Source organism: Mus musculus, chromosome 1 (assembly GCF_000001635.26).
Source record: "Mus musculus strain C57BL/6J chromosome 1, GRCm38.p6 C57BL/6J".
Taxonomy (NCBI): Eukaryota; Metazoa; Chordata; class Mammalia; order Rodentia; family Muridae; genus Mus; species Mus musculus.
Genome location: NC_000067.6, coordinates 180,723,552 through 180,775,406, shown reverse-complemented (window position 1 = coordinate 180,775,406; position 51,855 = coordinate 180,723,552). Strand labels below are relative to the sequence as shown.

Below are 51,855 nucleotides of genomic sequence, written 5' to 3'. Positions count from 1 at the left end.
ATTACTGCCGAGCCCACAGTGCCTTGGCACCTACCCCGGGAAGGCAGAAGTGAGGTTCTTCTCCCAGTGGGTGAACAGTTAACCCCAGCAATATCCTAGGTATTCCCAGGTATTCCCAGTATTCTAGGTAATAGCTGGAAGAGCACTGGTTAGCTAGGAGTGAAATGCTCAGCCTGGGCAGGGAGCTGGCGGGCAGAACTGGTCTCTAAGGGTCACAGAGGTCTCAGTTTCCCTCTGTGTCCCCTAATCTTCCTACAGTGGGTTCTTCGGCTGCCTCCCCAGACAGAACACTGCCCCATCAATCATTACCTTTGGGTCCCCCCTCCCCCAACACCAGCTTGTTCTCTCAAGGATTCCTGTGTTATGCTATTATGATTCTCCACTTTCCTTTTATATACTTCAGGATTTATAAAACTTTGGCGTGGGGGGCTAGAAAGATGGCTCAAGGGTTAAGAGCACTGGTTGCTCTTCTAGGAGACCTGGGTGCAATTCACAGCACCAACATGGCAGCTCCCAACTCTTCAGCTCCAGCTCCATGACCTCAGGCGCCCTCTTCTGGCCTCTTCAAGTACTGCATAGAGCTAGTACACAGATGTACATGCAGGCAAAGCTCCCGTACACATACAATAAAACAATTGTTCTTTTTCCTTGTTGTTGTTGTTATTATCTTGTTTTTTAAATTTTGCATGCATGTGCATTTTTTAAAAAGATTTATTTATTTATTTCATGTGTGTGAGTACACTGTTGCTGTCTTCAGACACACCAGAAGAGGGCATCATCGGATCCCATTACAGATGGTTGTGAGCCACCATGTGGTTGCTGGGAATTGAACCTCTGGAAGAGCAGTCAGTGTTCCTAACCACTGAGCCAACTCTCCGGCCCATTATCTTTTTTTTTAAAGACAGGACCTCTTGTTGCCCAGACACTCACTATATTTCTGACATTGGCCTTGAACTTTCGGTCCTCTTGGCTCTACCTCCCAAGGGCTAGGATTAAGGATACACACCGTCCTGCCTGGCTTTTATGATTTTGTCTACATACCTGTTGTGTAACTTACACTGCCACGTAGTTCAGATTTCTTCCTGTGTAGGCTGGGGATGGAATCTGGGTCCTCTAAATGCTTGGCAATCATTTTACCCTACAGCTATACCCGAGCCCAACAGATCAAAGCATATAAGGGCAGAAGGGAGCCAGCCAAGCATGGTGCTGGCACATTCCTCTGGTCCCAGCTACACAGGAGGTTGAGACAGTCCTCACGAGACCAGCACAGTGCAACGGTGCAAGACCCTAGCTTTCTACCAGTGGTATCTTTTGCACTTTTATTTATTTTGTGGAGGGATACCCACACGTGCCACGGTACATATATAGAGGTAACTTTGGACATCAGGTTTGTCCAATGAGTCCCAGAGATCAAACTCAATCAGGTTAGAGGGTAGTAATGTATGCCACTGAGCCATCTCTCCAGTTCTGGTTATTTATGTTGTTTTTTTGTTTTTGTTTTGTTTTGTTTTTTGTTTTTTTGTTGTTGTTGTTTTCCCAAGACAGGGTTTCTCTATGTAGCCCTGGCTATTCTGGAACTCACTTTGTAGACCAGGCTGGCCTCAAACTCAGAAATCCACCTGCCTCTGCCTCCCTGAGGTGCTGAGATTAAAGGCATGCGCCACCACACCCAGCTATTTACATTGTTTTTGTTTGATTTGGGCCTAGGGATCTTGCTTTATAACCTGCATAGGCCTTGAACTGGATGCAATCCTCCAGCCTCAGCTTCCCCAGTGCCTACCTGCTTTAAGAAAATCCAGCTAGGGCCTGGCACATGTTAGGCAATGCTTCACCAATTCTAGACCCTGGCTCATTAGGTAAGTCTAGGAGCAAATGGGCTTTGGGGGACAACCTGAGCCACCCCTGTGCCTCCACCCCTAGCACCTGGCTGGGGCTGAGGAGTCAGGGTCTGTTTGGTGTTTCAGCTGAGAGGTTTTGGCTCTCAGAGATGCAGAAAACATTTCTACACCCATGGAATTAAACAAGTATCTGCCAGGAATACCTCCAACACCAGAACTGGAAGGGACTGGGTTGATGGCTCAGAGCAATGACAGCCAAGACCAGAGGATGAGAGGGCCAATTCAGACCTAGGAGGAGATGTGGCTGAAGCTAGCCAGCTGGGACAAACACTGATGGCCTGTGTACAAGTATTTGTTATTCTCTAGATGTAATTGTCTCCTGTCTTCTTTCTTTTTTCGAGACAGGGTTTCTCTGTGTAGCTCTGGCTGTCCTGGAACTCACTTTGTAGACCAGGCTGGCCTCGAACTCAGAAATCCGCCTGCCTCTGCCTCCCGAGTGCTGGGATTAAAGGCATGCGCCAACACGCCCGGCGTCTCCTGTCTTCTGTTGGCGACTTTTCTCTTAATCACCTTGGGTTTCTCTTCCAACCATGTTGGACATCAAATGTAAAATTATTTTTTTCTTCTGATCTAATTGTAATTACTGGCTCCATCTTCTGCTAACCTAGGCCTAGTCCTGGAAGCTTCTAGCCTCTGTACAATCTTATCTCACCCTAGAGTATAGTCAGCCTCTACCCTTTCTAGTTATTTCTGAACTCTAGCTGGCTGGTTCCCTCCCCCACCTCTCTCTTTCTCCCCATCCCCCCCCCCCCAAGATGACTAATTCAATCTGGCTTCTCTCAGTTTCTTACTGAATTGCCCTACTTGGCCTCATACGAACTTCAGCAATCTGCTCTAACCTTCAGTCCTCTCCTGTGTCTAACTTGTTCTCTCTCTTCAGTCTGTCACTGTACGACTGTCCTGGTAAGGCTACCTTCTCTTTTCCTTTCCCTGCACTGCTTTCTCTTACTTTCCCCCTTAATTCTCTCTGTTCCCTTGAGTGTTGGGCGTATCCTAGTCTGTTAAATCTTTCTCTGATTCGTCACTTTGTCTGCCACTCAATAGGCATCACTGCCAAACATGGGTGCCTCTTCAATGAATTTTGCCTTCATTGTTTAGGATTAAAATTGTGTACTAAAGGCTGAGTCACACCACAACTAAAACCAGGTTTGTTCCCTCCACATCCCCCAGTGAATGACACAGTCTTGGGGTTCACAGTGTGATCAAATATCCTGCAACACCCTTGGTTCATCAGTGTCTGGAGAGCCAAAAAACAAAAAACAAAAACCCTTTCTTTTCTTGGGCTAAAGGGTGTATCTCTTCTTCCTGGGTTGTCCCAGCTCTCCCTTTGTCCCCAGACCAACTTCAAACCTCAACAGTTGGGAAATGTCAGTGGTGGGTCTCACTGAATGCCTCCCCTCCTCCCTGCACCACTACAAAGTTCTGAGGGCCCAGCCCTGGCCATTGGAGCAGGAGTTCTCACCATTTGGCTTGGGGGGGGGGGACGCTAGTTGTTTTGTGGGTGACACAGAGGCTGTAAGAGCTTCAGGGAACTGGATCTGAAGGGAAGTTAGGCATTTCCCCTTATCAGGTGGCCTGTCTGAGCAGGGAGGGGCCATTCTTTCTGGATGGGTGGCAGTTCTGATGATGACAGGAAAGTGAGGCGTTAAGGGGAAGGAACCGGATCTTCATCCTGGGTCAGGATGGCCTCTGTCCAGGTTCAAGAGAGTGAATTCACTGCCCTGGTGGTCTCTCTCTGGTCGACTGTGTGATCTCTCTCTTTCTCTCTCTCCCCCTCTCTCTCACCTTGCAATGCTCCCCACTTAGGCGGAGGGACAGAAGCAAGGAAAGAGATGGTTTGGGGGAAAACAGATTTTCTCTCAAGGGAGGACCTTGAGGCTGGGCCCTGGCTGGAGGGCACAGTGTTAGAGGTAGATCTTCCTAGTGTAGAAAGGCTTATAGAGTGTCCTGGGGAGGGCCAGTTTCTAAGGGCACAAAGCAGAACAAGCACTTCCGGCAGGAACAGGCCAGGGCCAGCTTCCGGGAAGGTCTTTAGAGACCGTGAGATGATCAGACTGAGGTGCTTTTCTTCCTTCCTGCCCTGGCTCACCCAGGAGATCTCAGTTCTCAGTCAGCTGCCGGCCACACCTGAGGAGTGGGCAGTGAGTCTCTCCTCTGGGGGAGTGAAATGGCCTGGCTATCTCTGCTTTGGCTTCTGCCTTCCTCATCTGACTTGGCGTGATCTCTGTGCATCCACTGGCTTTGAGAACTTCAAATTTTCACAAAGCCAAGCAGGGCAGATGGCTCAGTGGACAAAGGAATTTGATTCCCTGGAACCCACGTGGTAGGAGAGACGTGACTACTGTGTGCTGTGAATCTGGGGGCTCACACAGGCTAAGCAAGCAGTCTGCCACCCAGAGCACCAACTGTTTTTTACTTTTTGTCCTCACATTTACTTGTGCCTGTGTGTGTGTGTGTGTGTGGCTGGCTTTCTCCTACTTTTGTGGGTTCTGAGAATTACACTCCAGCTTGGTGACAAGTGACTTCACCGAGTCATATTACCTCCACCCATCACTTTTAAGATAGGATCACTCGCCGGGCAGTGGTGGCACATGCCTTTGATCCCAGCACTTGGGAGGCAGAGGCAGGTAGATTTCTGAGTTGGAGGCCAGCCTGGTCTACAGAGTGAGTTCCAGGACAGCCAGGGCTACACAGAGAAACCCTGTCTCGAAAACTGCTTTCACCTCCAGAATAGCTCATATGACAGGCCTGGGATAACTGTTATTTTGTCAAGAAAGATCCTTTGCAGTCAAATTGGGTTCAACTAGCAAGACCAGATCTGGGGAGTGAGGACTTCTGAGCCCCATGCTGCTGCTGCTGCTGCTGCTGCTTCTTCTTCTTCTTCTTCTTCTTCTTCTTCTTCTTCTTCTTCTTCTTCTTCTTCTTCTTCTTCTTCTTCTTCTTCTCCTTCTCCTTCTCCTTCTCCTTCTCCTTCTCCTCCTTCTCCTTCTCCTTCTCCTTCTCCTTCTCCTCCTTCTCCTTCTCCTCCTCCTCCTCCTCCTCCTCCTCCTCTTCTTCCTCCTCCTCCTCCTCCTCCTTCTCCGTCTCCTCCTCCTCCTCCTCCTCCTCCTCCTCCTCCTCTTTCTCCTTCTTCTCCTCCTCCTCCTCATTCTTTTTCAGGCAAGGGTCTTATGTGGTCCAAGCTGGCCTTGAATTTTTTATAATGCCAAAGAATGCCTTAAAATTTGGACACTCCCACCCCCTCCTTCCAAGCACTAACTTTTCCCTATTCATCTCCTCTACCACATTAAAGGATTTATAGGCAGCAAATGAACAACAGAGATTTCTGCTGATGTGAGGGAGAGGGAGAGTTGGGAGGTGGGGTGAAGCAGGCCTTCCCTTGGAGGCCTGGAGCTGAGCTGCCATGTCCCTTGTCTTCCAGGGCCCACACAGGTACCCCAAAGGGCTGGGTAATGCTGTGAGCAAGTATAGGTGAGAGTGGGGAATGGGAAGGGGACCTCAACCTGAGCAGATGGGACAGAAGCTAAACCCCACATCGTGATTCCCCCCGAATGGTCTGCTGCTAAGCCCCACAGAGCAGCCATAGAAATCTAGTTTAGGAGTGGAGGTGTAGATGGGGAGCCCAGGCAGAAGCTGTAGGAGCCCAGCCAGGGAGAACATAAACTGCTGGGGTAGATCAGGGCTACCATTGTGATACAGGGCAGTCAACCTGAACCCAGTCGCCCAGAAGAGGTCTCTGTCCATGACCAGTTGACCCAGTTGCTTTGGGCCTGTGGCAGCCATCATGGCAAGAGGATGTGTTTGACGAAAACCAGTCACGTGGTAAGTTAAGAGGGGGATTGGATCCCATTACTCGATTCTTGGGGAGGTGACAAATCACTGCTCCTCTTTTAATGGTTCCACCACCTTCCACTAAACTGGGGATCAAGTCTTCTACCCATGGGGTACAGTAATTCATACCACATCAGCCCTGTACGCTTTAACTAGTGTAATTTGTTTATTTGTTGTTGTTTGTTTGTTTGTTGTAAGTGCACTGTCGCTGTCTTCAGACACACCAGAAGAGGGCATCATCAGATCCCATTACAGATGGTTGTGAGCCACCATGAAGTTTCTGGGAATTGAACTCAGGGACCTCTGAAAGAGCAGTCAGTGTTCTTAGCCGCTGAGCCACATCTCTAGCCCCACCAGTGTAATTTTTTACAGAATTCATATCCAAATCCCCTAGCCTAACTGTTGAGTCATTTGCCTCCTTGCATCTTATTCTCTGGGACATTTTACATGTGTTTGTTTATGTGTTTGTTTGTTCGTTTGTTTCCAGCAAGTTTGCTTATGGGCAGGATAGAGCTCTTTTACTGAAAAGAAAGATCCGGCTTCGGGTTGTAGATTTCATGCATAAGGGCAAATTCTCAATCTGGGGTAAGGAGTGCACTAGGACCAGGAGGCTCCTCAGATGCCAGCCTCTGAGACAAGTCCCTGCAGGATTAGAGCCACCAAGGGTCTCCAGGCCACGTCTACTCCACTGCCCGCTGGAGGGAGCCTTGGAATCATACCCGGATAGTGCTTGCTGTCACAGCAAACTGAGACCCAGTTTCAGGAGGATTAGCTGCCCCCTCCACCACCACCATGGAGGTCGCACAATGACCCAACTAACTGTGTTCTCGGGCTGGTGGTCACCAGTAGCTCGGGTCCTAGAGAGGGTCCTCATGATGGTCCCTCCACAGTGCCAGTATCACTTGACCGCCTTAGGTAGGGGCACTGAGTAAACGGCCCGGGTCTGATCTTCCTCAGCACCCCGACCTGGGTCCTGCGCCCAGGGGCGCAGGGCGTCGAGCCCTCGTGGCGGCGCTCGTGAGCCCTCTGGTGGCCATCTTGAGAGCCTGGGGCGCACAGTCCCCAGACCAGAGCGGGAGGGGTGACCCAGATCCACAGACCCTATGCGCGTGTCTTCTTGATTGCACAAAGGAAGCATACTTTCGTTGACACTTAATTCCTGGGAAGCCAGTGGGGAACTCTTGGACCACTAAATGGGTGAGGAGTGCTCCGGAGACCTGTGCCCTGGGAGGAGCGGGCAGGGACCGCGCACCCGGCGGAAGTGGTGGCTTTTGTGCTAGCGTCCGATCCACCCCTCCCACTCCTGTGGCGGCCGATCCACCCCATGGATGCCGCGCTCCCTGAGTGTGGGAGGCCCGGAGACCAGCTGGTCAGAGTGGAAGAACCACAGTCACTGTAGAGCACAGGGATGGCAGCTGAGCATTCCCCTTTTAAATTCTCCCTTGTTTACCGAGCCTATTGGAGGTTCCAGATCAATAGAGAGTAGTTATTTGGCTTCGGTTCTTGGGTTTCTGCTTGGAAAGGTGGCTCAGACACCGCTGCAGCTCTGGCAACCAGGAAGGGCTGCCCTACCCAGGCCCAACACAACCTTGTGTCGAGACCCGTAATGGAGCCAGACCCAGGCAACTTCCCGCTAGTGCAAGGGGGTGGGTGGTGGGTGGTGGTGAGGCTGCAGAGGGTGCTGGAGTTAGTCCTGGTCCTGCTGGGGACCTCACAGGAAGGGAGCTGGGTGGGGAGGGAGCCTCTGTAGAGATCCCTCTAATGTACCTGCTGCCTGTTGGAGTGGCTTCTTAATTCTGGCTGGCCAGGGAGGAGGGATAGGTTCTAGCGGACATTTTGAGTTTGTCAGAACCTGGAGGCCCACAGAGCAAGGGGAGTCCTTGGAAGATGCAGGCACTCCACCTTGTGGGGCTGGGGAGAAGGTTGGTTAGTTGGTGAGGAATCTGAGGAGGGTATTTCTTCATCTGTGCTACTGTTTACTTGTGGTATGTAATCAAATCAAGTCTGTTTTCAGAGTGCTGGAGGTCTAGGGAACATAGCGCCATGGTAGAGTGCTTGTCTAGCATGCAGGAAGGCCTGTGATCCTCAGGGTGGCAAAAATCGGCAGGGTTACACATCTATAATCACAGCACAGGGCAGGCGGAGACAGGAGGATCAGACGATCTCAGCAACCGAGTAAATTCAGAGCTAATCTGGGCTATGTAACTCTGTCTCCAAACCAAAGCAAAGCAAACCAAACCAAACCAAACCAAAGCAAACCAAACCACTGTTCTGGAGGGTTGAAGGCCAAGATCAAGATGTGGAGTTTGGCATCTGGAGAGGCTCCTCCAGGGAAGACACCTGTGTGTCCTCCAAGCCAGAGGGATTGAGGCCAAGAGGCCCCTTCCTCTGATTTCTAGCTCCTCTCTGAGGATCCTGCCTACTGGGGAGGCTCCTGAGCACTCACCCATTAGGTGACTTGTTGAGCTGCGGATTGGATGTTAGCCTGAATTTTGGAATAGATTCCACTTCTCAAACTGTAGTAGTTCCCCAGAGGAGGCAGCCCCTCTGAGGAGGAAGATGAGGCGGCATGAGGTGAAGTCCAGAGTACACCACCCCCTTAAAGTGAGAGTCATGCCGGGCATGGTGGCGCACGCCTTTAGTCCCAGCACTTGGGAGGCAGAGGCAGGTGGATTTCTGAGTTCGAGGGCAGCCTGGTCTACAGAGTGAGTTCCAGGACAGCCAGGGCTACAGAGAAACCCTGTCTGGAAATACCAAAAAAAAAAAAAAAAGAAGTGAGAGTCACGTCCAGTTAGCTTGTCCCCAGCACAAGTTCAGGAGGAAATGGGCTAGTGGGTGTGTTCTCCCTGCTTGCAGGAGGGAAGAACCCCTTGGGGTGTCTCCTCTGGATCGAACGCTGGAGTTGGTCCTTGGCTGTTGGTGCTTTGGGGAAATGGTGGAGCCTAGCTAGAGGAAGTAGGTTACCAGTTACTGGGGGCAGGCACCTTTGAAAGTTACAGCAAGCCCTGTCCCTTCCTGTCTCTACTTTTCCATCTAGCTAGAGGTAAACAACCTTGCTCTTCCTACACACAGCCCATTGGCCACGATACTCGCCTCTGCCTCTGCCTCTCTGCCTCTCTGCCTCTCTGCCTCTCTGCCTCTCTGCCTCTCTGCCTCTCTGCCTCTCTCTCTGCCTCTCTGCCTTCTGCCCCTCTGCCCCTCTGCCTCTCTGCCCCTCTGCCTCTCTCCCTCTGCCTCTCTGCCTCTTTGCCCCTCTGCCCCTCTGCCCCTCTGCCTCTCTGCCTCTCTGCCCCTCTGCCCCTCTGCCCCTCTGCCCCTCTGCCTCTCTGCCTCTGCCTCTCTGCCTCTCTGCCTCTGCCTCTCTGCCTCTCTGCCTCTGCCTCTCTGCCTCTCTGCCTCTTTCTGCCTCTCTGCCCCTCTGCCCCTCTGCCCCTCTGCCCCTAAGCCCCTAAGCCCCTCTGCCTCTGCCTCACAGGGACCCAAAATTGATGAGATAAAGAACTATGGGTGGAAAACTGAATCAATAATTCCTTTTGTTTTTTTGTTTGACATGAAGTTTCTCTGTGTAGCCTAGGCTGTCCTAGAACTTGCTTTGTGGACCAGGCTGGCCTCTAAGTCAGAGATTCACCCATCTCTGCCTCCAGTGTGCTGGCATTAAAGGCATGAGCCACCACCCATCGTCCAGCTAGTTATTCATTCTTTTCGAGACAGGGTTTCTCTGTGTAGCCCTGGCTGTCCTGGAACTCACTTTGTAGACCAGGCTGGCCTCGAAGTCAGAAATCCGCCTGCCTCTACCTCCCAAGTGCTGGGATTAAAGGTGTGCGCCACCACGCCCGGCTAGTTATCCATTCTTCACATTGTCCCATCGGATATTTTCTCAGAATGACACAAAAATAACCATTCCACTCTGCAGAGCCTGGAACAGCATGGTGGGAGCCAACTGCATTTCCTGAGTCCCCGCCTACCTTAAAGACTCAGCGCAGAACAACTGTCTTCCTCACGAAACTCTCAGTTTCATGTGGAAACTCCTGTTAGCAGTCACACCCTGACTCACAGCTGGTCCTGATGCTGTTCCTGCACAGGCGTGCTGATGTGGCCTTTTATGTGAACCAGGTGTCACCAGTGACATCAGGAAGGCTCACACACCTGGCTTCAGCTCCAGGGGCCTGGGCAGGTTGAAAACTAAGTAGATGCTTAGGGAACTTGAAAGAAAGTGTGGATGGTACCAAGCATGCCCTAATCCCAGCACTTGGGAGGCAGAGGCAGTCAGATCTCCGTGAGTTCAAAGCCAGCCTGGTCTACTACACAGTGAGTTCTAGGATGGCCAGGACTACTGTCTTAGTCAGGGTTCCTATTCCTGCACAAACATCATGACCAAGAAGCAAGTTGGGGAGGAAAGGGTTTATTCGGCTTACACTTCCATACTGCTGTTCATCACCAAGGAAGTCAGGACTGGAACTCAAGCAGGTCAGGAAGCAGGAGCTGATGCAGAGGCCATGGACGGCTGTTGCTTACTGGCTTGCTTCCCCTAGGTTGCTCAGCTTGCTCTCTTATAGAACCCGGGACTACCAGCCCAAGGTTGGCACCACCTACGATAGGCCCTCCCAGCTTGATCAACAACCAAGAAAATGCCTTACAGCTGGATCTCATGGAGGCACTTCCCCAACTGAAGCTCCTTTCTCTGGGATAACTCCAGCCTGTGTCAAGTTGACACAAAACCAGCCAGTACAACTACATAGAGATACCCTGTCTCAAAACCAAACAAACATCATCCAAAACAAACAAACAAACAAACAAACCCCAAAGAACAAAAAGTAAATGAACAAATAAGAGCAGATGTTTGGAGATAGAGAAAGGGGAGACCAGAGCCCACTGGCCTGGAACTCAGGGGTAGCCTGAAAGTCAAAGCAATCCCCCCACTTTGGCTTCCTGAATGCGGGGTTACAGATGTGAACCACCGTGCCCAGCTTACACTGTCCTGCAGTGTGGTTGGTAGAAGCTTCTCTAGTGCAGGGCATTTGTATTGTTTCCTCTGCTTCATCATGAACAACAGACTTTTGGTACCACCCTGTAATCTTACCTCTCAAGAGGAGGAGCATGAATTTGAGACTAGCTTGAGCTGTCTACTGAGACCTTGTCTCAAAGAAGGAGGGAGGTCGAGGAGGAGGAGGAGGAGGAGGAAGAGGAGGAGGAAGAGAAGGAAGGGTGATGACAGTGATGATGATGGTGGTGGTGGAGGTGGTGGTGGAGATGATGGAGATGAAGGAGGGAAGGGGAGGAGGGAGGAGGGGCTCACTGGTAGACCTGGCCAATGGACCAGCAAGTTGACTCAATGGTAAAGCCACTTGTTGCCAAATCTGTGGGATCCCCAGAGCCCACATGATGGAAGAGAGCATCATCTCCTGCAAGTTGTCCTTGTCACCCACTCAGACAGTGGTGAGAATCCTTACCACACAGAAAGAAACATAATGAAGATTTTAGAAAAGGAAACAAACAGGAGGTCCAAAAGGAAAATGTGGGACCAAAAGCAGAAGTCAGTCCTTGCAGGCCTGAATGTGTCCACTAGATGGCATCAAAGCTCACAAGATCGCCTTCCTCTTCCAAGGCAGAGCCGCAAGGCTCCTGGAAGACCTACCAGTGTGCTCTCTGAAGCCCGGCTGAGCCGCAGGACGGCTGGCTGCCGATGGTTACACAGTGTGGGTTGTGACATAGTCCGCAACACCCAGGAGAGCTACAACTTCTCTCTAATTTGCACAGGTTCAGAAAGTGCTCCCACGGAGGAAGGGTAGGAAGCTGCAAATCTGGAGGGGCGAGGAGGCGGTGAGGAATGTGCAGCCGACCCCTGCAGAGGAGCCAGCTGCTGCCGGAAAAAGTTGGACCATCTGGAAGACCCTCCGTGTGGGCATAAAGGCTCAAGAATGACGACAGCACAGACCCCCTCGCTGAAATAGAATGTGCTGTCTGGAAAACTGAAAAGACAGGGGACAGGGTACCGGTACGGGTACTGGACGCGAAGTGGGGTTGAAATTCTTAAAGTCCCCACCCACACAAGGGTCTTTGTCCTCATGTATCTAGGAAAGTTCCCTCTGGTCACTACTGCAAAGCCAGCCCTGCTGTTCAGCCCCCACCCCCTGCGGGGCCCGCATCTGCCCCTCTCTCTGGAACATCAAAAGGTTTCTCAGGCTCCAAGTACCACAGACCTGATTTCTGAGCCGCGCCTGTCCGGTCGGTTTGCAGAGCACCCACCAGCTGCGGTCTCGGTACATCAGGCACGGCGTGTGCTCCCATCACTCAAAGGACTAAGAAGGAGGGAAAGAGGACAACAGTGGATGCTGACCACACAGAAACAAATGACAGAGTGTATCTCCCAAAGACAGCAGCACCCGCTCTTGAACCTCATCCACTTCTTACAACATGGGGTGGACAGTCCTCTTCAGACCCTGGAGTCTGTTTCCTTCCCTTGGATCTGGGAGCTCTTGTGTTCCCAGTGTTTTGTGTTCCTGGTGGCGGGGACCCACGCCTGAAGTCCATCTACCTGGGAACTCCTACTCGGCTACGCGGCTAGCCTGGGAGACCCAAGGTCTGGGCTGGGTGAGGGGCCTTAGATCAGACAGCAGAACATGGGACCAAGCCAACACAGTGACTCCTCGGTAGCTTTAAGCCATCGGAGCAAACAAAGAACAGAGGGGAGATGGCTCAGGCCACACCGCCGACTCACACAAGCAAACTGTGTTAAGCCACTACTTCTTTATTTCCCCGGCGGCAGCTGTTTCACAACTTGTACTAGTTAGGTTTTGTTAATGTGACAAACTAGAGTCATCTAGAAAGAGGGAACCTCAACGGAGGAGTGGCTTCTGACAGACTGACCTGTGGGCATGTCTGAGGGACATTTTTCTTGATTAATGATTGGTGCGGAAGGACTTAGCCCACAGAGGGTGTGTCACCCCTGGGCAGGTGGTCCTGAGTTGTATAAGAAAGCAGGCTGAGCAAGCCATGGAGAGCAAGTCGGTAGGCCCCGGCGCCTCTGCTGTTCCTGCTTCCGGTTCCTGCCTCGCTTCCCTTGAGCGTGGACTATGAGGTGGACGTGCAAGCCAAATAAACCCTTTTCTAAGTAGCTTTTGGTTATAGTGTTTATCATAGCAACAAAAAGCAAACTAGACCAGAACCTATTAAAACCCAAAGTTCCTGGTGGCAAGCTATCTGTTTGCATGGCACTAGAAGGTTTCCGGGACCCGGGCTTTCGAGTGGGAGTGGTGGCCCACGCCTGTAATCATAGCTCTCTCTGGAGGGCGAGGCAGAGCTATAGAGCAAGGCCGTTCCCCCTCCCCCACCCAAGTATGCTCGGTGACTACAGTGACAGCACCAGACCGACTGGACCAGCTGGTCTCAACAGGGTTCTCCCGTCCAAGGGTGGGTGCATCAGAAACACCTGGGGGTTTGCAAAAACACAGGTGTTGACAGCTAGGTGTCCTACTCCCCACCCCCCACGCACCCGAGTTTCTGGTTAGATCAAGGGTGGTGTCTGATACTTTGCATTCCTAACAAGCTTGCCTCTGTTGGCTGGGGCTCGAACTTCCAGAAGGACTGGTCTTAGTGAGATGCTGGGCCTGGTATCTTCAAGTTCCAAATTATCGTTGAGCTCAGCATCTCCTCCAGGGCCCAGCCCGGTGGGGTAGCTGAGAACAGAGGGTAGCAATGTCCTTTCTTTGTCAACCAGGAAAGATCTCAGGCCTTCCAGAAAGGCTAGCTGTGCCTTATGGCAACAAGGTTCAGCCCAGAAGGGCCAGCTCTGCCCAGTGAGAGCTGTGGTCTCATCTGGTGAAAGCTAAGAGCAAGCTGAAGACAGCTCTGTACTGCCAGGGCCATGTCCTGAAGAGAGCAGCCATGAACGCCCCAGGACCAGCTTCCAGGAAAGGAAACCAGTGGCCGGAGTTCTAGGTTCAGAAACCACTCTCTTTTGAGTTGTGGGTATGGAACCAAGGGTCAGGTGCATGTTGGGCACATGCACCACACTGAGCAACACTACCAGTCTTGGGATTCCTTTTTGTCTTTGGTTTTGTTGAAACAGGGTCTCATGTAGCTCAGGCTGGCCTTGAACTTCTGATCTTTCTTCCCCTATCTCCCTAGCCCTGGGGTTACAGGTTACACTGAGCCTGGCCCTAGCCTCATCTTTTAACTGGGCAGGTAGCAGGCTAATGGCACTTTCTATTTTTCTTTAAAAACCAACGTTTTTTGCTTTTAGACGTCATTCAGTGGTAGAACACTTGCCTAACAGATGTGAGGCCCTGGCTCAATGCCCTTCCTCCCCCACCCCACCCTCTGCCATGTTCTCAAACCAATCCCCCTTTCTCTCTCCCTCCCTCCCTCTCTTTCTCTCTCCAAGGTCTTTTTTTTTTTAAAGATTTTATTTATTTATTTATTTAATATATATGACAAGTACACTGTAGCTGTCTTCAGACACACCAGTAGAGGGCATTAGATCCCATTACAGATGGTTGTGAGCCACCATGTGGTTGCTGGGAACTGAACTCAGGACCTTTGGAAGAACAGGCAGTTCTCTTAACCCTCTCCAGCCCTCTCCAAGGTCTTACACAGCTGAGACCTGGCCTTGAACTTCTGCTCCTCTTGCAAGAGGATTGAACTAGCAAGTTCCAGGACAACCAGAGCTACACAAGCCCTTCTCAAAAACAAGAACAAAAGAAGAAAAAACAAAACTGCTGGGCATGCCTTTAGTCCTAGCACTTGGGAGGCAGAAGCAGGCAGATTTCTGAGTTCCAGGCCAGCCTGGTCAATAGAGTAAGTTCCAGGACAGCCAGGAGCCAGGGTTACACAGAGAAACCCTGTCTCAAAAAAAAAAAAAAAAAAAAAGAAAAAGAAAAAGAAAAAGAAAAAAGAAAACTATAGGCTAATTTGTTTGATAAACATAGAAAAATTCTTAACAAAATACCTGCTAACTGAATTTAGGAGCACATTAAGAGGATTATACATTATGGCAGAGAGGATTTCATCTCAGAATGGCAAGGTTGATTTAATCTATGCAAATCATTAAGTGTAACATACCATATAAGTACACTTAAGGACAGAAACCACATAATCATATCAATTGATGTTGAAAAGGCATTTAACAAAGTTCAACATGATGGAAGTTCTGAAGTCTTTTTTTTAAGGTTTATTTTATTATATATATATATATATATATATATATATATATATATATATAATATATATATATATATTATATTTTATTTTGTGTGTGTGTGTGTGTGTGTGTGTGTGTGTGTGTGTACACATTGTTTTCAGGTACACAGAAGAGAAAATTAAATCCCATTACAGACATTTGTGAGCCACCACGTGGTTCTGGACCTCTGGAAGAGTAGCCAGTGCTCTTAACTGCTGAGCCATCTCTCCAGCCCCCAGAGTTTTGGAGCCTTTAGGGACAGGACATATCTCAAGACAATAAAGGCTATATCAACAACCTACAGCCAACATCAAGTGGAGACAAACAGAGCATTTCCTTTAGAGCCAGGAACGAGACAAAGATGTCTACTCTCCCTCTCTTATTTTATACAGCGCTTGAATCTTTTTCTCTAAATATTTATTTTTATTTCATGTATTCATGTGGTTTGCCTGCATGTAAGTGCACCATGTGCATGCCTGGTGCCCAAAGAGGGTGCTGGATGCCCTGGAATGAGATTACAGAGGTTATAAACCATCACGTGGGTACCTGAGCCAGTCAGGTCCTCAGCAAGAGCAACTCCATTGCACTGAGCCATCTCCTCAGAGCCACAACCCCTCCCCCTTGGCTTTTTTGAGACAGGATTTCCCTATGTATCGCAAGATGTACTGGAATTCTCTATTTAGACCAGGCTGCCTTGAACTCATAGAGTTTTGCCTGCTTCTTTCCCCCGGCAACCACTCCTGGTTAGTGCTTGAATCTAGATATACCAAGTTGATAAAGACAAGACAAAAGGATAAAAGAAGGAAGGGAAGAAGTCATACCATCCTTATTTACAGACTACATGGTTCTTCACTTATTTAAAGATTCTGTTCCGGGGCCTGGCAAACACTAAGTGGATGATCACAGTCAGCTACTGGATGGATCACAGGGCTCCCAATGGAGGAGCTAGAGAAAGTATCCAAGGAGCTAAAGAGATCTGCAACCCTGTAGGTGCAACAACATTATGAACTAACCATTAACCCGGAGCTCTTGACTCTAGCTACATATGTATCAAAAGATGGCCTAGTCGGCCATCACTGGAAAGAGAGGCCCATTGGACAGGCAAACTTTATATGCCCCAGTACAGGGGAACACCAGGGCCAAAAAGTGGGAATGGGTGGGTAGGGGAGTGGGGGAGAGGGTATGGGGGACTTTTGGGATAGCATTGGAAATGTAATTGAGGAAAATACGTAATAAAAAAAAGAAATAAAAGAAAGAAATTGTAAGAGGAAAAAAAAAAGATTCTGTTGAGTCAACTAGAAAACTCTTGGATCTAATAAAGACCTACAGAACATTGGCCTTAGCTGGCCTGAAACGATGTAAATCAGGCTGGCCTTGGACTCTCCCCTCTGCTTCCTGGGAGCTGGGATTAAAGTCATCATCACGCCCAGCAAGAATTGCAGAAATCCAACACCAAGGAAATAAAACTGCCAACCAACAAATGGGCAAATGAACTCGATAGTTTTTCAAAAAACACAAATGCCCAAGAACAATCTCCAAGTGTTCAATGACTCGAGCCGTCAGGGAGATGCAAAGTAAAACCATGAGAGACGTCCATACACTAGCCGCAGAGATTTTGCATGTCCACGTTTGTTGTGGCTTTATTCACTGCAGAACCGGAATCAACCAAGTTGTCCACGGACAGATGAATGAATAGTGAAAACGTGGCACATACATTCTCTCCAGGAAGTTGAGAACTTCAGACTGACATTCACAGACAGACTTGCCCCCCCTCTCCAGTTCTCCTTGGTCCACAGCAAGCATGCCCCTTACTCAACAGCAGGTACTCTCTGAGTCAAGAAGCCTTGCTTCATGGGGAAGTCTTGTCTGTCATTTCCATTACTGATTTGGACCACACAGCCCTTGCACTCTTTACCAGAGCATCAGCAGCTACTTCTGTGGCCATTTGCTTCTCAGAGAAAATGCAAAGTTCCCATAGTTCCCATTCATGCCTTTAATTCCAGCACTCGCAAGGCAGAGGCAGGCGGATTTCTGAATTCCAGGCCAGCCTGGTCCACAGAGTGAGTTCCAGGACAGCCAGGGCTACACAGAGAAACCCTGTCTTGAAAAAAAAAAAAGTTTGTGTTTACTGTCCAGCTCAATGGGTTTCTGGCAGCTGGCGGGCAGGAAGGGTCAGACACCAGGTTCATCTTGACACAGCCAACTAACTCCCTCTGAGTTAATATGTTAAAGAGCCTAGTTTTAGTAAGTTGTTATTGAATGCAATAGAGTCCCTGATGCAAGAAGCGGCTCCCAAGCTGATGTGGGCAGGCTGATGACACTCCTGTCCCCAAGGACAACACCTGGTTGCACGTGCCAGGATGAGGCATGAGCCTGTGAGCCTGAGTCTGTGGCTCTGTGCCTACCCACATCTTCCACACAGCTCAGGCACCAGGGCAGACTGCACTCGCACTGCCACCTGTGCCACGCTGGACTCTTTAGCAGATCACACCTTCCTGCTTGCCCAGTGCCAAAGTCCACTCTACTTCCTGCTAGTGAGGTGGCACGCCTTATGATGAGGGAGGCACCTACCTTTCTTGTTGGAATTGGAGGAGACCATGGTAACAGACAGCAGGCAGGGGGCACCAGTTCCTCTGGCCAGCTTATTGGTGCAATGTCCAAATGGAGAAAGGGTTCGCTTGTCCACATCCTGCAGCAAGGTTCTGGGACTGCTGTACCTCAACGGTCTACTGATGGGGGTGGGGGATAAAGGCCAAATGAGGCAACTTCCCATCCCATGGTAACTACCATTTTTATTGCACTGCCTGCCAAGGCATTTTACACACACCTTCAACCTGCCAGGAAAGACCTTCAGAGATAGCTCTCATTTCCTAGACCATGAGCTCACAGGTCAACAGGAGCACAGAGTATGTCCCCTGATGTGTGGCAAGTGTCAGGTTTTGGGGTTGGTCTTGTAATATTATGTCAGCTGCAGTGGGATGCAGCTCAGCTCTTAAAGCATGAGGCCTTTCCATTCAGAAAGCTCAAACTGCTATGGTGCTTTTTTTTTTTTTTCTTTTTTTTTTTTTTTTCTGAGTCAGTCTTGCTGTAACATACAGCATATAGCCCTGGCAGGCTTACCACTCAGTGTAAGTCAGACTTAACTCATGATCCCCTCTGTGTGTGTGTGTGTGTGTGTGTTTAAGCCCCAAGGCAGGGATGGGCTTGGGCTTCTCAAGGAGGAGCCACACACACACACATTATGTATATATGTGTCTGAGTATATGTGGAAGTAAATTTGGGCTCCCTGCAAAAATAACAAGGGCTTCTAAACTCTAAGCCCGAGGGTCAAATGACCCTTTTATAGGGGCTGCATATCAGGCATTTATGATTTGTAACAGTACCAAAATTACAGTTGTGAAGTAGCAACAAAAATACTTTTATGGTTGGGGGTTGCCACAACATGAGGAACTGTGTCAAAGGGTTGCAGCATTAGGAAGGGTGAGAACCACTGGTCTAAGCCATCTTTCTGACCCTCATCCTCCCCTCCCCTTCCCCTTCTTTGACATAGGGACTCACTCTGTATCTGTAGCTCAGAGATTTCCGCAACCTTGGCCATGGTGTCTCTTCGCAGCAACAGAACAGTGACTAGAAGAAAAACAGCTCCCCTGTGAGTCCAACTCTAGAAGACCTGACTTCCTCTTCTGACCTCTGAGGGCACACATCCCCACAGGCACAATTATTAAAAATGAAATTAAAATATATAACACAAATCCAACACCACAGAAACTCATACATATGGAAATAAGCAAAAATCCACAAGGAATAAAAAAAAAAAAAACACCCGTGTACACACGCAAGACACAGACTAGAATTGGGAAGAAAGGTTTTTTAAAGTTTTCCTTTTGTGTGCAGGTGTGCACACACGCCATGGTTTGAATGTGGGAGTCAGAAGACAGTCTCTTGGGAATCCCCACCTTGGAAAATCTAGTCCTGGGGATTGAACTCAGGTCTTAAGCTTGATGGTAGGTGAGCCACCCAGAACCATTTGTCAGCCCTTTATGTAAAACTATGTAAACTATTTTTACTTATTTACTTATTTAGGGACAGTCTAGGTAGACATGGCTATACTAGAACTTGTTACAGAGACTAGTCTGGCCTCAAATCCAGAGATCTCTTGCCTCTGCCTAATGATGGATTTAAGGCATGTACTACCACACCCAGCTTAAACTGAATTAAAAAAATGATAAAACCATACAAAATTATTTAACTGATGGTTGAGAAAGCTTAGTTTTCTTGCAGAGGTTCAGGTCCCATCATGGCAGCTGCTGTAAGTCTTCTCAGTGTATCCGATACCCTCTTCTGACCTCTGTGCACACTGTGTACGTGTGTAGTGCACAAGCATACATGCAGGCAAAACACTCAAACAAATAAAGTAACTCCAAAAGAAGTTTAATTGGAATAAGCAAAGGACACAGGAAATGTCCAGGAGGGGAAATCCAAACAATCAATAGAAAGAAATGCATTACGCTATTAGTGGTTACCAGGGAAACAGTGGAATTTCACTGTTGTAGATTTATACTTTGTGTGTGTGTGTGTGCTTGTGCGAGCACATACACGCCACAGTTCACATGTGGACATTAGAGGACAACTTTGTGGGATATGTCTCTCTCCTTCCACCCTTCCATGGGGTTCTGGGATGAACTCAGCTGGGCAAACATGCACAGCAAGAGCCTTTCCCTCGGGAAGCACACATGTGAGTTTGTAAATGATCTCACATGGGGGGCCACTGTCAAATGCAGGCAGACTCAAATTACTGAACACATTCATCTACAGGCTATGAGTATAACGTGCACACCAAACAGAAATGACTTTCATGCTCACACTCGGACCCCAGGACATCTGGTCTATACAAACACTCCAGTACATGAAAAAGCTTAAAACCAGGAACACTTGTGGTATCAAACACTTCGGGTAATGATTATTACACCTGTGTTTAATATCTGGAAACATTTTCTTTTCCTTTTTTAATTTTTTTTTGGTTTTCCAAGACAGGGTTTCTCTGTGTAGCCCTGGCTGTCCTGGAACTCACTCTGTAGACCAGGCTGGCCTCAAACTCAGAAATCCGCCTGCCTCTGTCTCCCGAGTGCTGGGACTAAAGGTGTGCGCCACCACTGGCTTGGAAAGGTTCTCTAAAAGAAACTAGAGTTTTTAGAGGAGATTTTTTACTAATGTGTATGCATATATGTGTTTGCGTGAGTATGCTCACAGAACATGGATACTAGGAGGCCAGAAAAGGCTATCAGATTTTCTGGAGCTCAAGGTGTAACTATGAACAGCCCCATGTGAGTGCTAGGACTGAACGTACATCCTCTGAACAGCAGTACAAGCTCTTAACCACTGAGTCACCTCTGCACCCCCTAGATGCGCTTTTAAAGTTAAAAACCACCACCAAAAAACAAAAAAACAAAACCCCAAAACACCCAAAACCCAAAACAAAACAAAAATCCTTGTTTACATGTATAATCCAATGTGTATGTGGCAACTCACAACTGTCTGTAACTCTAGTTCCAGGAAATTAATGCCTCCTTAGGCCTTTGCATACAGTAGGCATGAACGTGGTGCACAGACATACATGTAGGCAAAACACCTATACATGTGAATAAATTAAAAGTCTAACACTGGCTTGGTATGCGTACATCGATAATCTCAGCACAGAGGGCAGAAGCTGGAGGCCATCCTGGCCACCACGATGGTGAAGAGAAGTGAATTAAGATGTGCTTTGCCCCCAACAGATACACAGACAGACAGTTTTACGCTGCATGAAAAAAAGCTGGTTTGGGTTGCTGAAGTGTCACGGTCAGTGGATAACTGGCAGCCATTTATTATCTGAAAGCAGGTGCTTCTCTTCTGTAAGACAGTCGTTAGACATGGCCTCCAAAATCTGCTGAGATCACAAGAGCTCCTGTCTGTCCTTGGGTTCGACTTAAGATCCACCACACCCAGAACAGGGATCAAGATGCATCCGTGTGGTCGGTTCCACTTAGAGGCGTTCCACATGCCCCAGGAGCCATTATAAAATAGGTTATCTCCCACATCACAGCAAAGGTGGCCCTGGAAAATACTGTATAACCTAGTCATCTGCAGGACAAAAAGCCAACACTTCTCTTCTTGTCAAGTCTGGACAATTTCAAGTGCATTATGATGGACAGGGGAAACTAGCCAGTCAGAAAGACTGGTATTTTTCCAACGAGGTAAACAGAAAACATCATCTAAGGCGTTCCTTACTCTAGCTCAATGAAGAAAGACAATTAAGTGCTTCAGGAAACTGTATTAACAGAAACATCGACGACTTACAGAGAAACATTTTAATTGATTAAATATATTACTTTCAAGATCTTTTTGAAATTGCACTTGTACTAATCAACAGCCAAAGGCAATAAAAAAGTTATAACCAAAAATGTTCAGATATGAACATGTGACAGAAACAGCCATGTAAAGTGACATTCACTGCTCCCAAGAACAAGGTTTTAGAAGATAATTTATCTTAACATGTGCAAGGACAAAACTGTAATCAAAGGCTGAAAGAAATATATATTAGTGCTTGCTTTTTAAAAGTTTATTTTACATTTTAAATACAGTATTTTTCTCATTAAAAAAAATCCTAACTCTGTGGTCTCTATATATACAGAAGAGCTGTGGGGCAGCCTAATGAATATTCTGGATGTAACAGCATAGACATTTGACTACTTCTGAAAGAAAATCCAAAAACACAAATTAAGCACTGGTTAGGAGAAAAGAATCCAGTTTCTTAACAAACGAAAGAGAACCTATAAAACCAGGTGTTAAAAACAAAGAAATGCAGCATATGAAAACCTCAAATAGCCTGAATGTAGTGACCGGTGCACACTGCAGCTACCCAGTGGTACCCCTGGAAGGGACCTGTGATGTCAAAGTTAAACCTAAGACTTCAGTGACAATACACTAGGTGTGTACTGTCTCTGTCATTTGCTATCTACACTACCCTCCCTTCAGATACTTAACCTCTTAGACAAATGTGAAATAATGAATGTGGATTTGTTTTCATAAGAAATTTAAAGATATTCCTCTTACCACCAGCAGTCATAATACAGATTAAAGCTGTATCATTTAAGCACGTGCATTTCCAATTCTCTCTAGACTGTGACTCCACACTGGGACTGTGGAGTGGTTTGTGCCCTAATAACAACTACAAGGAAATGTGGGCTGTCTCCGGCAGTGATTTCCTGTTAGTGCAATGGTACTCCTCAAATGTCAAATTATATTAAAGTGATTTTGCATATTTTAGTTCAGATTTTGCATATTTTAGCTCAGTAGGTGCCAGGTGAGTTTATAAAACTCCTGGCTATAGATTTTTTACAGAAAATAGTTTTAATTTGAGATGGTCCACAAAACTATATCAAAACAAAGTCACCGAGTTCTGTTTTGTGAGCAGCAATGTGAATGGCAAATGAAGGAAAGGCCGTGAGTCCAGGGACCTGGTGGGATGGGTGCTGAGGTCGTCTGTGAATCTCCACACGCCAGTATCTACTGCATCTGAATATTCTAAGTTTAAGATTCTCTCAGAAAATAATTCTTTGTAACACAACTAACTAAATAGCTGTACCCAAAGCAAAAGCAGCCTTGGTTACTCAGGTAAGATCAAGTTGAGGCCATTTGTTTTTCTACTATACTTGGTGAAGTCTCAAACTGTCAAAGCACTCAGTCAAAGCCAGCTGCGTTGAAGGAGACTAGTACAGAAGCTTCCCCAGTTACTAACTGTGGCTGTGCACAACACAGGCACAGACAGCAATGCGCCCTCCAGCCAGGTCAGGGCAACGCTGGGACGTTTATTCTGGAGACTGAATATTAACACGTAGCTCATGTAACTCCAATATCCACTAGCAGCTCTGCTGGTCAGCACCCAAGGGCTAGATGAGTCTTCCGAACTGCTTTTAACCTCAGAGCACTAATGCTAAAGAGTCTCAAGGAATCCTGGTTCTCAATGAGTTCATAAACCCTCAGAACAAAATCGAGAAGATAAACACGGACTCCTATGCGCCACAAAAGTCAAAGGAAATTAAACGTCATGTTGTGCTCAACCCTAGACTCCCGACCCTGGAACAGCAGCTCTATCTAGTATAATAGACTCTGTAGTAGACGGACTTGGACCTCCACAGAGAGTAGGAATTATCAAACTTGAGGAGATAGACTCCCCTCCCTGGATACTGGTGGCTGCCTGCATATACTTCCTCGTGACAGTCCCGCCGGTACACAGGTACAATCTCATCCAGCAGAGGCTTGTTGGCGTTCTTTTTTGCTTTTTCTTCACAAGTGACATTTTCTGTGAGACGGTGAGAAAGAACAGAAGACACAAGTCAAGTGTTAGACCCAGCAATCACCTCTCTCACAAGCAATCAAACTGCACGCTTTGAGGTAGTTTCAACTCTGCATGCAGGCGCATGTTCGTCATTCACTTGAAGGCCTGACCACCACCATGTACAGTTGCTGGGCTGGGAGAGTGCAGTGACAGACACAGGGTGGAGGTAACAACCTGTACCCCAGCCTTCCGTGTAACTGCTGCTCACATTCCTGGCCTTGTTTTACCCATTCTGTTTCTACTCAGTTCCTAACTCCTTCCTTATATATAACAATCTTAGTCACGGAACACCGAAGAAAACTGTGCTGATCTCCTACGAGTCCATCTTCATTTTAGGAATGGTAGAAGGTAGCCTAGGCAGACTATAGCTTCTATATATTTTATTTTATTTTTAAAGATTTATTTATTTATTATATGTAAGTACACTGTAGCTGTCTTCAGACACTCCAGAACAGGGCGTCAGATCTTGTTACAAATGGTTGTGAGCCACCATGTGGTTGCTGGGATTTGAACTTCAGACCTTTGGAAGAGCAGTTGGGTGTTCTTACCCACTGAGCCATCTCACCAGCCCAGCTTCTATATATTTTAAATATAAAAACTACAGTAGAGAGGTATGCAGAGGCAGCTACAAAGTGTCAGTTTCCTAGTCCTGTTTAACAGACGAAACACGTGGATAAAAATGAGCTCTGATCAAGACTCTCACTGTTAATACTTTCCTGGGCTATAACAACATCAAGTGAGGAAAGAAACACTACTAGTCTAGAAGAATGAGTTAATTATTCCAAATTGTCTAACATATTACATATAAACAACCTCAAGGAAAAAAAGACTTCTAGGTTTCTACCATGGCAGAGTGAACCCTGGCAACATCTATTAACTGTATTTTTTTTAAAGATTTATTTATTATTATACATAAGTACACTGTAGCTGTCTTCAGATGCGCCAAAAGAGGGTATCAGATCTCATTATGGGTGGTTGTGAGCCACCATGTAGTTGCTGGGATTTGAACTCAAGACCTTCGGAAGAGCAGTCAGTGCTCCTACCTGCTGAGCCATCTCGCCAGCCCCTATTAACTGTATTTTAATGCTCACAGCCATGAATTTTAAAAGTGTGAGAAGCTCTCAAGAGGAATTTAAGGAAATAAAACAAGTTGTAGTAGCTTGTAATATATCTTAGAAAATGAGGTAAAAACTTATAAAATCTGAATAATTACAGACAAATTTACCAATACCACTATCAATAATGGTTCATTAAGATAAGTACAATTTAAGAAGTTAAAAACTAGAGAAGCCGGGCATGGTGGTGCAAGCCTTTAATCCCAGCACTCGGCGGATTTCTGAGTTCAAGGCCAGCCTGGTCTACAAAGTGAGTTCCAGGACAGCCAGGGCTATACAGAGAAACCCTGTCTCAAAAAACCAAAAAAAAAAAAAAAAAGAAAAAGAAAAAAAAAAAAAAAAAAGAACAACAACAAAAACTAGAGAAACTAGCCAGGTAGTGGTGGTGCACACCTGTAATCCCAGTACTTGGGTAGCAGAGGCAGACAGAGCTCTATGAATTTGAGGCCAGTCTGGTCTATTGAGTGAGTTCTAGGACAGCCAAGGCTACACAGAGAAACCCTTGGAGGTGGGGGGAATTCTAAACATTTGAAAGCTTGAGAAAGAAAAGAAAAGAAAAGAAAAGAAAAGAAAAGAAAAGAAAAGAAAAGAAAAGAAAAGAAAAGGGAGAAAGGGAGAAAGGGAGAAAGGGAGAAAGGGGAAAAAGGGGAAAGGGGAAAGGGGAAAGGGGAAAGGGGAAAGGGGAAAGGGGAAAGGGGAAAGGGGAAAAAGGGGAAAGGGGAAAGGGGAAAGGGGAAAGGGGAAAGGGGAAAGGGGAAAGGGGAAAGGGGAAAGGGGAAAGGGGAAAGGGGAAAGGGGAAAGGGGAAAGGGGAAAGGGGAAAGGGGAAAAAGGAAAAAGAAAAAAAGAAAACAGAGAAAAGAGAGGGGAAAGGGGAAAGGGGAAAGGGGAAAGGGGAAAGGGGAAAGGGGAAAGGGGAAGAGAAGAGAAGAGAAGAGAAGAGAAGAGAAGAGAAGAGAGTATATAATTCCAGCACAAGGGAAACAAGGCAAAAGGGCTGTAATAAATTCAAGGGCAACCTAAACCACACAATGAGTATAAGAGCTGTCTGGGCCAGCTGTGAAATCCCAAATCAGAAGGTAAGAAAAACCAAACCCTCTGGTGACATGATCTGTGATCCCAGAGGAAGGAATGCAAAGGGCATTTTTGTAGACACAAGGCCACTCTGCCTACACACCAGCCTGAGCCATGAAACCCCATCTTAAAAAGCAAAACAAAACAAAATCTCAGCACACATAAAGGAGACCCAAATAAAATTAGCTTTACTACAGCAATGACTTCAATTAAATGTCTTTGATGCTGGGCTGGAGAGAAAGCCCAGTGGTTGTGGTTACTTACTACATTGCAGGGGACCTAACTTTGGTTTCCAGCATCCACATCAGGTGGTTCACAACCACCTCTAACTTCAGCACTCTAACACCTTCTTCTGATCTCCACAGACCCATGCTCCCACAAATAAAAATTAATTTTTTAAGAAAAAAGGTATTTGGGGGCCAGCGATATGGCTTAGCGGGTAAGAGCTGACTACTCTTCTGAAGGTCCTAAGTTCAAATCCTAGCAACCACATGGTGGCTCACAACTATCTGTTATGGGATCTCATGCTCTCTTCTGGTGTGTCTGAAGACATCCACAGTGTACTTATATAAATAAAATAAATAAATCTTTAAAAAAAGAAAATTTGCCGAAATTGATCTTTGGGTTTTTTTTTTTCTTAAAAGAAAGGAAGAAAGGAAGGAAGGAAGGAAGGAAAGAAAGGAAAGAAAGGAAAGAAAGGAAGAAAGGAAGAAGGGAAGAAGGGAAGGAAGGGAAGGAAGGGAAGGAAGGAAGGAAGGAAAGAAAGGAAGAAAGAAAGAAAGAAAAAGAGAGAGAGAGAGAGAGAAATGTTTATGAGTAGACAACCCCACCTTCCCTTGGAGACACATACAGCACAGCTAAGGTCAAAGACCTCAGCTATGGTTTACCAGTTCTCTTCTTTATAAAACCTTATGATTGCCTTATATCTTAATGTTTACTTGTACATTTGTGCCTACTTGTCAATATGCGTATCCTATATAAGCAGGTGTGTGAGAAGGCCAGAGGGAGGTGTCAGAACCCCTACCTGAAGGTGCAGGCGGCTCTGAGCCTGCATCAGTGCTGAGAACGGAACCTGGATATCCTTGCAAGAGCAGTAAGTGCCTGAGCCATCACTCCAGTCCATTTTAACAGCTATTGGCCCAATGGCAATAATCCCCAAACTTATTAGCTAGGGGGTCAGAAGAGAAAGTAGGAAGGAATTTTCTTTTTAAAAATCTCTAATGGGGGGCTGGAGAGATGGCTCAGCGGTTAAGAGCACCAACTGCTGTCCCAGAGATCCTGAGTTCAATTCCCAGCAACCACATGGTGGTTCACAACCATCTGTAATGGGTTCCAACACCCTCTTCTGGTGTGTCTGAAGACAGCAACAGTATACTCATATACATAAAACAAACAAACAAACAAACCCTTAAAAAAAAAATCTTGGGCTAGTGAGATGGATCAGCAGGTAAGAGCACTGACTGCTCTTCCAAAGGTCCTGAGTTCAAATCCCAGCAACCACATGGTGGCTTCTAACCATCCTTAATGAGGTCTGATGCCCTCTTCTGGTGTGTCTGAAGACAGCTACAGTGTACTTACATATAATAAATAAATAAATTGCTGGGCAGTGGTGGCGCACGCCTTTAATCCCAGCACTCGAGAAGCAGAGGCAGGTGGATTTCTGAGTTCAAGGCCAGTCTGGTCTACAGAGTGAGTTCCAGGACAGCCAGGGCTACACAGAGAAACCCTGTCTCAAAAAAAAAACAAAAATCAATCAATCTTAAAAAAAATCTCTAGTGGGCAGGACAAGAGAACACCAACCAGACCTTAGAGCAGAGCAATTTCTTTCCTTCCTTCTTAGCTTTTTAAAAGACTCATTTTATGGGCATGGACTCTGACCTGCATGTATGCATATATGATGTACAGGAAGTGAGTGCATGCCTGGTGCCTGCAGAGTTCCTCTGAACTATAGTTATGGGCAATTATAAACAACTATGTAGGTGCTGGGAATCAAGTGTGGGTCCTTTTCAGGAGGGAATGCTGTTAACTACTGAGCCATCTCTCCAGCCCTTTGTCTTCAGTTTTTGAGACAGAGTCTATCTTAGTAGCCCAGGCTGACCTGGAACTCACTATATAGCCCAAGCTGGCATCAAATAATAATCTTCCAACATCAGACTCCTTAGTGTTGAGATTACAGTTGAGGATAATCACATCTAGCCAGAGCTAAGAACTAACTTTGTCTCTTCCTTTTTTGTTTTTCAGGTGCTAGGGATCTTGTGCACCCAGAGCACAAACCCTATCACTGAAAATACTCCTCAGGACTCTTATGAAGCATTCACAAAATCTCTTTCCGAGGAACACACACTTTCCTTTCCATCTATTTGAATGAGTCTCTGTTGTATGAGGAAGGCTGGCACAGGCTTAGCTCCTGGCCCCATTGCTGGGATGCAGGCAGTACTCACAGCTCAACTGTTCTTACTTTTCCTTGCCCCCTCCTTCTATTTTTGCTTTTGTTAAGTATTATGGGAAATGTCTCACTCTGTTGTAGTACTTAGGAATAAATATTGTTAAAAACAAAATGCCATCCCAGCACTCTGGAGGCAGAGGCACGAGAATTTCTGAGTTCAGGGCCAGCCTGGTCTACAGAGTGAGTTCCAGGACAGCCAGGGATACACAGAGAAACCCTGTCTCAAAAAAGCCAAAAAAAAAACAAAAACAAAACCTCCAACAACAAAATGCCAAAGCCTTGGAATTGGCTCAGCCATTAAGATAACTGGTTCTGGGGTTGGTGAGATGGCTTAGCTTTCCAATATATAAGACTGTAAGTAAAACAAGGTCCGTGAGTGTCAGCAGGACCCAATGAGAGCCAAGGCCTACCTTCCTCCTCCTCCTCCTCGTCACTGGACTCACTGACATGCACACTGACAGCAGCATTTGGAGAGTCTGTCCATTCAAAATAAACCCCAAACCCAATGTCATAACTGTCTGTGGCAAATTCCCAAAATAGGTATGATCCTTCCTCATGAGTCGGGACTCGGACGGTGACGACTTCTCCTCGACGTACTGTAATCACAGAATCTGCATCCTGCCGAATCTTCTCTTTAAAGTCTTTGATTTGTGGTCTTGTCCACATGGATGGAGCTGCAATCACTGGAAGAGAGTCTAAAGGCAACAGGATTTACAAAAGCTGAAGCCAGAGGGTTCTTAGCCTGCAGAGAACATCTGCACAGGGCTACCTGTGTTCTGACACCGAGCTAGCTCAGACCAAGGATGGAGGGAACAGAAAGGCTTCTCAGGTTATTATAATATCCAAGGTCAGAGGTGCTCAGAGGTCATCATACCCTTCAATAAAACAGAAGCCACAATCTTACAAGTGACTTTTCTTAACAATCTGCTTTCATTTCATTCTACCTGTTGAAAAATCTCAACCTCTGAGCATCTTAAAGTTCTAAGGGCTTTTCTGAAAAGAGCTAAGAGAAACAGAAAATCCTGGACAACATTAGAACCACTGGAGGGACTCATTTGGAAAGGACAAACATCTTGTTACTGAGCAGTATTCATGTTTACTGCAGAACTCAGCAGGTTTTCCAGTTAAGTTAATGGGATTCCCTTACAAGATTTCCTCTCATGTGCAAACCCTCGCAGACCCGGGTACGTAGCTCAGGTCAGAGTGCTTGCTGGGTATGCACACGTCCCTGGGCTCAGTCACTAGCACTACATAAAGTAGGAACTAGTACTCAAAGTCACCCTCAGCTACACAGTGAGCTGGAGGCCAGCCTGAGCTGCCACAAAAGGAAACAAATCAACAGTTGTGGTGGCACACGCACCCCTTTAGTCCCAGCACTCACTTTGGCGGCAGACAAAGCTCTCTTGAGTTGAAGGCCAGCCAGGGCTACAGAGTGAGATCCTGCCTCCAAAAAAAAAAAAAAAAAAAAAGTAGGAAGAGGAGAAGAAGAAAAAGAGGGGGAAGGGGAGGAGGAGAAGGAAGAGAACAAAACAAAATGCTAATGAGATGCCTCAGCAGGTGAGGCACTTGCCACCAAGTTTGATTACTTGAGGTTATTCATCAGAACCCACATGGTAGAAAGAGAACCAAATTATGCAAGTTGTCTTCTGGTCTCCTTGTATGCACACATATATTTATAGAGTAAATCAATAACTGAAAAAAATACTGGTATAAATTCTTGGTAAGACTAAAGTAAAGATGGTCTTCTCTGAAGCTATTTTTCTGTTACTTGTTCTAAAAGGTCAAGGAAGGTCAGAAAGAGTTTCAGGAATCCTCCTTACCACACATGCTTCAACCCAGCTCAGCACTCACAGGCTCAGGTGGGGCAAAAGAAAGAAAAATCACTTGAACCTCCCTATCCTTACTTCTAACTGCTGAATTCGACATTTGTCTAAATAACAAATCTCTGCTGGGATAAGAGGCGTGTGCCACCACAGCCAGTTTCATGTGGTGCCTCAAACTAAACCCAGGGCTTTGTGCAACTGCTCTCTCTCAACAGAACTAGATCCCCAGCCTTGCTTGTTGATGTCTGTGTCATCAGAAGCATCAGATTCAGAGTCAAAGAGCAAAGGAGCTGGGCTCACACTCACGTAAGTGCTCCCAGAAGCTACTTGGCTTAGCTTCCTGATCTTTGCTTTTCAGGAGGTCTAAGAGTGACACCTAGATGGATAAATATATGTGCTAAACCATACCTTTTGGTCCATTTTCCAAGGCTTCTTCTGCAGCTTCTGGCTCAAGGACTTTTTCGGAATTTTCAGTGTGGGTTTTGGCCTGTCCATTAACTGACAGTGTATCACTTGCTCCAGCTGTGTTCACCTTTGATGATGCAGGCAATGATGCCCCAGCCATCACTACTTCTTGCTGTTTCTGTAATGCTGCCTACAAATTGAGAAAAAGTTAAGATGCTCTTTCCAGAACGGCTAACACTTGCCTAGGAGTGAAGTTTGACACCATGCATTTGCTCTAAAGCATTCAAGAAATTACTAATTAACTTTTGCCAGCTTTATCATACCTGTAATAAACACTAATATAACACCAACTGACAGCTAAACATGATTAAACAATCAATCTCAGATAAAACTACTAAGGACAACAATTAAGTATAGTGATGTCACTGGCCTCCTTGAGTGTTGAGATTAAGGGCATATGCCATCATGCCCAGCAGTGATATATATTCTTAAAATTGAATAGAAGTAAATGTTTTTGTTTTTTTAATAAAATTCAACTATAGGCAGGGGATGATATTGCATGCCAATGATTTTAGCACTCATGATGAAGTCAGGCAGATCCGTGAGTGTGAGGCTAGCCTGGATTAAAGAGAACCAGCCCAACCAGGGACACAGAGAGATACTTTCAAACTACACAACTGGGTATGTTAAATATGCCAGCACAGCACTCAAGAGACTGATGTGGGAAAAAAAACCCAAAAACCCAACAACAGCACTTGAGCTTTCTCCCCATCCTCACCTTCAACTACAGAAGTTAAAATTACAGAAACTGAAAATTATACTTCAAAGAAACAAATGGCCACAGAAGATTCACAAAAACAGAAGTTATAATTGGTAAGTTTGACAGATATATAAAGTAGCAAACAAAACCCTCATACACGGACAACTATTCTAATATAGACAGAAATAAATATTCATAAAAAGGTTATAATCATAATTTAAAAAATTTTTTAATTTAGGGCTGGACACATGGCTCAGCGGTTAAGCGCACTGACTGCTCTCCCAGAGGTCCTGTGTTTTATTCCCAGCAACCACATGGTGGCTCACAACCATCTGTAATGGGGTCTGATGCCCTCTCTGGTGTCTGAAGAGAGCAATGGTGTACTCATATACATTAAAAAAATTTTTTTTAATTTAGGTTTTAGGGAGTTAATGTTAGCCTCATCAGGTGCTTATGTACTGAATCATACCCCGGCTCCAACAAAATGTTTTTAATAAAGTGTGTGTGAGCCAGGCAGTGGTGGTGCACATCTTTAATCCCAGCACTCGGGAGGCAGAGACAGGTGGATTTCTGAGTTCGAGGCCAACTTGGTCTACAGAGTGAGTTCCAGGACAGCCAGGACTACACAGAGAAACCCTGTCTCGAAAAACCAAAAAATAAAAATAAATAAAATAAAAAAATAAAATAAAGTTTGTGTATGTATGTGCACACACACATGTGCATTTATCCAATTATCCATTTACTGATTGATTAATTGATTAACTGATTGAGACAAGGCTTCAATAGTCCAGGCTGGCCTTATACCTGCATCTGCCTCTCCCCTAAAATTTAATAAAACTATCAATCAAGTTACAAAAACACACTGGTCTGGCCAGGTGGTGGCAGTGGTGCATGCCTTTAGTCTAAGCACTCACGAGGCAGAGGCAGGAGGATCTCCATAAATTCTAGGCCAGCCTAGACTATATAGTGAGTTCCACAACAGCCAGGACCACCCGAAGAAACACTGTCTTGGAAAACCAAGAAACAAACAAACAAAAACATTGATCTAAGGGTTATGATAATGAAGTGAGAGGTCAAATTCTCACTTAAAATTTTGTACTGGTCTGGGTACACCCTACAATCCCAGCACTTAGGAGGCTGAGGCAGCAGTGTCTTGAGCCTGAAGCTGGAGTGATCCACACAGCAAAGCAGGGAAAGAGACAGTACAAAGACATCTGCAAGGTCCACTGACACAGGCCAGTAACTCCAGATACTTGGAAGGCTGAAGCAGGAAGACTGAGATATGAAATGCCAGCCTGGGCAATTTAGACTCTTATCTCAAAATATAAAAAGAGGACTGGGGAATATAGCTCTCAGTGGTAGGATACTTGGCTAGCACCCAGCTTTTTTTTTTTTTGTTTTTTTTGTTTTTTCGAGACAGGGTTTCTCTGTAGCCCTGGCTGTCCTGGAACTCACTCTGTAGACCAGGCTGGCCTCAAACTCCAGAAATCCTCCTGCCTCTGCCTCCGGAGTGCTGGGATTAAAGGCCCGGCTCACCCAACTTTTTACACTGGGTTACACATCCATATGGAGGCCACAGCACTGAATGTGTGTGTGTATGGGGGGGTGGTGTTGAAATCTGGCAATAGTACAGGGTTTCTGAGTGCACAAGGACTAAAAAAATCCATTCAAAATTAGAGTATAATAAATCTGAGGTAGAACTGAGCTCTACTCAACTGCATGAAGGCAACTTCCACTCAGCCTTGGTTCTGAACACAGAACACGCATACTCTGTCCATGACTGTCATGTCATACAATACCAATGAAAGCTGCTGATATACCTTAGCTCAAAATCAAGATTTTTTAAAAAATATTTATTTATTTTTATGTATACGACTATACTATAGCTGAACAGATGGTTGTGAGTTTTCATGTGGCTGTTGGGAATTGTATTTAGGATCTCTGCTCGCTCTGGTTGGCCCTATTCTCTCTGGCCCAAAGGTCTATTTATTATTACCCATAAGTATACTGTAACTATCTTCAGTCGCACCAGAAGAGAAGGTTAGGTCTCATTATGGGTGGTTGTGAGCCACTAAGTGGTTGCTGAGATTTAAACTCAGGACCTTCAAAAGAGCAGTCAGTGCTCTTACCCACTGAGCCATTTCACCGGCCCTCATCATTATTTTATGTTATAAACTGCAGTGTTTTTATTACACACACAAAGTGGTCTTTACTTAGAGAAATAAAACAACTTACTCATGGAAAACAAAGACATTAAAACTTAACTAGTGTGTATTTAGATTGTAGGAGCTGGAGAGATAGTTCAGTGTCTAACAGTACTGGCTACTCTTTCAGAAAACCCATATTCAGTTTCCAGCATCCAAATGGTGGTTCACACAAGCATCTGCCACGCAAGTTCCAGGGTTCTGATGCCCTCTTCTGGGTCATGCAGGCACCAGGTATATACACATGCATAGATATACATTCAGGTAAAATACTCATACATATAAAATAAATAAATCTTCCCCCTCCAAAAAAGAAAAATTCCTGATGGTTGGTTAAGATGACTCACCATACAAGTTAGTTTTAATTGTCAACTTGATATAACCTAGAATCTGCTAGGAAAAGACTGGTGAAACAATGTTTATATTGGATTGGATTGGCCTGTGAGCAACTGTCTTTATAACATCAATTGATGTGATCCAGCCCACTGTGGGCAGTACCACTCCCTAGACAGGGGTCTGGAACTGCATGAGTGGGGAAACCCAGTTGAAAGCAACATCTGTCTCTGCTCTTGACTGTGGAGGTGATATGATCATCTGTCTCAAGCTCCTGCCACTGTGACCCAAAGACAGGGTCTCACTAGGCAACCTTGGTTGACCTTGAACTATCTGTATAGACTGGCCTGAAACTCACAAAGAGATCCAGTGCTGGGTTTAAACACCTCTCTCTGCCACTACATAAAACACAAGACTTTTAAAAAAATACTCTAAGGCTTAGACTCTAAATCACTTCCAAGGAAAAAGCACCAGCTATTCAAAAAAATGCATGCAACCAAAACACATCAGTACATTCAAAACATTACATGATGGTGGGAGAAGGTAATCTTGGAACTCTGCAGTAAAATCAATGAACTCCTCTGGATGCCACTGACTGGGACACTTACTTAGTGGATACAGCAGGCTGCAATCATTTATACTACTTTTTAAAAAACATATACTTTGGGGGAAGTTTTAAAAAGCATAAGAAGATCTGGTATGGCAGTACTTGTTTGTAATCCCAGTACCTGGGAGGTAGGGTTGGCGTCTCAGCCTGGATCACATAAGAAGTTTAGGACTACTGGTAGTAGTGGCATCTAAAAAAACAACCAAACCAAGCCAAATGAAAACAAACAAGGGGCTGGTGAAATGGCTCAGTGGGTAAGAGCACTGACTGCTCTTCCGAAGGTCCTGAGTTCAAATCCCAGCAACCACATGGTGGCTTACAACCACCGGCAATGAAACCTGACACCCTCTTCTGTTGCGTCTGAAGACAGCTACAGTGTAGTTATGTATAATAAAAAATAAACCTTTGGGCCAAAGAGAGTGGGGCCAACCGGAGCGAGCAGAGGTCCTAAATAAAATTCCCAACAGCCACATGAATACTCACAACCATCTGTACAGCTACAGTGTGTACTCATATATATATAAATAAATAAATAAATAAATAAATAAATAAATCTTAAAAAGAAAAAGAAGAAAGAAAACAAAAGGGCTGGAGAGATGGCTCAGTGGTTAAGAGCACCGACTACTGTTCCAGAGGTCCCAAGTTCAATTTCCAGCAACCACATAGTGGCTCACAAACCATCTGTAATGGGGTCTGATACCCTCTTCTGGTGTGTCTGAAGACAGCAATGGTGGTATACTCATATACATAAAATAAATCTTTAAAAAAATTATTAAAAAAAAGAAAGAAAACAAACAAAAAATCCAAACAACCCCTGCCCACCCTACCCCCCCCCAAAAAAAAAACAAAGGAGAAAGGTACAGGAACAATACAATAGACACTCTAGGCAGCTACACCACCTAAACGACAGGCACAGCAGTTTTGTTCAGTATTTACACAAAAGTTAATACTTCAGAGTAGTAAATTCTATTTCTTCCTTCCCCTCATGTAAAATTCATTAGTAACTGTAAGAAGAGAACCTGAGTGGTGATAAACTGTAAGGCTCAATTCTCAGGTAGCCCACTGGACCTATCTAGTCCCAGAAGCAACCAATTAGAATAGAATTTGATCATACTATTTCCAACTGCAACTTCTGTCCCATTTTTGAATTTATTCTACCAGAATGACTTTCTCCTCTTAAAGTAACAGCAGCCTATGAAGAGGACAGTGTGTAACAACAATCTTATTAATTATCTCAATGCCTATCAACTAAGCAGGAAAAGGGGAAGGGGATGATAAAGTAGAAAAAGGCTACCCAAGTGGAGAAGCATCTCTCAAAAAGGATGCTTGTTAAACTGGATTAGCACCTTATGATCCTCTTGTGGGCTATAGAGAACCTATAGACACTTTTAACATCTCATTGATTTCTAAGACTAGGAGAAGACAGGTCATTTTATTTTAAAAATTTCCACTTTCCTAAAAATATTATGGTATGACTGTGTGTATAGTTGACTTTGTCAAAAAGTGTCACAGCTCAATATAGTGAGCATTTATAAATCAATTAATTTACCTATTTCCATCTATTCCACCCCCCTCTCCCTTTTACTTGGTAATGGGGTCCTTCTAAGCTATCCAGATTAGCCTGAACTCTCAGCCACCTGGGCAGTTGGTATTACAGGTTTTTTTTTGGGGGGGGGAAGGGGGTTCGAGACAGGGTTTCTCTGTATAGCCCTGGCTGTCCTCGAACTCAGAAATCTGTCTGCCTCTGCTTCCCGAGTGCTGGGATTAAAGGCGTCCGCCACCATGCCCGGCTGGTATTACAGGTTTACATCACCAGGCCTAGCTACTATCCTTCTCTTCCTTTTATCATCCTGTGAGGTTAGAAACCTTCATCTTGTGTCTTATTCTCACAGAACAGAGGAAAAGCAGGAAATTGGAGCATCAGTAACACATCAGAAAGTCAAATGACAATGGCAGAACCAGGACAGAACCCAGCACCAGACTCTTTCCACGTCTTTCACTTTAATCACTTTCTCCTGTATTTTTGGTTGAGTCTAGCCTTTAACACCTGAGCCATCCCTCCAGCTCAAACTACCTAAATGTTGAAGCAAATGTTTAGGAATAGGATGCTGGAGAAGAGGTATATGCTGTCATGAGTTATAATAGATCTGGATCTGGCCCAGCTATGAGGAACCAGCCTATGGGCCTTATGGGAGGGGACTTCATCCCTTTAAAGCTGTCTGTTCCCGACAGGGCATGTGTTCTTACCAGCTACTCAGTCCTCATGCTTCCTGGGGCACTATTAATAGTCCATACCAGACTCACTGTTAGGACACTGGCCTACACAACTCCCACACACCCTGAACATTACGAAGTCATCTTCTGAGGTTCAAGATCCTGCACTTTCTTTTTATTTTATTTTTTTTCTCGACACAGGGTTTCTCTGTGTAGCCCTGGCTGTCCTGGAACTCACTTTGTAGACCAGGTTGGCCTCGAACTCAGAAATCCGCCTGCCTCTGCCTTCCGAGTGCTGGGATCAAAGGTGTGTGCCACCATGCCCGGCTAAGATCCTGCACTTTCTTTTGTAACTGCCAACACAATGCTAAACAGACTGCCTAAAAGATCAACCAGAGAGTTACCTTACACCTTAGGCTAGCTACTGCAAAGTTCATCCACAACTGGCAGGAAAGAACCCGCGTTCCAGGGAAATGCAGTGCCTTCTCTAGAGCTGCTGTCATACCTGTTGTTGTGCAAGCTGGACTTGATATAACTGCTGCATATACTGCTGATAGTGCTGCTCCTGCAGCTGGCGGATGAGAATCTGCTGTTGTTCGTAGTTCCCTGGATACTGCTGGGCTGCATACTGCTGGAATTGCACGGCAGTCTGCGAGTTTAAAGCTGCCATTATCTGCTGCCTAAAAACATTAATAAATACATGCCAGTCTGACAACAGGAGACTGTTCATAACAAAATAAAATGTCCTTGTTTATTTTTATAGCTTATAACTTAAAAACTGACCTCTAATTTTTTACTTAGGTTTTTCAAAAAAGTTGGAATGGAGAGTACTAAGCACATCGCCACATCGACATCATAATTATTAACACTTGCTGTGCTCCTTTGATGTGTCATGCGCTGTTTAAAACATTTACATGCACCAATGCACTTAGCCTTTGACGACACTATAAGGTCGTTTAGTAACTGCCCAGAATTCTACTGCAGCTAGATTCAAGAGCCAGAGCTCAAATACAGAGAGTCTGGCAGCAACACTAACTCACCACGATGGTGTGAGACACAGACTGCCATTGGGCATGGATGGTGTTTGACTTTGGCTAACAACACAAGGCAGAAGAGCTAATCGATGCTACAGGCTCTGTTAAGGATGAATTTCATTTAAAGGTGCCTTTATTAAGAATCACTGAAGATAAGAAAAGCAGGGCATGCTGCTTGTTTTACTGATCTCTCTCCCTCTCCCTCCCTGCACAGGGTCATATTATATAGGGCCAGGCTAACCCTGACTCAGCCTCTGAAGTGCTGGGATCATAGCTGTACACCACTGTGCCTTGTTTGGAGATACCAATTTCTATCGAATTAGTTCATTTATTTTTATTTTCTTTCAGAGAAAATTACATGTTTCAAAACTGCTATGTGACCACTTACTAAAGACTTCAAATTTATTTATTAAATAATAAGCAGATAAATTTAGTAAAAACAGACTCCAGACTAAAGCATGACACTGGGCCCAGCTAAGGTATCCAACTTCAAATCCAAGAGAGAGTAGCGTTTAAAACCTCCCTTCAAAGTACACTGAGCCCAGGGTTTACTCTGAGGCTAGCACTGAAGGTTTTTCTGAGAAACTAGCTGTAAGCAAAGAGGAGAGTCGGTATGCCTTAAGTTCTCCAGCTTAACTTTCCTGCCATGCCATCCTTGGGACCCAAGCCTTCTTCCCCGTGCTTGCTTTCCTCTTGGTATCTCCAGCTGCTCTTTGTAAGGCCAGGCCTTCTGAGAAAGTGTCTTTTCTGAAGAAGGAAGTTTCAGCTCCCATGTCCTGCAGTAGGTCTGGGAATGGCTAACTGATATACATTGGGTTAGCTAGGCTCGAGGTTCTCAGAGTTTTTAACCAGGTCTCGGACTCTAGCTGGTTTCTCAGATACACAGAAAATAGATCACAAAATTCCCAAGTGAGACAGTCTTGTGTAAGACAAAGCAGACAGAAACTGTAGATAGCAGTAAGAGCAAAGGAAGACTAAGAAGGTAAGAAATGGTGAGAACGTAGACACTGGACTCAAGACAGAGTGACCGAGCATCCTCAACTGCTCCTTCTAGCCTCAGGTTTTACAAGCTAACTCCAACTTTCAACACAGTATCCTCTGATAACAAACTAAAGTCACTGGTAAACATGAAGGATCCAACACACATCTTCCTCCCAGGCACAGTCACAGAACATTCTAAGACACACAGGTAAAATCGCAGGAAACAGGATGGTAGCCTGGCTCATATTTTCAAATAAGATCTAAGCAGCAAACTCACTTTTGCTGTTCCAGCCGAAGCCTCTCTTCCTCTATCCGCCGCCTCTCTTCCTCCTCCCGTCTCAGCCGGTCTTCCTCCTCTCGCTTCCGCTTCTCTTCTTCCTTTTGCAGCCGCTCTCGTTCTTCCTCTTCACGCTGCCTTCGCTCCTCCTCCGCCTTTCTACACGGTATAGAGCAAAGAGAATGAACTGTGCACAGAGAATCTATTTTTAAATCATTTATATTTCACTTTCTGGTGAAAATAAGACAAGTCTCTGCAGAGAATAGCAAGCAAACTCTCAAAATATGAGACACATATGATAAAAACAAAATATGGAGTCAATCTTACAACATACATGACTACACCAAGAATAATTACTAAGTGGATGCTTTCACAGTCTTTAATGACAAAACAAAAGCAAGCAAGAATCAAAAAAGAGCAACTTTCAAAGACATTATATCTGATTCAACAGTGTACTATAGTATATAAATCAACTTTCTACGTTATTCAATGTTATTAAGTACCAAGTCTTAGCCTGGCATGGTTCTCAGAACTAGGAAGGCAGAAGCAGGGTGGTATACAGTGAGACCCTGTCTTTAAAAAAGGGGGGCGGGGGAGCCAAGTACACCTTTAATCCCAGCATTCAGGGGTAGAGACAGGCAGATCTCTTGAGTTCGAAACCAATCTATACAGCAAGTTCCAGGACAGCCAGGGCTACACAGAGAAACTCTTGGCTTGAAAAAAACCAAACCAAAAAAGCTGTGTGAGGGAGGACCAGGATGGGGTTGGAGATGGAAGTATGGTAGGATGTAAAGTGAATAAATAATGGGGAAAACAAAACCAAAACCAAAAAAACTAACCAGACAAAAAATAGTAAGAAAAAAGGATAGGGCAGGGAGGGTGGGAGAGAGCTCTGCAGTAAGAGCACGTACTGACCTTCTGAGAGCAGAATTCAGTCTCCAGAGGCCCTGATACCCTTTTCTGTCTTCTGAGGACACCTTGACTCACGTGTACACACGCCACCCCCCACACACATACAAACATACACATACTTAAACCTAGGAATACATTTTTTTCTTAAAAAGACTCGAATTGGGGGTTTGAGAGATGGCTCAGTGGTTAAGAGCACAGGCTGCTCTTCCAGAACCCAAGTTTGATTCTCCGCACGGTACAGTGGCTCACAACCGTCCGCAACTCCAGTCCCAGGTAAACCAACCCTGTCTGGCTTCTGAAAACAATGTACACACAACATACAAAGACATACATGTAAGCAAAACACTCATGTAAGGAAAATAAATACAATTAAAAGTATTTTCATGGGCGGTGGTGGCGCACGCCTTTAGTCCCAGCACTCGGGAGGCAGAGGCAAGCAGATTTCTGAGTTCAAGACCAGCCTGGTCTACAAAGTGAGTTCCAGGACAGCCAGGGCTACACAGAGAAACCCTGTCTCAAAAAACCAAACCAAACCAAACCAAAAAGTATTTTCATTGGGATATAAAACATATTACTTATCAATGAAATGTAATTTATGTCATTGGGTTTGTTTGTTTTAGACTGTGCAGGTCTGGTTAGCCTGGAACTTGCTATGAAGAGCAGGCTGGTCTTGAATTTTGAGCAATCTTCTGGCTCTGCTTTCCAAATACCAGGATTACAGGGCTTGCGCCATCCAGAGAAGTGCTTCTATAATTCCCTCATGCTTAGGCTATTCTTTGTCTAATTGAACTTTTATTTTATGTATATGGGTGTTTTGCCTGTATATATGTGTGTGAACCATTTGCATTCCTGGCACTCCTGGAAGCTAGAAGAAAGAGTGTTGGATCCTCTGGACTGGAATGACAGGAGCCTGTGAGCCACCACATGGGTGCTGGGAGAACCTCAGAAACACTAACAGTGAGCTCAGCAGTATCATCTACTCCAAACCTGGAGTAGATAACTAATTAATACGCCATCTAGGCTCCACAGTCAACACCACAGAGCAGGAGGGAAGGAGTGGGTGAACGTACAGTTGAGTCTTATTATAGTAGGACTAAAGTAGCCAGGCATGGGAGTACAGATGCTTAATCCCAGCATTCATTCAGGAGGCCAACCCGGGCTACAGTAGCAAGACTCTGTCTCAGGGGTGGAGGGTGGAGGAATACTGCTCCAGATGGGACACAGGGTCACTTTACAGGTAAGCAGGAGGAGGCAGCCCATCCTCCTCCACCCACTCACATGGATAGTTCTGAAAAACTGCCGTAAGAATTGGAAGTGAAGAACAGGAGAAGGAGGCTCTCTAACCCAGAACACACACTCCAGAAAGCAAAGCATCAGTGCTTAGTGCCCGCACTATGTGCCACCATGCCCTGTGACATCACCTTCTTTTCTCTTCTTCTTCCTTCTCTATTCTGTGGGACGCAACATATGCCGAGAGGAGAGGACAACACTTATTTAGAAGCTTCACAAACTCTACCATGGCATCCTCCTTGGACATGTTTCCCAGAGCTGCCCATTCTCTCCTGCAAAGAATAAAAAGAACAGTTACCTTCTCCGTGCAGCAGCAGGAGAACCTTGTTTAATTAAATCTACACATGAAAACCTCAATTACAATTAAAATGAACTGTTTTTACTAGAAGCAAAAAGTTCAAGATTTCAAGTTTCAACAAACCTTCATTAATATATTAAATAAGATGCCATAAACAATCCAAAATATAAGTGTACTTTGTTTATTCACACTTGTTAAAAAGCAATCTATATTTTACTTTCTTTACATTTTTAACCTGAACGGAAAAAAATATTCCATTTTCTGGCAAAATTCTGTATGTCTCAATAAGGGAATCAATAGTATGCATTTTATTTTTTTATTTGGTTTTATGTCCATGAGTGTTTTGCCTCCATGTTTATCTGTGCCCTTGGAGAACATAAGAGGGTATTAGTTACTCTGAGACTGGAATTATAGATGGTTGGGGTTGTTGAGAATCAAACCCAGGTCCCGTGGAAGAACAGCTGGTGCTCTTAACAGCTGAGGCATCTCTCCAGGCCCCGCAGCACATATTTTAAATGGCTGCTATTGGGGCTGGTGAGATGGCTCAGTGGGTAAGAGCACTGACTGCTCTTCCAAAGGTCCTGAGTTCAAATTCCAGCAACCGCATGGTGGTTCACAACCACCTGTAATGAGATCTGACACCCTTTCCTGGTGTGTCTGAAGACAGCAACGGTGTACTCATTTATAATAATAAATAAATCTTTGGGCCAGCTCGAGCAGAGGTCCTAAATTCAATTCCCAATAACCAGATGAAGGCTCACAACCATCTGTACAGCTACAGTGTGTACTCATATACATTAATCTTTTAAAAATATAAAAAAATAAATGGCTGCTTTTAATATTATTTAGAAAGAGTCAGGTGAAATTGTCCTTGTCTTATGCTAGATAAGTAAACCTCTTCCACAACAGGATTTATAACTATGAGCAAAATCAATGTTTCAGTTGTTATGCTAAGTTAAGAAATTAACTACTTACACCTTCAGAAATAGACATTCTACTTCTTTCTAACGTCATTAAGTACCCAAATAAGAAAACACTGTTACCTCCTATCATTCCCCAACACATCAAAGAATCCAACCTCAGGGGACGTGTCTGGGTTATATGGGCCCAAAAGAACTTGCTTATGCAGTGCCACGAACTTCAGTTTTTCTTCATAAGTTGGATGAAAGGCTTTGCCATCTTTTACTAAAAGAAATGAAAATTAAAGGAAACAATTGGTGTTGGCAGATATAGTTTCCAGCATCAGAAATGCACTGAAGCTTTACATAGAGTATGCCAGTAACATAAAAACAGCAGGTTAAGACTGTTAGTGGAAGCCAGGCGTGGTGGGGCACGCCTTTAGTCCCAGTACTGGGGAGGCAGAGGCAGGCGGATTTCTGAGTTTGAGGCCAGCCTGGTCTACAGAGTGAGTTCAGGACAGCCAGGGCTACACAGAGAAATCCAGTCTCAACCCCCCCTCCCCTGAAAAAGAAAAAGAAAAAAAAAAAAGACTGTTAGTGGATTTACTACATTTTAATGGGGCTTAAAATACAAATCCTTTATAGAAGATTTCTCTTCTTCCTCTCACTCTTTACTGCTTTTCTTTAAGTCAGGTCTTACTAATATAATATAGCCCAGGGTGGGCTCTAGATTCTTAGGCAGCCCAGGTAGCCCTCACATTCAGTTCTCCTGATTCAGCCCTAAATACTGGGATTGCAGGCAGATATCACCATACCCATCTTGAATTATCTTTTGAACAACTATCATTATTTATGTTAAAGTTAACATAGAGAAATACATCTGACAAACTGTAGACAGGTACATAAACAGTATTGTTTGACCATTAGACATAAATTTTAAAAAACATATTTTAAAGTGTTTATTTTTATTATTGTTGTCATGTCATTATGTTTGTCATGGTAGGACAAGATCTCACCATGTTGCACTCGGTGGCCTGAAACTCACTATGCAGAAAAGCTAAGAGATTTGCCTGCCTCTGCCACTATATACAGCTAAAAATGATCCTTTAAAAACAATTTTAATCACTTTGAGTAGGAGCATGCATTAAATTATACATATATACTTTGAAAGGCTATATTTAAAGTATATTTGCTCTACTGAGGCTGTCTGATGTTTTGGCATGGGCTTTGGAATCAACTGGATGGCATTTATCTCATTTTAGACATTTCTGAGTCACAGTAGGATGAGTTATTTTCTTAGTTTAGTCATCAATGAAAGGAAGGTCACATCTCCATGTCAGAGAGGTTAACAGTATGTTGTTGTTGTTGTTATTATTATTACTATGTGATTTTTTTGTTTTCCTTATCATTGACTCTGTCAGGTTTCCACTAGGGCTATTATTAAGAAAGAAGGAAAAGGGCTGGAGAGATGGCTCAGCGATTAAGAGCACTGACTGTTCTTCCGAAGGTCCTGAGTTCAAATCCCAGCAACCACATGGTGGCTCACAACCATCTGTAATGTGATCTGATGCCCTCTTCTGATGTGTCTGATAAATAAATCTTTAAAAATCTAAAAAAAAAAAAAAGGCGTGGTGGCACATGCCTTTAATTCCAGCACTTGGGAGGCAGAGACAGGCGGATCTCTGAGTTCAAGGCCAGCCTGGTCTACAGAGTGAGTTCTAGGACAGCCAGGGATACACAGAGAAACCCTGTCTCGTAAAACAAAACAAAACAAAAAAAGAAAGAAGGAAAAGTCAAAGATGATGACATACACCTATAATCCCAGTTGCGGCAGGAGGATTGCCATGAGTTTGAGGACAATATAAGCTACCCAGTAAAATCAAGGTCAGCCTAGACTACAGAGCGAGATTGTGTTTCTGAAAAATAAATAAAAGAAAAAGAAAGGCAGAATTAAGCTAGTCTGACAAAAAGTAACTACCTAACTACTGTTAGAAAACAGTATAAAACTGAGCCCTGGTAAAATGATAATCTTTAAATACCCCCCCCCCATTATAACAGTCTTAATAGTTTTTAATTGATTCTAGTAAAAATGGACTACAAAATTAAAAAAACCCAGCTGACAAGATGGCTCAGCAGCTAATCTGACAACCTCAAGTTGGGTCCTAATCCACATAGTGGAAGGAAAGAACTGACTCAAGCTGTCCCTGATCCCGTGCCATGACATTGCCCTCACCAAAAAATACAAAATTATAAAAGAACTGAGTACAAGCTATGTACAAGTTTCATCCATGCACACATAGTATGGATGAAAAAAGCTAGGCAGTGCTGGCACAAGCCCCTAGACCCAGCACTCAGGAGGCAGAGAGGTCTATGAGCATTGAGTTTTGAGAACTGCCAAGGCTACATAGAGAAAACTGTCTCAAAGGTGGGGAAAAACATGAATTGAACTATATGAACAGGGAGAAAAAGGCAAAAGACACAGAAGTTGCCAATAAACATCTACATGGGTATTCAACTTCACTAATTAAAGACACTGCAGTTGAAGCCACCCATACCATCAGATTTTAAAAAGCTAGACAAATGACTTGATAAGGAGGGCTGGAGAACTGGCTCAGCAGTTAAAGGTATTGGCTCTTTTGTCAGAAGAACTGGGTTCCATTCCCAGAACCCACATGGTGGCTCAAAACCATCTGTAACTTCATTTCCAGGGGATCCAATGCCTTCTTCTGACCTCTACAGGCAGCAGGCAATAAGTGGTACACATACATTCATGCAAATAAAATAAATCTAAATCAAACAGAACCAACTCAGATCATTGCACTAGTTCTTAATACTTTCATGCCGAAAACATTCAAGTAATAAAGTAACTTGATAGTACTTCTGAATTCTTTCCCTCAGTATATTACCAGAAAGCAGGGTCCTATCTACTGTCACCTTTTGCAGGGGTAGAACTGCCTAAAACCAGAGAGAGATCAGCCTTTCCTCGTACATGAAGTGAATGGCCTAAGCCAGGTCCCTCCACTAAGAGACATAGATAGCATAGAACCCTCAAGGAAGGATTAGGTAAAATAGTATGCACGCAGCTTTCACCTGACATCTAGTAAACATCTGCTCTGTAACCACTGACAACCATTAGTTTGAGATCATAAATCAATGCAACCAATCTACCAGACAAATGTAACAGCAAGTGAGTTTTTGAAAAGGAAAAAACTAAACCCTGAATAACTCAACAAAAACAAGTTAACTCCGTCCCAGAAGTATAAAGTGGAATTCTTTAGGACCTAACATAAAAGGCTAGGAAAGCCTAGCTCAATCTTGCTAAAGTAGAATTAAGAGCAACTTCTTTCCTCTTTTGAAAAACCTTCCTGGTTCTTCATCTAACAAAAAGGCTAAACTATATACAACTTCATTAAATGCTTCTAGGACCTGTATTCAACCTTCTCATCGATTCATCAAACTACCTCCTGTTTTCCATTTCCCAGACACACATGCCAGGCCCCATGCCCTCTCCACTGTCCTTTCTGGAGTGGCACTATTTCCTCAACCCACACTTGCTCTGCAGGTGTCAACTGGCCCTTTAAGTCTTTTGCCTCCATGCTCCTTAAGAGCGAAGACAAAGACGATTGTACCATTCACACAGCAGCATCCTAGCATTAAGCCTTTATCCACAATAAGGGTATAAAGCCTCCTGATGTTTACATAGTAAAACACCAATTTACAGTTTCATCATAAAGGACACCTGTCTGTTATTTACACATCCCATCCCCTGGGGCAGAACTCAGGGCCTAGCTATATATGCTATGTTATATACACTAGGAAAGCATTTCACTTTCACTTTAGCAAAAAAAAAAAAACCTCAAGAGTTGTTGATACAGTAGTTCATCACAGGTTTATGATCATCACTATTATAAGTATGTAACACAAAACACTTTTTGGCGGTGGGCGGGTGGGGTATTTCATGTACCTATTCCAGAGCGTTCTTGCACTATGTAGCTGAGAGTGGCCTTAAACTTCACATTCACCTCCTGAGTATTGCAATTTCAGGCCTGCCACACCATAGCTTGCTTATATGGTGTTGTTGATAGAAACCAGGTCCTAAAGCCAGATAGGCAAGCACCCTACTAACTGACTTCTCCAGCTATTATCAATAGAAAATAATCTTGCTTTCAAGATTAAATTTAGTCCACAGAAGATAAAATGTAATCTAAAAAGAAGGGTGGAGTTGGGGAAGATGGCTCAGCATTTATTTGCTGTATAAGCACGAGGATGGGGCTGACGAGATGGCTCAGTGGTTAAGAGCACTGACTGCTCTTTCAAAGGTCCTGAGTTCAAATCTCAGCAACCACAGGTGGCTCACAACCACCCATAACGAGATCTGACGACAGCTACTGTGTACTTATGTATAATAATAAATCTTTGGGCCAGAGTGAACATGAACAGAGCAAGCAGAGGTACTAAAAACGCAATTCCTAACAACCACATGAAGGCTCACAACCATCTGTACAGCTACAATATACTCATATACATTAAATAAATAAATAAATAAATAAATCTTAAAAAAAAAAAAAAGCATGAGGACCTAATAAGTTCAGACCTCCTTTAAAAAAATAATCAAGACACATAAAATAGTGGATATCTCTAAACTCAGCCCTCTTACATAAAGAGAGGCTAGGACAAGAAAATCTCCACTCATGGCACATGGCTAGACTGGTGTACAAAGCAGCAAAGGAGATCCCTTCTCAAGGAGAACCACGCCCAAGGTTGTCCTGTGACTTCTACACAGAAAACGCACACATACACACCAGAAAAAACAAAGCAGCCTTGTTGGATCCACCCCGGGTTCTATTAATTCTGCTTTTATATGCTTTTCTCTCTTTGAATTAGTGCCTGATATACTTACAGCAGCCTCTCACTGTTATTGCCAAGTAATAATCCACACAGAAAAGTGCCTGAACAGCTTTGAGCATTTAGGAACTGAGCAAACTATCCCCATTGATGCACTTCCTTCTGTAAGGTGACTAATCAATATGGGTTCTCCAAAGACTCTTGCCACTCAGAAGGCAATTTAAAATAATCTGTTTAAATAATTAAATTTTAAATGTGAGTCCAGTGTTACATAATCCAGCTTCTCTATGTAGAGCTTGATTCTCGCAGTTAAATTTCTAGGAATTTATATAGCAACAATAATTTAGAATGAGGCTCCTGACCCACAATGCTAAATTTGCTGCCCGTTACACAATTTTTTAAGTTAGTTAATCAGTTTGTTTAGGTTTTTGTTAACTGTTGTTTTAAGACAGGCTCTTGCTATGTAGCTTTGGCTGTCCCAGAATTGTGCTGGCCTGGCTGGCCTCGAATTCACAGAGATCCACCTGCCTCTGCCTGCCTAGTTCTGGGATTAAGTGTGAGACACCATCTCAGTGTTTTCTTCTCTTTACGAAGATACTGCTATTTTCAAAATAGATGGGCTCAGATGAAATACCTCTCCACTCCCTTTGTTTCCCATGCAGCAAAATCAAAGATTAGAATAGAAGTTGGTTCTTTCTGGCTCTGGAGCCATATCTCATTGGTAAAGAATGCACAATGCTCTTCCCAAGGACCCTAGTTCAATTCTCAATACCCAAGTCAGGCAGTTCAGAACTTCCTGTGACTCCAGCCCCAGGAGATCCAACACTTCTGGTCTCCTGGGGGACCCACATTGACACTGATACATACACACTCACTCACTCACAAAAATTAAAAATTCTTAAAAAATAAAAAAGAGAGAGAGAGTTAAAGTTGGTTTGTCCCTGTTTCTTGCAGCTTATGTTATTAAAATGCAAGTTCCAAAAATTAACTTTTAAGGGCAAGCACTGCTATGTGAACTGTACAGAAACCAGTGGATTCGCATTTATTTACGACAAACTCTAAAATCAAATCGGCGACTCAAGAGTTAAAGTGATCCTAAACTCATTACCACACAGGAAAGGCTGAACTCCTCCAGCCATGGCAAAGAACAGCTCAAGGGTAAACTTTAAAATACTATGAATTTAGAGTAACCATTTATTGTTCTGGAAAGTTTCATAGAATCTCACCTAGTTTGCACAATGAAAGTTGATTTAAAAATAAAACTACCTTCACACGGGTCACTACAGTGAACAACTCAACTTTAGCTGGTGAACTAGGCAATCCGAAAGCCCTAACTCTGGGAAGCTTGTCATAAATATGGGGTTCTAGAATGCAGGTGGAACCTAGCAACCCCTTTAAAGTTTCATTTGCCCTTATCTTGCTTTGTTTTCCCACGCAAGAACCTAAATAGCCTTTAAGAATCAGACTATGAGTCAAGCTCTTTCCCACTGACCAAATCTTGTGACTGTTACCTCCAGTATTAACTAGAGAAGAAAAAAGGCAGGAAATCACCGCACATCACAATTTTGTTTTAAGAAACAGTAGAGAGAGAGAGAGAGAGAGAGAGAGAGAGAGAGAGAACGAGAACTTCGCGCTTTAGTCTTCATCATTCACTTCCATGGTAGAATTTCCTAGCCACTTAGAAGTTACTAGAACACAGTGGCCATCACTTACTCACTCAGGCAAAAGGGAATAAATGAACTTAGTATTTTACTTCATCCTTCGCCACATCCCTATCGCCTAATGATCATGTCCCACACACGCTCACGGTTTACAAGGCTAGAAAAGGGATGTGTGGGACCCAATACAATTTTCTTCCACTAAGATAGTTTTTTTTTCTCTCTTTAAAAATCGCTTCGATGTTGTCGTGAGCCGTGAAAAACCGATACATAACAAAAAGGCGAAATCCATCCCAGAATAGGAGCCCCGGGGAGCGCGCGCTCCTGTCCACTCTAGCTCGTGGAAACCAGAAAACTTAAACCAGGTGGAACGCCCCAGCAACTAGGCGACACGGGCTGCTAAACCAGGGTTCTAGGTCTCTCAGGGGTGTGACCAGGGGCCGGACCGGCAGTGACAAACTCTCGGTGCCACCAAGGACGGACCGGCGCTCCGGTCACCCCGGCCTAGCTCGGGTGGGTGGGGCAGGCATGGCCGGCCCGCAGTCCCGCAGGGGCGAGTGACCCGCTCACTTTTGTAGAAGCGCAGCGCCAGGCCGTAAAGCTCCTCCAGGCCAAAGCCCCAGTGCTGCTCCATCCGCCGCGCCTCCTCGGCCGCGCCCTCAGCCGCCGCCTCCCCGGGCTCCCGCTGCTGCCCCGAGGCGCCGGAGCCCAGTCCATTCCCCGGGGCCGAGGACGGCGGCGTCTGCGGCGGGGCCCCCTCCGCGCCGGGCCTCTCCTCCGAGTCCGGGCTCAGCGTGAGACCGTCGAGCGACACCTCGAGCTGCTCTACGTTCAGCTGCGCCGCCATCTCCGCTCGCAGCGCCTCCTCGGCGGGGACAGGCGGCGGCCACGTATCGACTTCCTGCTGACCTCTCACCTCCGCTCGCCGACACCGGAACTTCCGCCGCCAAGGCGGCTGGGGTTTGAAAGCGCCGGGTGCCCCGCCCCCGAGCGTGTGGGCCACGCCCTCCCGTGCCCTCGGCTTGCTGGGGACCTCACGCCCCTCTCGGAGAGAGGCTCACCCCACCGCCGTGGCCGTCCCAGGGAGCCGGGACGTCCCGTGGGGTTCGTGGCGGTCCGCGTTGGTCGGGGGTGTGTGAGGTGAACCCCAAGCAGCGGTGTTGGGGGTGGCTGCTGGTCGCGTCCGACCCTGCAGGGGACAACTGCAGAGACATCTGTGCAGAGTCGCTGTTGGGAAGTTGCAGGCCAGTTACGGAGTCTCTTGCAACTGCCAGACGGTCAGAGCAACTGCCGTCTTCATTTTAAAGTAGAAATCAGGCTTTCGTCCCCTGCAGTGTTTGTCCTCTCCCTTAATTTATGTTCGTTCTCCTAAGGGAGGGAACGGTTGACTATTTTATTTTTTGCTATGTAGCTCAGGCTGACTTTGAACTCACTCGTTAGCTCAGGTTGCCCTTGGTCCTCCTGCCTTAATCTCCCGAGGGCTTTGACTACATGTGCAAGCCATCAGGACTAGCAATAAGGACAGCATGAGGCCAATTCAGCTATCCATGCCACGAAAGTGTAGGACCAGAAGACAGAATCTCTGCAGTGTCGGGTATAAGAAAGTAGGAGGTAGTTAAGGAGAAACAGCCAGAGTACATAGCACTCTCCTTTCTGTTTGCTTTTGTTTTTTTTGAGACATGGTTGTAAGCTACATAGCCCTGGCTGTCCTGTCACTATGAAGGTCAGACCAGACTAGCCTCAAACTCATAGAAACCCACCTCCCTCTGTTCTCGAGTGCTGTATTCTGGGATTTTTGGTTCCGTAGCAGAGTCTTCCAATTCATTAAAAGTGAAAAATTGTAAGATTTTCATGCATACACTGGGCAAGCACTCCAGCTTAGGGCTCTTTCATTGAGCTGAATGAATGGATGAAAGCACACTTCAATTACATACAGTATCAGTTCAGCTCAACATGATTTAAGGACTACCTTGTATATCATATACTATGGAAAATACAAAGGACAGTAGTCGTGTCCTACCCCTCGGCATCATGGTCCAGGAGGTGAGTCCGTGCCAGAGCACAATAGTATGGCCAGGCTGCTGGAAGGTACCTTCTGCCTCAGCACCTGTGAGCGGGTTCCCTAGCTTCTGTTTCCTCTTGGTTTGTTGAAAACACTGGAGTCATGAAACTATGTGTTAATATGTGTTTCAAGAGGCTGTGACATCACCAGAGAGCCTACTAACCCATCTTGAAGTTTCTGTCACCTCTGTATAGTGTCAACATGGGACCCAAGACTTCAATACATGGCCTTTGGGGGGCATTCCATTCCCAAAGTACAGTAGTGTGTAAAGCAAAATGTAAAGGAGTTGGGGAGGATTGCACACCTGTAATCCCAGTGCTTGGGAGGCAGAGGCAGGCAGATCTTTGAGTTCAAAGCCAGCCTGATCTATAAAATGAGTTCCAGAACAGCAGGGCTGCACAGAGGAACCTGTCTTGAAACAAAACAAAACAAAACAAAACAAAACAAAACAAAACAAAACAAAAAATCAGAAAGGCTTTGCTGGCTGGTAGTTTTTAATAAAATGTGACCACCATTATGTGCAACATTAAAATATACAAGAGCCCTTACCCTAAGGGGAGCTCACAGGGTAGAGTGTGTCCCTGGAGTTGACTAGAACAATTGGTATCTACTTTAAATCTGAACTGTTTGGTAGCCTGTTAAAATCTGGAATTTTAATGTCATATCATCAGGTTTCTGGCTTACCTTAAAATGAAGCAATCTACTGGCTATGGGCCTAATGCTGGTGGTTAATGATATTAGCTGGTGTTATGCAGGTTTTAAGATGTGCCCTAAGTTCACAGCCATTTACTGTCTTATGTGACAGAGACTGTCCAAGCTGTTATCACGGGTCACATGACAAGATTGATTGCTGTAGTTATCTGTCTGGTCACTTCTCTTAGGCTGCTTCTGCACTCTAACTACATACCACAGCCTGGGTGGTTTATAACTAACAGCTCTTTGTTTCTGACAGTTATTACAGCTGAGATGCTCAAGATCAAAACACTGGTTGTTTTGAAGTCTGGTTGGTGTGTAGCAGCTTCCTCTTAAGATTAAAACAGTCTGTCCTACAGGAAGCTCCTTAAGCAGGGAGGCAAACAACTCAAAATAGCTTCAGGAAGTTTCTGAAACTGACCAGATTCAATAGATCCCTCTGGTCAGAGTAATTCACCTCAGATCAAAAGAGAGCTGAGCTAAGAAGGAGACTTTGAGACCAGATCAGCTGCCTGGAATAAGCAGACCAGCAGCCCTGCCTGGAAGACATTTAGACCAACTGCTGCACCTGGAAGGACCCTCTTTAACTGTTGAGCTGCCTGCAGCCTATGCAGTGAGCTTCAGGTTCCCAGTCTTGTGAGC

General features: G+C 45.1%; 1 protein-coding gene and 1 long non-coding RNA gene across 2 annotated transcripts; one reads left to right on the top strand and one right to left on the bottom strand.

Annotated features, from left to right (window-relative positions):
- The first annotated feature begins 6,750 nt into the window (after window positions 1-6,750).
- Window positions 6,751-12,843, top strand: Gm38293. Its single transcript, XR_865779.2, has 2 exons — window positions 6,751-6,926; window positions 11,487-12,843. It is a non-coding gene; the product is annotated as a predicted gene, 38293 (long non-coding RNA).
- Window positions 12,844-21,202: 8,359 nt separating this feature from the next.
- Acbd3 (acyl-Coenzyme A binding domain containing 3) lies at window positions 21,203-49,364 on the bottom strand. The gene is made up of 8 exons (NM_133225.3): window positions 49,029-49,364; window positions 42,100-42,241; window positions 40,890-41,030; window positions 38,557-38,715; window positions 36,770-36,944; window positions 30,150-30,336; window positions 28,329-28,613; window positions 21,203-23,248 (listed from the first exon to the last, which is right to left on the bottom strand). The coding sequence occupies exons 1-8, from the start codon at window positions 49,303-49,305 to the stop codon at window positions 23,037-23,039; spliced, it is 1,578 nt and encodes a 525-aa protein (NP_573488.2). The 5' UTR covers window positions 49,306-49,364; the 3' UTR covers window positions 21,203-23,036.
- Between the last annotated feature and the right edge of the window lie 2,491 nt (window positions 49,365-51,855).

Coding starts and splice junctions, on each gene's coding strand:
- Acbd3 (NM_133225.3), bottom strand. CDS start 49,305: ATGGCGGCGCAGCTGAACGTAGAGCAGCTCGAGGTGTCGCTCGACGGT. Junction 38,716..40,889: donor GAAGAAGAAGAGAAAAGAAG/GTGATGTCACAG, acceptor TATACCGTGTAG/AAAGGCGGAGGAGGAGCGAA. Junction 30,337..36,769: donor TCCAGCTTGCACAACAACAG/GTATGACAGCAG, acceptor CTCAATTTGTAG/GCAGCATTACAGAAACAGCA.